Below are 72,089 nucleotides of genomic sequence, written 5' to 3'. Positions count from 1 at the left end.
AAAGATTCAAAGTCAATTGAATTGAACCAATGATCAAAAGCACTTGCATCAAGCTCACTCCTCATATATTATGAGATAGATGGATCAAGAACCTCAATCTTTTGTTGTATATCAAAGGGGAGCTCTTGCATTACACACCTAGCAAAGGAATGGAGATAGTAAGCATCAACATGAAAGTCTATCGCTAGAAAAATATGGTGAGTAAAAATAAATTTTGCTAAACTATACCTCATCCTAGCAAGAAAAATCAAGTCATTTACTTCTCTCACTTTATTCTTGAGAATTTCAACACAATTAGAGTCCAAAAATACCATATCATATCTTTTGTTAATATCACCAAGTAAAAAGCAACAAACATTGAAGCCCTTAGGGTCAGTCCTTTCAAGAAGGGTAGATAATCCTCTTCAAAAGATGGGAGTTGTTCAGCTTCCTTTTTTTTCTTCATTCTTTCTTTTAGACTTTCTCCATTTATCTCCCTGCTCTACTATGGCATTTTCCTCTTTCGCATGTTGTCTTGTGTCCTTTGCATGCATAACATCTTCAATCTTCAGACCGGGATCATTTTTCTTCTTTCTATATGGAGGTACATTTAAGATATTGAAAGCCTTCACATAAAAAAGAGGTACTGGCTCAATGACCTTTGAAAACCTGTATCTCAATCTCCTAAGAATTATCATGTCTTTTTCCATAAGTATAAGCCTATGTACATGAGCAGCACAGATATAAGAATCTTGAAAAAACTCAATCAAAAAATCCTCTCTAGCCTCTTGAATACAGTTGAGACCTGCCCTAGTCCATCTAAAACTATGTAGACTATGCTTGTCACAGATTTCTCTGACAAGCCTCTGAAAAGATAGCTTTGGAATTGCATTATTCAGAGCCTTCATTGCACTTCTAATCTCCTTAAGGCACCTCACATGCCGTGAGAACCTTCTTCTTGGCTTTCATTTTCTTGTAAGTTTAGAAGGCTTGGAGGACTGATGGATCTTTGAAGGAAGACCTCTAGGATCAACTTTCTGCTTCCTTGCAGTGGCCTTAGTTCTAGCCATATCAAGCATCCAAAAAAATAAATAATACAAAAAAATTAGGAAATATCTCCTAATCTCTCATATCAATTTATCTACAATCACTAAGTAGCAAGCAAACACTAATCACATAGTCTAAATCCAATTTCAATCAAATAATGCACAAGATGTATGAAACGTGAAGAGGCCTTTTAGACCAGAAAACTTAACACCATATTGCGTGTTTCATATGACACAAGGGAAACAATGCATGCTCAAGTCATATGAAACGTGAGGAGGCCTCACTAAAAAAAGTGAACATAACACTGATCGCATTTCATACATCACAACCGAATAATGACATGTCTTAGTTGTATGAAACATGAAGAGGCCTCACATGGATAAGAGAAACCTAACACCCATTATGTTTCACACGTGCATATTCTTGCTGTAATATTCAAAGAACACTAAGTGGTATCCAATTACTTAGTACCTTCACCTAGTACCTTCTAGCAACATTTTCCATCTCACCATCAGGTAGCAAAATTTATATTTCAAGGAATTATATTTGAAATTTTATTGTTCGACTCAGCTTTTAGACTATTTTTTGGGCAATATTATTTACCCTAAACATTTCAACTTTGTAATATATGTCATTCCAACAGACACACATGCATTCGGAAGATTCAAATAGATTCTTTCACTTCAACTTATTTATTTACTTGAAGCTTGAAGTAAAAGATCATAGAGGATATTCAAAGTTCTATAACCTGCATGTGTATGTGCATGACGTATGAAACACGAGGATGGATTAAATGGACAAGAGAAATCTTACACCCATGTCACAACAAAAACAGTGCAGGTCTTAGTCGTATGAAATGCAAGGAGGCCTCACATGGACAAGAGAAACCTAGCACCCATTGTGTTTCATACCTTTAGTATTTTTAGGGATGATTTTGTAGGAATTGTCAAGTGATTCAGAGCTTACTCATATTTTGGCAAAAAACTTACATTCTCAAGGGTTCGGCGATGAAGCCTTCTTTTAGTAGCCTTGCGCTGAAGAATAATTTTGCACTGCAATCAAATTAGCGTTGTGTTGGTCTGATTGAGCATAGAGAGAGCTTTGTCGTTGAAAAAACTCTTTTTGTGGTTCAAAAATCGGGTTTATAGGGATGTTGGTTTACACGTGTGGCTATTGTAATGTGTAGTTAATTTCATGAATGCAATAGTAGAGCATTTTTTCTTAGGAAGTTGTGCCACGTGTCACTTACTTTTTTGGCATGACAGAGCTTTTATGGCTTCGATTTTTAAGTTTTTTTCATTTTATTTTTCATTTTAAGTGCACCTCCTCTGAATTAATGCAGTGTACTTTTTTATCAAACGTGCGTTGACCATTGGCATATATATATGAATACTCAAGTTTGGATTTTGGTATTTCTTTCACATATCTTGTCTTGTCTTCGATCAGCAATTTATCTTGTAAGCATCACAAGACAAACCAAGCATATTCTTACAAGAAACCATTTATTCTCAGGAGTAAGGCCTACAAATATCAGGTATTACACTTTTCTTAATATATATATTTTTTTGCAAACCCAAATTTCGAGACGTTAAAGATGTTAGTTGGTGTAAGAGGAGAAAGATCCATCTTGTTAGTTGGTTTTTTAAGAGGAGAATGACTTAGAAATTATGTAATGGTTTTACTTTGTTTTTCTATCAACATTGGTTTGGTATACATGTTAAACGATGGGGTTTTGATGTTCGTGACGAATTGTTTTGTTCAAATTTTTCGGATGTATAAAACGCGAATTCGTCAAGTTTTTTTTATAAGTGACGTGTGAAACGTGATTTTGTGAACTGTGAGGCAGTTTCAATCTTTCTTTAGTCTACTAGATATGATAAAATGTGGATTTATATTATGCCCCTTATTTTTATTTTTATTTTTTGGTTTTTCTTTTGTGAGTAATCAGGATGACTAAAAGGAAGTTTTCTTTAGAGGGAATGGAGGAGGATCTGGAGGATACCTGTGATGAAATGTTGTTTGATTTTCTTTATGCAACTGGAAATTCATCTAGATTTATTTACATCAAAGATATGCTCAATGTTCCCTTTGATTTGCAAGAGCTTTTAAAGAATCTTAAAGATAAACTGAAGGATTTCAAGGAGTTTTATGATAGACATATGGAATACCTAGAGATTGAGGGATTCGTCCATTATAGCAATGTAATGGAAGCTTCCAATGTTGCTAGAACAACTTTGCAAACAAGGTTTAGCCTTATTGATGTAGAATTCAAGAAGTGGAAAGCAGATTGCCCTTTTCATCGGAATCGACAACAATGTCTTCTTGTACAAAAGGATGTTGGATTTCTTGTATATCTTCAATATATGGATAGTTGTTCTTCAGATACAATACAGGAGAAGAAGATGGAGGATATTGCGTGCAAAGACAAAGAATTTGAAGAGAAGGGTGAAATGTTTCAAGAGGATATTGAGAAGCAATTAGTGCAGGGATTTGATGTTGCTTTGTTTAAAAGTGAGAACATTACAAAAGTGGAAGAAAACAAGATAGAGTTAAGTGCAGAGATTGAAACAGGTTCTCTTGAATGTGTACCAACATTTCCTAGTTATCTTATCAACAAAAAGAGATACGTATTGCTAAATGATATTCAACACCTTTTTTATCTTAGAGATTACTGCTTGGCAATCCTTACTGCATGGGGTCAAAATGATAATAAATGTATAGATTATGAAGAGGAATCGCTAGCAACTCTTGATGTTGAGAGAGAGAATTTTCGAGACAGTTGTGTAGCCTTGCATTCATTCTTGTATTAATTAGATTATGGAATATGAAAATGAGGGGATACCTGCAGGGGAAGAGTGCTTACAAATTCAATAGAGACTTGGTATTGATAACATGGGGTATGAAGAGAAACTGAAGTTTCCATTAGAGGAGAAACCAAAAATTTCAATAAATCTATATGATGATAGTCTTCTTGAAGAAGATGAAAACCCTAAGGTATGAAAGATAATTCTAAGATATCCATTGTGATTTATATTAGAGTATGTTATGCATTATAGACTATTGTGGTTTATTGTGTAGATAGAAATTGAAGATGCAAACATCTTTCTTGGAAGAGCCAAGGGCTCAAGGCCATTGAAGCTTGGAAAAAGTCAAGGCCTCGGTCATTATATTGGAAGCTTAAATAAACAAACAGTTGCAATTTATCATAGCAGGTTTTTAAGCTCTCCAAGCTTACCAATAATGGCTTTGAAAGCTATCTCCAAGGTGATTGGATCCCAAGCTTTCAATAGAGGTTCTGACAAGATAATTTTGGTGGAGAATGTAATGAAGCATTCAACCAGGAAAAGAAATCTAACTAAAACTGAAATAGACATAAAATAACAAAGAACTATTGCACCAAAACATCTTACCATGCATTAATGATGAGAGTTCCAAAAATACATGACAGCCATGGCTAATGCTTCATCTAGCAAGAAGAAAGCTAACATCAAGAAAGTGAACAGTAAAATTTTCTAAATGAGCCAAAAGATGTCCTCTCTTAGCCTCTTGCCTTCTTTATCCTCACTCCTCATTTCCAAAGTTAAGGGTACATTTACATAGGCAAGGGCTGAATTTACAAGGGCTGGAAATTACAAGGTATGGAATTAGCATGATTCCAAAGTACAAAAATATCAAGGTATTTTCTTTTATGACAGAGAAGGAAGAAGCTGTAAGAGTTTTTGGCTTCATGCCTGGATACAATGGATCTAAGGCAGGATACTTTCGAGTTCTTGCCTCTTATTTGCTCTATGTGTAGGAGATGCCAAGAATTTGAAGCTCCTTCCAAGCTATAGGAAACAAGAGCTCTTGAAATGTAGAGGTCTCATCGAGTGGGATGAAATAAAGATTCCCTTAGAGGACCTAGTGAATTCCCTGAAACTAAAGACTCTTTTGCAATAGAGTCAAACTAAAAGATGTTAAGGGTTTCTTGAAACCCATCTTTTTCCATCTCTTTGTCTAGTTTGTAACCATTCAAAATATATTTGCTTTGCACAAGAGTTTAAATATTCATCTTTTCTTCTTTGGGTAATAGTGGATATAGTCCTTGCCAAAGATGATATATTACATGATGCGATTGTGTCTTTGAGCTTGAATTTGTATCAAATTTGTTTATAGAACCATTGAAAGACCTCTAATAAACTGTTTGCTTTGTATCGTCCACCTCCATGTCTTATGTCTCTAAAGTATTTTGTTCTTGCTTAATAATGTGATTTTTTCATACCTTGGGTTGACCAAATAGATAGAGATCCATATTTCTTGATAGAATATGGAGCATGGTTGTATAAAATATGCTACATAGTTAACAAATAAATAAATTCAATTAAAAAAACATATATGAGTCAAACAATAAAGAGACATACATATGCAAACTTCTTACCATGTAGTGAGTGAAGTGTTGATTACCCCAAGCTTCTATCATTGCCTTTTTAAAAAGATTCAATTAGTTTTTGAAATCTTTGAGATCACCATCATTCCACTATGTTTTATCAAAATAAAAGAATACTTTGTTTAGTGTTTCCCAAACATTGGCTTTTCTATTCCGAGCTTTTCCATTATCAGCATGATCCTTGACTACATTATGTAGGCACTTCCATTGATTGTATCTAATAGTTGAGCCACCATTCCTAGAGTTTATCTTACTAAGTCTCCCATGAAATTCTATGAACCTTCTAGCCTTCACTCCTCCAATAGATGGATTTTTGGGGACACAATTGCCATCCTTAGACTTTTGAAGATCTGGTTCAATAACAACATTACCACCATGCAAACCAATTGCAGATAAGACTTTTTCAATCTTTATTATAGCATCTATTCTAGCTGATAATGACTTCAGCTTCCATGCAAATCCTATCTAAAGATGAACAAGCTTTTCAATTATCCTACAAAGCGCATGAAGTGTACAGATATGGGCATTCACTAAAGGAATATCTAGGACTGACTTAAACTATGGATCATTGTTGTGCCTAGAGGAAGCTCTATTTCAATTGCTTGAGCTCAACTCTATGACTGGGGACATGCAATATAGGCAAGGAGATCTAGAGTTGGCTCCCTTTGATACATTGTACATACATTTAAGTGTCTTTAAGTCACCAGCTATGTGCCACTCAATCTTATAGTTTCCAAATCCTTCAACAAATAGTTCTTCTCCTACTTGTTGTCTCTTAATAACATCAAGTATTGGTGTTCAATGAAAAATCCAATACAATGTATCAAAATCCTTTGTATCTACTTTAAATGCTCCTAGCCACCAGATGTTGTGTTCTGATTGAACACTAAATGACATTGAGTGATTGTAATGATCTGATGAAAGTGCTCTATTCATCAAGATAATAGAGACCCTCTCTAGTTCTGTACATTTTAGAATCTCACTTTTATCAAGTTTAACTACAAACCTACCCACTCCTTGTGCCTCTTGTAGTGATAAGTCATAGAATCTAATCATTAAGCATTATAGGGTGGACAAGTCAAGGAAAATATTGTTAAATTCATTGAATACAACTTCCTTTTTCTTGCCCTTGAAGCTAGCCTTGATATGGAAAGACTCACCCAGAATCTCCATTGTCTTGTTATTCACTCTCTGTTGTCTAATAGTTCTAATCATAGATGGCCTTGGAAGTATGCAATTATGTGCTTGTCCTTGCTTCATATTTAAATGTAAAAGTTGAAAAAGTTGTAGATAAGCTCGACCGATACCAATATTATCTAGTGTCTTTTGCACTAACTCAGGATCCAAAGAGAGATCCTTTATAAATGACTCCAAGCATTATTTCTTTGCCTTTTTAAATTTCTTCTTCTCCAAAACATCTATTGAAACTATTGAAAAAAGAATATGATAATAAAATTGAGATGCTTTCAAAGAATCTCTTTCACTTACATTCAGTTGAAGAAGAGACCTAAACAAAATCAACATCACAAATCAATACAATTAATTATAAACAAAATCATATTTCATATTTTTAAAGTGGAAAAAAATGTACCTTGCTACTTGGATTCTTTTATTTCAACCATCTCCTCCTCGTCTAAGACTCTCAATATTTCTAAGAGCCTTTTTTTTAATTTCGAAGTCTTAAAATAGTTTGCTTTCATTGATAAGATTTGACGCGTTTCTCCAACAAATGAATCCTTTGTTGATAGCCTTTTAGCTTCTACAGTAACTCATCGTTATGTTTTGATAAAAGATGGTTCTCCAAACTGAGGACATCCTTTTCTACAACCAAGTTAAGTGTATAGCCTAGAAACCCATTATAACCATCACCAATGAACCTCAACAATGAAGAGCTATTATAGAAAGGCAGAGTGCTATTTTTCCTAGGATCTTTGGGATATAGCCTGCCATCTAACCAAAGATCAAGATTATTCTTTCCTTCATACCTAAGTATGTGTTTCATAGACTTTGTAATAGCAATGGGTTTTGTTCTCTTCCTTATTGGTTCGTACTCACTATCCAACTCAATATGAAGATGATAGAGATGCATTTTACTAGAGCTACAGAGATCATTGGATGATTGATCCATAGCTAAGTATGTGATTAGAAGATTGGATTGAAAAAGTATGTGAATTAGAAACAAGAAGGAAAATGAAGAAGAAACTAGTAAGGATGGGAAAGAATGAAGAGAGTGAGAATGGAGAGAATAATCAAACATCGAAAAAAAATCAAATTAATTATTAGTTTTCACTTTAATGAGGATGAGTAAGATCTTCATTATGACAATCTTTGTCACCTTTATGGTGGCCTAGATTTTTAGGTTTGATGTGACCACGAGAATATCATGACAATGACTTATTAACAAATTTTAATATATTTACTTACCAAAATATAAAAGTTTTTAAAAATAAAAAATATTTTATTTCCTAAAATATTTTCTCTCTCTAGGATCGCTTACAAGGCATTTTTGAGACCTCAAAACTCTCCTAATGAAACAATATAGAGTTGTCAAGAGCGGTTTTTCCTTTGCTTTGGTGGGATCAAAGCAAAAACATGACTATTTCCTAGGATCTGTAGTGGGATACCGAGGTGATTTTGTGCATGTGCTCCCATGTTCACCATGCTTCTTACCATCGAAAACATTGGCACATGAGTGCTTGGTGTGGATTTCATTCCTAGGGCTACCATATTAGATGGATGGAGAGGTCCACACATTGGTGGAGGCATTGGGTAAAGTACAATATCAATTGACTAATTCACATGGAATACTTAGAGTTGAGAAGAAGGCATGCATCATGTGGGGCAAGATGAAGGAAACTTGTGAGTTCTTGGAGGTGTTTGATGCTTACAAGCTTGAGCTTACACTAGAGATCAAGTTTTCCTTTTTTCCTAATGCTTGCTACCTATGCCATCAAACTGGCTATTTCTCAAGGGAGTGCCCACAGAGAAATCAAAAGCAAGAACCCCCCAATGTTGCCTAGGGATGAACTAGAGAAGAAAACAATGAAGAGGCTAATAAGTTGTAGAAGAACGATGACAAGAGCAAGGTACAAGAGATGCATGCAAGCATAAGCAAGATGCTCGCACCGCTTGCCCAAGGAGAGGAAAAGAAGCACCCAAAGGGAAAAGACTACTTGACTACGAAGCAGAAAGATCCAAAGCAAGGCAAGGAGAACATCTCACCATGAAGTTGCAAGAACCAAGGATAGCCAAAGAGCAAGAAGAAGTTCTCCATCAAGCACATGGCCAAGCTTTCCTTGGTGGATTGAAATGTATCTGGTATGCTCAACAAGGATGATGAAATGGATGATGGTAAGTACTTGTACTATGAGCAACTTGACTAAGATTAGTATTATAACTTGGAATGTCTAGGGGCTTTGTTGAGAAGCTAGGAGGAGGGAATGCAAATGGATGTTAAGGAAAAGATGACCAAATCTACTAGCTTTGCAAGAAATCAAGGTACATGAGGAGGAATTGAGAGGGGATGAGTTTCTAGGCTATGCATGCATCCTAGCTAAATGTAGAAGGGGGCAAAGGGGGTACCCTCATCCTTATGAAAGAGGAATGGAGACCAAGGATGGTGAAGAAAGAGTTGGAAGGCTACTATGCTATAGGCTCCATCCAAGTCAAGAAAGGGGAGGTGCAAATGGTTTCAATGTATTCCCCGAATAACTTAGCAAGAAGGGTAGTCAAATGGAGGGAGATTAAACATGACTTGCCAAGTGTTCCCACACTTGTCTTCTCGGAATTCAATATGATAACAGTTCAAGGTGATAGGTCCCATGTCTCGATGCCTCCACTTATGGTGAAAGGGTAGCATGGGTTTTCTCTCTCTAATGCATGATTTAGCTTACATGTGCCTTACACTAGCATATGATGTCCACCTAGACCGATTCTATGCCAATCACTCCTCTTGGTGGGTGGCCTCACATTCCAAGGTGTAACTACTAGCCAATTGTTACAACTTGAATCATGTATCAATGGAGATGATTGGCAAGATAGTGGGCAATCACTAATCTAATCATGGTCCGCCATCACCTTTCAAATGCAATGTCTCATTCTTGGAGGACGAGTATAAGAAGAAGGTCCAAGAGTGATGGAAGGTGATGAGTAAAGAATATAGTAATCACTTTGAGTGGAGAGAGATGGAAGGTAATTAGTAAAGAATTTAGTGATCTCTTTGAGAGGATAGAGAAGTGCATCTGGGTAGTGGTGACCTCCAAATAGTATGGTCATCCAAAAGCTCAAACTAATAGGGCCTTCATGGATCCCACTACTTAGTGTCATGATTCTCTTCTTAATGTTACTATTGAAAAGCATGATGACCCATTTCTTGTGTGGAAAATCCATGTTCAGAATTACATTAAGGATAGGAAAATATATAAAATTTAAGGGTGTAAGTTGCAATTGAAAAGCCAAGTTTGACATAAGAGAATCTAACCATGCATCTTTTTTACAAGCCTTGCAACTTAAAAAGGAGAGAGAGACCATAATGAGCATTCATGATGGAGATGGAAGGTATACAAGGGTGACCTCTCTATTTCAAAAGCCTTTGTCCAACACCTCTCAGTGATTGTGCCACGAGCCCCAAAACCCAACTAGGTATGATGAACGCGTAGTCCCTTACATGAAGAGAGTAACTCCAAATGTTACAACATTGCGAGCCCAACGATGCTATCCTTTCACCATCCAAAAGATGAAATCATGCAAGTCACATGGGCTTGATGGCTTGCTAGTTGAATGTTACTGAAGCATTTGGGATAGTTGCAATACAAACATATGCGATTTTGCTAATTACTTCAGGCAAATAGGATCTTTGTCAGTGTCTATCAACCACGGCCTCATGATCCCCAAGTCAACTGCTTATAGATTCAAATACAATTTTTTCTTCATGTTGACGAGCATTGTACACTTTACTGTAACTCTTTTGTATGGCCCAAATAAAGCACATAGTGCTATTTGTGGCAGGGCAGCCACAAAAAAAAATTCTCTGTAATCGTCACTGATAGTAATCCCTTTGAGATGAGAGTGATGGAAGGTGATGAGTGAAGAATATAGCAATCCCTTTGAGAGGATAGAGAAGTGCATCCGGGTAGTAGTGACCTTCTCGAAACAATATGGTCATCAAAAAGCTCAAACTAATAGGGACCTCATGGTGATTCTCTTCTTAGTGTTACTATTCACAAGCGTAATGAACCATTTCTTGTGTGGACAATCCATGTTGAGAATTACATTAAAGAAAGGAAAATATATAAAATTCAAGGGTGTAAGTTGCAATTGAAAGCCAAGTTCGACATAGAAGGAGAATCTAACCATGCATCTTTTTTTCAAGCCTTGCAAGTTAAAAAGAAGAGAGAGACCATAGTTAGCATTCATGATGGAGATCAAAGGGTATACAAGAATGACATGTCTATTTCAAAAGCCACATGTCTATTTCAAAAGCCTTTGTCCAACACCTTTCAACGATTGTGCGCCCGAAGCCCCAAAACCAACTAGGTATGATGAAGGTTTGAATGAACTCTTAGCCCCTTGCATGAAGAGAGTAACTCTGAATGTTACAACATTGCTTGCCCAACCATTCATTGAAGTGTTGACCTTCACCATCCAAAAGATGAAATCAAGCAAGTCTCCTAGCCCTAATGGCTTGCCGATTGAATGTTACTAAAGCATTTGGGGTAGTTGCAATGCAAACATCTGCGATTTCGCTAAATGATTCAAGTAGATAGGATCTCTGCCAGTGCCAGTCAACCACGACCTTATCAAGTTGATCCCCAAGTCAACTAATAGGGCATTGATCAACCAATGTAGGCCTTTGACAATGCCAAATGTTTTCTACAAAATAGTTGCGAAAGCAATAGCTCTCTAGATAAAAAGTACATTCTCCATGAGATCATCCACATAAATCAATATGGCTTCCTACATGGGAAACACATCCATGGTGCAATCCTAAATCTAGCCTTCTCAATAGATGTTTACACACTAATTCATACATCATTGAGGCTAATCAATAGAATATTGATGCCCTACTCCCAATTTAAAGAAGACAAAGATGCTATACATCTCACACACCCAAGAGATGATCTAGCATTGTATGGCTTCAAGCACATCAAGCCGAGCCAAGTTTTTAGGTATTTGGGATCATCAATGTGAATTGGCCTAACAAAAAGGCAAAGATTTGATTGGCAGCAAGATAAACTCCATGCCAAGATCAAGAAAGTTCAACAATTTCCAACAAGGTTGAATGGCAATAGTTATTATCCTTTTAATGTTATTGTGGCCAGCTTCATTCGTTGTCACAACCCGATCCCTTCTCTAAAGCCTATTGGGATACAATTGAAAAGATGGAAAGGAAGTTTCTTTCTATGGAGCTATAGACGCAATCACAACTAGCACTCTTATCTCCTATAACCCACTCCACGTCAAGTGCGAACAAAGGTCTCAAGGTTCACCCAATGAAAGAGAAACCTGACAGGATGGCCTTTAACATGGCCCAAAGGATGGACCAACGGTGTCCATGGGCCACAATCACGATTACATGGATGGAGTCAATAGTGCCTAAGAAGGGCAACTGGCAAGAGTTAAGCTAGTAGGACGTTCTTTGTGCTAACATGCAGTTCAAGATTAAACAATCTTTGATTGCAAATGCATTACTTAAGAGTTGGAAGTTGATTGTCAAGGAACTTAACGAAGAGCACCCCAACGAGAAAAGGGGACACATCTCTCTTCCAACATGTATGGCTATCTCATTTTGCCTACAAACAACCAATTACACCTTCCCGACTGGTTTGACAAAAATCCCAAGCAATGCAAAAGAAACGGATAGTTAGATGGCAAGACCTTTGGATCAACATAAAGGTCAACTAAAGGAAGTACAATGGCTTAAGGGTGAGCACAAATTAACCAGAAGGGAGGCAAAGTGACTACAAAAAATGTGTAAGGCAACCAAGGACTCTTGGCCCACTTTAGGAGTTGGTAGAAAAAACAATGCTCAAGTCAGGCAACCAAGGACTCTTGGCCCACTTTAGGAGTTGGTAGAAAAGACAATGCTCAAGTCTCTAGAAACCAAGCAAGCTTAGAGAACTCTCCAAGCTAGGACGCCTTCATCAAGCTAAAAGAAGATTAAAAGGATGAACTCCCAATGATCACTAAAAGCCATGGAGTAGCATAAGGAGGGTGTGGAAGGCAACACCTTTCAACAAACTTGATAACCTCTTGTGGAGGGTAGGCACTAAGAAACTCCCCATGAAATATAAGCTAGGGAAGTTCATAAAGGTCATGAAGTTCATGATGTGTGCATAATGCAAGTTTCAAAGCGACACTAAAGATGAAGAAGACCCTCTTCAATGACAAAGACAAGCTGGATGAGGAGATTTTGAAGGCCTAGAGTATCATTAGAGCATTGGTGCTAGGAGCCCCATGAGCAAATAGAAAACATGTGGCAATTGCTAAGATCACCCACAAATACACATGTAGTTGGAGATGTTCAAAGGGAGACACTAACGATTTTGAGTAGACTGAAGAAAAAAGGGTATGTGTCCAAAGTTTGCTATAAGCAACTTAAGAAAGTTAATGCCCAATGTGTTCCTCTTTTTCGACACCTGAAAGCACCCAAGAGGTGCACATGTACATACCACTTGATAGAAATGTCAATATATAATTTTTTACATTTTAAAAAAAGATTACGATTAATTAAAATTTCTTCTTGACATTCTTTTTTGTGGCAACTTATACCAAGCGAGCCCCATTAAAGACAACCAAATATTCCAAACAAGTAAAGAGCCTTTACATATTGTAGCCTATTCATTCACACAAACCAAGCCAAAGTCATATGAACTAACACTACCAATGTGGCAAACACAAATAGGATTTGTAATCCATTGAACAAACTCTATATAAACACCTCACAAAACAAGATATGGTGAAAAGACACCAAAGAAATAATGACTCAAGGTACCACACATGCAAAAATAACAATAAACCTAATCCCAATTTCCTGCGGAACTAGATGTTCTAAAGAAGCAAGTTCATTGAAGGCAACTACATATTCCAAACAAGCAGAAACCCTTCACACATGCTAAAGTCATATTAACTAACACTACCAATCTAGCAAACACATGGAATTTGTAACCCATTAACTAGACACGTTGTGGTGCAAACCAAGATATATCACAATCCACGATATGGTGAAATGCTAGGCACCAAACAAAGAATGAGTAAAAGTTATAAAATAGGTAAAAATAACAATGGATCTAAATCCCAATTTCTTATCAACCAACACCACCATGAACAATTCATAGAACAAGGATTTAACCCATCTACAATACCCTTGAAGCCCTCAAATTAAAACGCATGGCCTTATTTACACCACTTACCTTCACGTACTCTGAGAGAGAGAGAGAGAGAGAGAGAGAGAGAGAGAGAGTGTGTGTGTGTGTGTGTGTGTGTGTGTGTGTGTGTGTGTGTGTGTTGAACTAAATGTAATCATTGAGACAACTACCTTAAACACAAAACTACAACGAATACAACATAACATCACACTTATCCAAATATTAAATACAGAACGCCCATCAGAACACTTACATAACAAATACAATAACATTAGTGCAATCCCCTATAAACTATGTCTAGCAGTCATACAATACTTAAGAGCATTAAAGGACAGAATCGGGCTTCCCCCATCACCTGCTGACATGACAACCTTCATACACCACAGTATCCACAGGACCACCCCCCCACCCCCAAACACACACACACACACACACACATAACTATGCGTCTTCATCATGTTACAGCCTTTAAAAACCTTAATAAGGATACCTACACTTCCATATTATAAAATATACACCACAATGACCAGACTCCATAACCCAGCTACAGCATACATTAGCATTGCTCATTCGAACTTGCTTCAAATACAGAAAGTGATTACATGAACCAGTTACAAAATACATTACGCATACTATATGCCCTTCTGAGCAATGATGAGCTCCAGCTTTACGGAACTAAATAGCACGCAGCTCAAGAAGCCACTTACATCGAGTCTTGTGGTTTACTGGAACTCCCTGTCATTGTGTATAAAATACTGAACTGTGCTTCACCAGATGAAAGACCTGGATTTCAATGAACCTGGTGTCACTGCTAACAATCTACCTGTTAACTTGCTGTGGTACACTGCTCTTGACAACGTCTATACTGCACATAGGCAAGGTTTAACAATACTAACAGCAAGGTACCCTACATCTATGCAATGGAAAAAGTGAAGTTACATGCCCTCCCCAGAGTCATTTGATGTTCAAAATTTTCTTCTGAACCACATTTGATTACAAAACTTACAATATGAATTTGCTCATACTCCTGAGAGTACAACATATGCACCAAAGCAAAGTATTGAATATCCCCTTTCTTTGAGGGCATTGAACAATTACTTTTTCTGTACATGCAACTGGTAGTACAAAATATAGTCATATGGAACAAAGCGAGATCAGACAGTGGACTGAGCTTTCACCTTTGTGTGCTGCTTCACTGTTGATATCTACCAAAACTTGTTCTATATGGCAGTGTCCGTCTTCCTTTTTCTGAATCCATTAAATTCCGAGGAAACTACCAGAAAATCTCATGCATATGAGATGTTTTTCAACTACCTTGTAGATCACAATGACCTAATCAATGGACCTGATCATTTCTTTAGATTAGTGCGAGACAGGATGCGCTTTCCAAAAGGACTGCTGCGGAGGGCTGGCAAATGTGGGCGTATAGCTTCAACCAGTCCAGTATGAAGGGTACCCTGAAAATTTGAAATTTGAACAATAAGAAGAGTACTGGTCAGTGAGTGGAGAGAATTTTTTGATGCATATCCACGAACATGGAACCAAAAACATACTGCCAAGAAATTATTTTCCATTTTATTTCTTCCTTACATGTATGTGCACATGTGTGGTGTTGATATCCTTTATGTTACTAGTGAGAGACCTCACAAGAGTTGACAATCCACAACTCTGTTTTTGCAATATACCATGCACACAGACATACACATGCAAAGGACATTACACTTTATAAGTTTGCACATTGGTGAGGTTAGTTCCTTTTTGCAATATACTATACACATGGACATACACATGCAAAGGACGTTACACCATTTGTAAGTTTGCACATTGGTGAGGTTAGTTGTTCCTTCTTGCAATATACCATACATATGCAAAGGACGTTATACCATCTGTAAGTTTGCACATTGGTGAGGTTAGTTCTTTAGTACAAGTGAGGGTAATCCACTAGAAGTCGCTGGTTGTGATGTTCAGTCAGATCATTGAGAGGTGAATACTAGGGCAGTATTCTATAATCTATTGCTAGAGCTAAGGTGGCTTGACATTGATTTGCAAGAGAAAGCCAAGGTAGCATTCTTTTGCTAGAGAAGGCAAAGGTGGTTTGACATTGTATTGGACATCTGAAGCTTTTGATAAGATGTGTAATTTTATGTCAGCTTTTCTATGAAGTCCAATATGTTTATAGTTTACATAGTCATAGTTTATTGTCCATAAGGTGGTTTGACATTGAATTGGACATCCAAAGCTTTTGATAAGATGTTTAATTTTATGTCAGCTTTCCTATGAAGTCCAATATGTTTATAGGTTACATAGTCATAGTTTATTGTTACATAAAATTTCAAGTTTTCTTCCATATCTTAACTGTTTCTAATATTTACGGAATGATAGGAAGGTACATGTTAAATTTCATAGTTTTCTTCCATATTAAATGAAACTCGTTTCTCATATTTACAAAATGATACAAAGGTACCACCTGAGCTTGATGCAAAGGTAGAGGCAGCTTCACATAGACCTCAAGCTCCTCTCACTCTAGATGACATGCAGTGAAATCATGTCCAATTTGCATATGCGGACATCTCCTCATAAAGTGTAAGGAATGTCCTTGACCTTTTCTATGCCAACATTGTTCACATCCATTTGCTTTGGCTCTAGAGTGTACGATAATTTTTCAATCTACCATAAGTTGTGATGACAAAACATCAACCTTTCCAATTGGGCACTCTTCAAACTTGTTTCTCTTCTCTATATGAACACGTGCCCCAATTCCCCTTTATAGGACCACTGTGAACAAGGTGTTAGCAACCTAGACAGCTCATGAGTGAGTCTAGACATGCACTTTATGTTAAGCTAAGAAATGCATTACATGCTGATTAGCCTCTTAAACAGCCCCAAAACATGGTTATTTAATGAAAAACACAAAAAACAGTGCACAAAAGGAGAGTTTTTTTGTGAAACCTTAATTTGGAAGGACCCATTCACATCTGCAAGTTTCTCACTCTAGTGTGCATATTTCAGCCATTAGTACCTACCATTTGCTGTCCAACCATCACCAATTGCAGCCTATCACTATCCAGCCCTAGATGGCCTATTTCCAACCATCAGCTTGCTATTTGAAGGTCTCCATCCGCTTCGTCATCATAGCGCCTAATCAACTTGTATTTTTAGCATTTGTGCTAGGTGATATGTTGCTGCCATCTCTTGCACCAGGTGACGGCTCCAATACCTATGTTTCTGTTGTCCAATAGGCCGCCTACATCAAAAAACACCTCTCCTATTTTCGCCTTACAGTTCTTTGCCTCGGATGATAAGTTTTCAGCCTTCTCTAGTAGTACACTACTGTGTTTACCAGATTTCGACCTCCGACTGCTATGATTCCATGATCAATCTACTGCCCTTCATTATTCAACACTCTCTCATCTCCAACTGGCGGTTGCAGTACTTGGGATCCATCTCGGGTGGATGTCACTCTCCGATACCACAGCTCTACCCTTGGGCACTTTGTACACTCTTAATTCATTTACAGTTTTCATTCACTTCGGAGTTGTTTTCTTTCTCTCTCCTATCTGTGTTTATTTCTATGTTTGAGTTTTGAGTTCTGCTTTTAGGTTTTCAATTTTGCACGTCTATGTCTGCATCATTGTGTTTTTTTCCTACACATTGTGTTTTCTCAGTGCAAACCCTAGCAGCTACTCCATAGTGTTCTTCACATGGTATGAGAGCCGATGCTCTCGTTAAGAGTATCTTATAGATATTGTGGAGTGCTAGGTTTTGTGCGAGGCATACAAACGACTCGTCACTAAATCTGTCTCTATCACCTTTTTCTCAAGACCCCATGATATCTTATCAAGCTTCTCCATCATTGGAGGCCTTGAGAAAGTATTATGAACTCAACAAGAAAGATGACACCCCAACCTCACCTTCACCTTCGATGTTTTCTCTTGTTCCAAATTTCATCTCATAGCAAAGGACTTTGAAGAGTACTTGTGCATCACGTATAGTCGAACTTACACCCCTCCTACCAACTTTGCTACTCCATCTAGACTGGCTGGTCAAGCTAGCTACCTCTCCAATCATGGAGGGCATGCCACATTTGGGACAACCGGTGACCCATCTTCTTCATCTTACCCAAGCCCAATGTCCAATTCATACAACCCCTTTGAGTCGTATGAAACAAAAACCTCTCCTATTTCTCCTTTTTGTGTGCAAGATCCCAATGATTTTCTGTACGTAAACTTCAATAAATGGGGCTCTTGACGCAGACATCCTTCATCAAGTATAGTCGAACTTACACCCCTCCTACCAACTTTGCTACTCCATCTAGACCGGTTGGTCAAGCTAGCCACCTCTCCAATCATGGAGGACATGCGACATTTGGGCCAACCGGTGACCCATCTTCTTCATCTTAGCCAAGCCCAATGTCTAGTTCGTACAACCCCTTTGAGTCGTATGAATCAAAACCCTCTCCTATTTCTCCTTTTGGTGTGCAAAATCCCAATGGTTTTCTATATGTAAACTTCAATAAATGGGACTCTTGATGCAAACATCCTTCATCAGGTATATCTATATCCTCTGTTTCATTTGAGCAAATAAGCCACTCTTCTCAAATTCCTCCCATCCCACCCTCTTCTAGCCCCCACCTCGATTTCCTTTCTTCTCCATTCCAAAACCTTCGATTACACTCCACATCCACATCCTCCACACTAGGAGTTGAAACCTCCATTTTCGCTTCTATTACATTCTCATTCTCCATTCCATCCTCGCACTTTCCTACCACTTCACATCACGCTCCATCATTACAAGGTATGCCGCCTTTTAACATTGTACCATTAACTCAACCTCAAAGCCGCTTTGCACCATGGGGCTTTGTTACAGCAAATCCCACCCTTTAACACAGTTTCCTCCATCTTTCCAAAACTAAGCACATCATTTCCCACTGCGACAACTGTGATGGGCATCACCCTCACTACCCCCACTCCCACAACTCCTTTGATCTCTCAAATGCTAGGATTTCCATCCTCTATTTATGGTGCATCAATCACGCTTTCCAAAGGTCACTCCTACACAAGGATTCCCATCCTCTGCTCCACATGTCTCTATCCCTCCACCATGGGCTCCTCATGCGGTTACCATATCCATGCCTAGCGAGTCCATGCCCACATTCAAATCCACTGTGCACACTTCCCGCATGCATGGTGGGCACTTTGGGATTAATTGCCAAGTGTGCTCTCCTACCCCACTCTTTCCATCCTAACCTCATTACACACCTTATCCATGTCCTAGCATTACCAATGTTGTTGCAACGGCCAAGAATGCCTTCACGAATAAGACTCATTTTAATGAGTCAAATTTCACCACTTGGTCAAACTTCATGTAACAAGTGCTTGAATCTCAAGAAATTTGGGCCCTTGTCATTAGTCTAGAACCTATGCCAAACCCTTGATTAGCTCACTCTAATATTGTCCGTTAATGGAGGGTCTACAATACCACATCCAATGTTGAGTTAATGCAAGGCTTGCTTCCCGAGTTGCACTCTCAATTACAGTATTTTCTCCTCGCATCTAAGCATTGAAGTCATCTCATTGACCACTATGCAACACAAGCTCACACTCAATGTATCAATCTCGATTTTGAGCTACATGATTTTCCATTAAAGAAGGGGATGATCTAAAAGTCAAGTTGGCCGAATATTTGCGATTACTTGATGAATTTGCCATGCCTGACTCACCGAAGTGAAACGATAATCAAGTCATGTTCCACTTAGAGAAGTTGCCCAACAAATACTTCCATTCTTTCCAACACTTTATCTCACTACCTAGATTGCCAACCTTCTACGAGTTGAGTGCTAGTTCTTGCATTACCCAATGCTGCATGACCAAGTCCATAAGAAATCCTCCACTCATACTTATTCAGAGGGAGCTCGTTGCATCTTCTCCGCAAGGTAAAACCAACTGGAGCAAGAATTCATAAGATGCAAAGGCAAGCTAAACCAAGGGTGACTCCCCTTCTTCAAACAAACCAAAGAAACAAAACCCATCTGGCAACAACTCCTTGAGAAAAATATGTTTTGTATACATTGTCTAAGATCAAGCCATGTGGACAACAAGTGTCATATCAAGTCCCAAGGTCTTCCTCCTGAGAAACCTCAGCAAACCATTATAACTGCCTCCACTTTTGTGAAAAAAACTGTGGAGTAGCTACTAGGGTTTGCATTGACAAAACAAAAAAAGGTATGATCACGATGGAAACACAATGATACAGACACAAACATGCAAAATTCAAACCCAAATGCAAAACTCACAACTCAAACACAAAAACAAACACAAAGCAAGAGAGAGAGAACATAACTTTGAAGTGAATGAAAATTGTAAATGAATGAAGGTGTACAAAGTGCCCAAGGGCAAAGCAGTAGTGTCGAAGAGTGACGTCCACCGGTGACAAATCCCAAGTACTGTAACCACCAATCAGAGATGAGACCAAGCTAGTCCCCAAATCACAGCGATCGGAGGCTGAAATTTAGTGAACACAATAGCGTACCACCAGAAAAGGCTAAAAATTGATCACCTGAGACAAAGAACTGTCTAGTGACAACAAGAAAAGTGTTTGTTGACATAGGTGGCTTACTAGACAGCAAAAACACAGATAGTGCAGCAATCACCTAGTGGGAGAGATGGCACGCTAAGCAGGTGCTTTTGATGACTCAGAAGATAGAGATCTCCAAACAGCAAGGCAATGGCTGAAAACAAGCCGCCTATGACTAGATAGCGATGGGCTGCAGTTAGTGATGACTAGACAACATACCATTAACTAATGGCTGAAATCTATACGATAGAGTGAGAAACCTGCACAAAAGAATGACAACTAAATGGGGGCAGCCTATCTGTTTATAGATGTGGGTGGACCCTCCCAAATTAGGGATTCACAGAAACTCTCTCCAACCGCACATCGTTTTTTTGATTTTGATTAAATAAGCATGTCTTGGGACTGCTTAAGAGACTAATCAGCATGTCATGTTATTTGTAGCTCAACAACCCCTCTCAAGGCCAAAACAGGGCCAGAAAGGAAGGCCGACCCAATTTTGGCTAAGGTGTCCCACCCCAAAGCAACTAGGGCATCAAACAAAGGGTACACAACGGCTGCCCGATGGTCTAACAAGCCCTGTAAAGATGAAGGGAACCATAATGAACCTCTTTTTTTTTCGTTAAAGGTGCTTTGGGAGGTGGTTTGCAGTCGATTGGGTAATTGTTCCATACGAGAGAATGAGAAGGGGATGGTTAGGTCCAACCCATCACAAACCAAACCAACTACCCATCCACTCAAGGGTGTCGATAACGAAGAAACAGTGATGAAGTAATGGTGGTGTGGTGTACAAACTATTGGTGAAAACAAATTAGGATCCGTCTAGTGGGGCTCTGCACAATGAGGATGATACATGTTGTGAAATGCTCATTTAGGAGACGGCGCTCGGATAGTATCCCTCGTGGTAAAACTGTTTGTTGACCCAAGCGCCCTTTACAAAGATGATGAAATCATATAATGCAAAAGAAGATACAACAAGCGGGGAAAGGCCGATGTCATAAGGCTAAGTGCCAAAACCTGTAGAATACCAAGAAGGATAACAACCCCCTCTCAACCATGGATGTCAAGGCCAAGAGAAGAAAGAGGAGCTGTATGTCCGTCTTCGAATGGTGCCGAGAACCATGATGTGAGGGAGCATTCCAACTAGAAGAACAAGATAGAAGCCACTACCAGATAGCATCAAGAGAGCTGTTGCACAATCCGTCTTGAGAGGGGAAGCCTCCATGCTAGTAGAAGAGCATAACTCCTAGGACGATAAAACCATGAATAGAACAACACACGTCCCAAGTCTCCAACCCAAGTAGAATTGGTGCAAACCTACATGTTAGCCCTCCACAAAAAACAGAACCCTACAAAAGAGATAAAAGTTTGCAAGCACAAAGGTCAAGAGGAAGATGCTTCAAAAAAGAAAACAAAACTGAAATGAAAAGCCAACTGAATGAACAATGCAATGAGACAAATGTGTATGTGTGTGTAAATAAAAGCAATAGAAGACTTGAATGAAAATTGAAGGACAAAATCCTATGGGCCCAACTCAATAGCCTAAAGACCTAAGAATGTGAAGATAAGATAAGCTAAGGATGTGGCCACCATCACGTACGTCCACTATAGCAAGGGCTCTCCCAATGAAACACCCGACGAGGTAGTGAGATAGTCCTAGAAGGAGGTGAATGTGAAGTGGATGCGTAAGTGCAATGGGATCGGAACTTGCAGACCAATAAGCAAGTTGCTCAAGGGTAGTGAAAGAGACTATCTATCGAGGCTGTCTGTGTGCCACGTGCCCAAAAGTTGTGAAGCTCGAAGGAGCAAATGGGCAACAGCTAGAGGTGAGGCCCCACATGACTGGCTAACCGGCGGAGTGGAATCAATCACAACGGTCTACTATGGTTTTCTAAGTGGAAGACCTTGGACCTTGGTTCGACCTTCCAAGTCCACATGGCCCGATCTTTAGCAATGGGTGCAAAACCTATTTTTCCTTGGCAATTGTTTCCAAAGGGATTCTATTTCTTTGGTTCCATCTGAAGAAGGGAAGTCACCCTTAGTTTGGCTTGCCTTCACATCTTGCAAGTTCTTGCCATTGCTGGTCATACCTTGCAAAGAAGATGCAACCAGCCCCCTCCTTGAATGAGTATGTGCGAAGGATTTCTTGTGAACTTGGCCATGCAGCTGTGCATAACGCAAGAACTAGCACTCTAACTCATAGAAGATCAGACAAAATGGAAGTATTTTTCAAGCAACTTGTTCAAGAATAATGTGACTTCATCATTGTCTAACTTCGAGAAGCCAGAACTCGCAAACTCCACAAGTAACCACTAATATTCAACCAACTTGACTTTCAAACCATCCCCTTCCTTAATGGAAAACTCGTAAAGCTTAAAATCGAGATTGATACGTCAAGTACGATCTCGGACCACATAACGGTCAATGAGGTGACTCCAATGCTCAGATGCAAGGAGAAAATGTTGTAACAAAGAGTGCAACTCTAGAAGCAACCCCCACATTAATGTGGCATTATGGGCTCCTCATTGATGGACATGATCAAGGTGAGCTAATCGAGGGTCTGACATAGGACCTAGACCAACGACAAGGTCCCAAAGCCCTTGAGATTCAAGCACTTGTTGCATGAAGTTCGACAAAGTGACGAAATTCAACCCATCAAAATGAGTCTTATCCATGAAGGCATGCTTGGCCATTGCAACAGCTGTGGTAGTGCTAGGAGATGGATAAGGGGGATAATGAGGGTAGAATGGATAGGCTCAAGAAGTGAAGTACACTTGGCAATCAATCCCAAAGTGCCCACCATGCATACGGAAAGTGTGCACAATGAATTTGAATCTGGGCATGGACTCGCTAGGCATGGGCACGGTAACCACATGAGAAGCCAATGGAGGAGGGATAGGAACACATGGAGCAAGGAATCCTTGTATACGAGTGACCCATGGAAAGTGTAATGATGCACCATAAGCAAAGGATGGAAATCCTTACATCTGAGAGGTCAAATAATGTGTCACTGGGAGTGGTAAGGGACATGCATGTCACAGTCGTCCCAGTGGAAAATGATGTGCTCACTTACAAAAAGGTGGAGAAAATTGTATTAAAGGATAGCATTCCCTATAACGAAGCCCCATGGTGCGAAGTGTCTTAAGGATAAGTGGATGGTATAGTGCTAAAGGATGATATTCCTTGTAACCATGTAGAGAGATGTGAAGTAGTAAGAAAGTGTGAGTATGAAATGCAAAAGAAAAATGTGTTAGGAGCGGAAACGGAGGTTCCAACTCCCAGTGTAGGGTATGTGGATGCGGATTCTAATCAAAGATTTTGGAACGAAGAAAAGAGAAAATCAAGGTGTGGGCTAGAACAAGGTGGGATGGGAGAGATTTGAGAAGAGTGGCTTACCTGCTTAAATGAAACAAAAGATGTAGATATACCCGATGAAGGGTGTCTACTTTGAGAGCCCCCTCTATTGAAGTTTACGTACAAAAAATCATCTAGATCTTGCACACCAAAGGAAGAAACAGAAGATCGTTTCAATTCATATGACTCAAAGGGGTTGTACGAACCTAACACTGGGCATGGTTGAGATGAAAAAGATAGGTCACCAATCATTCCAAATATCATATGTTCTCCATAATCGGAGAGGTGGCCAACCTCACCAACCGGTCCGGATGGAGTAGCAAAGCTAGTAGAAGGGGTGTAAGTTCGACTATACGTGATGCATAAGTACTCTTCAAACTCCTCCTTTGTCATCAAATTGAAATTTGGAACAAGAGAAAACAAAGAAGGTGAAGGTGAAGATGGAGTATGGTCTTCCTTGCAGAATCCATAATGCTTTCTCAGGGCCTCCAGTCACACACATCCTTTGACCTCTTAGATATAAGGATTTTCATCCTCTACTTATGGTGCATCATCACACTTTCCATGGGCCACTTCTACGCAGGGATTTCCATCAATCATCGCCAATAACCTCACCTGCTCCAACTACTTGTGTTTGGCATCTTGTTGCCCAGATGTTAGGCACTCCCCTCTCTCTGTATCATTGTGTCTGCCTGTGTTTGGCACTCTACTACCCAAGCAATAGTGTTTAGCAACCTTCCTCCATCATGCAACCCTCTATCTACTGTGTTTGCAGCCTTCTCGTGCAACCTAGATCCTTCTACATCATCATTGCTTACATTCAATTCTCGAATAGCATCTAGCATCAATTTTTGCAACTTCCTCTCCTCTGACACTCCAACTAGTGGCCACAACCCTTGAGATCCATCTCCGATGGACATCACTCTCAAACACTACTACTTTGCCCTTGGGCACTTTGTACACTCTTACATTCATTTACAATTTTCATTCACTTCAAAGTTGTTCTTTTTCTCTCTCCTTCATTTTGTGTTTGTTTCTATGTTTGAGTTTTGTCACGTCTCTGTCTGTATCATTGTGTCTATGTCGTGGTCGTACACTCTTGTGTTTCCTTAGTGTGCAAACCCTAGTAGCTACTCCACACTTTTCTTCACATCAATTTTCCATCTTCTCTAATGGTATACTACTATGTTTACTAGATTTCAACCTCCACCTACTGTGTTTTGGTGACCAGCCCGTTGTCCTTCACTATTCAGCACTCTCTCATCTCTGACATGTTATTATGCTTGGGTCCTATCTCTAGTGGACGTCACTCTCCAACACTACTACTCTACGCTTGGGCTCTCTATACACTCTTCATTCATTTATAGTTTTCATTGACTTAAGAGTTGTGTTCTTTGTCTCTCCTTATACTTGTCTTTTTTCTTCTATTTGAGTTTGGAGTTTTGCTTTTAGCGCTTGAGCTTTGCTTTGCATGTATGTGTCAGTATTGCTATGTTTTTATTGTGGTCATACACTTTGTGTTTCCTTGGTGCAAACCCTAGCAGCTACTCCACAATTTTCCTCACATCTTAGTGGAACAGGCATTATTGATTATTTTAGGCGTTTTTTATTTGTCATCATGATGGTGCTTTTGGCATTTATTGCTGGCTGACCTGCTCATATTATTGGCATATTTCTGACCTATTTATTCGGTTCCCTCCTTCACAATCAAGTCATTCATCACTTGGAGATTCGATGCAGGCCCTATTGGAGAGATGGAGTCTGTGCCAATGCCCACATAGCTAGTGACTCACTATTGTACACGACTGCCTCGTGTTTGGTATGTGGATTCCATTTTCCGAGCATGTTTGAGTTCTCTTTGCAATGTCCCTGTGTTTTTCTCGTCTCTCTCCTCTCTAATATTACGCAATCTATTAGAGCATTTTCCTACACTTCCATTGCTGCACCTGTAACCGGCCTGTTCACTGGAAAGGGCGGTAGTGTACAACCAAAATACATAAATGCTTTCACACAATTTACAGTCGTCCACTTTACATGAACTTAAAGACACAAAATCAAGAAGAAAAACAGGAAGCTAAAATGCTCATGTGGCCACACAGACACCCTGTTTGCCCCTAAGTTAGGCGCCCCTTGCGGTATTTCTTTATTTTTAAAAAGAGAAAGTACAATGGGCTGTCTTTCACCTATTCTGGGTGAAATTTGATAGCATAACAGTACAATTACTGACCCAAATCAAGTTGACCAGGAGGGGAAACTCTGCCCAAGTCTGAATCTTCTGGTTGGAGTACAGAATTGACCATTTCAACCTGCTGTATTTACTGGTTCAGACCTGTTCTGAACTTATATTGTTCCCTGTACTGCTCAGCCCACTGTAATTACTGGTTCAGACCTGTTCTGACACCTGTTCTCAGCTCATTTTGTTCCCTGCACTGTCCTGCATCATCTGGGCCAAGTGCCCCTTGATTCTGACATCAATTGGGCTCTGAAATACCCTCTGAACAGTCCAGAATCAGTTCTGGTTTAGTGCTGTTTCAGGCATTTGCTTGGTGAGGTTACACCCCTCACCTATTCCTGCTTGTGGGCAGCAAACAACTGCTCCTGTTCCTGGAGAAAAGAGGCTCTTGCCTCATGCAAAAACAGCATATTCCACACAGCTGTACCTGAATCAGAAGAAAGGCCCTTGATTCTGCAACATAACCATACTGTCAGGGAGAGAAAGAGAGAGAATAGGAAGCAAGCTCAGCCTTCTGTGCATCATAGACAAGGTAGACCAGCTCTCAAGAGCTCTCCATCTGCAGCAATCCATCTCCCTTTCACAAAATGAGCCCCCCATGCATTGAAACTCGTTTTTGTGCTGCCCTCTCTCTCTCTTTTGGAAATTTATGCCCAAATTGTGACACATGGCATACATGTAACAATTTTTCTGTTTAAACCTTTCGATCTAAAATTCTCCATCCTCGGTTCAAAATTTGACCTCGGCACAGACCAGAGGATTAATCCTCGTACAAAAATGAAGATAATGACGCGAAAAGATTCTAAGGTCCAAAAATAGTAACTCCCTAAATTTTAGGAGTTGCTTCCATTGCATCCCACTAGTCTTCTGACCATCTTTGCAGACTATGGCTACATCCAAATCTGTAATGTAGCTCAACTGAAAGTGAATTTCCACTAATGACCCCACATGGACTAATCTCTTGAAGATTTGTCCATCTTCACTTTGAACTAGTCTCTTCCAGGCTAGTTCTTCAACACACTTGTCCATATACACTTTCACAAGTCTCTTCCAGGCTTGTCAATCTACAATGCCATCAGTCTCTTCCAGACTGATACTGGACCTTAATTCTCTAGTCTTGACTCACTAGACATTCCTGTCTGTTTCACATACTGGCCATGCAACTCAGGCGTTTAGATTTCAAGAGAGATCCTTCCAAAAAGAAAAACCAAATAAAATATGTAATAAAGAAATCAACAAAAAGGTACTAGTTGTCACAGTCTTGTGACATACCTCCCTCTCGAAATCGCAAACGTCCTCGTTTGCATGAATGTCATACATGCTTCCAGCTAACCCAGTGAACTTACACCTGGCAGCACATGTACAACACATACATGCTATCAGTCAACATTGTGTACTGAACACACTGTTAACACATGTATGTTCTAGCTGTGAAACATGGCAGACTATCAATATGTGACTCCACATCACTGTTTCCAGATATAGTGGCCGGTACACCACAATGATATCCCCATAGTGGCAGATTCTCATTTGATGACTCCACGTCACCCTGACTAGAGATCTAGTGGCCGGTACATCAAAATGATATCCCCACTGAGTCAATTCACAAAATACATGCCCGATCGAGTAACCATGGTTCAGACCTGTTCTGACACCTGTTCTCAGCTCATTTTGTTCCCTGCATTGTCCTGCATCATCTGGGCCAAGTGCCCCTCGATTCTGACATCAATTGGGCTCTAAAATACCCTCTGAACAGTCCAGAATCAGTTCTGGTTTAGTGCTGTTTCAGGCACTTGCTTGGTGAGGTTACCACCCTCACCTATTCCTGCTTGTGGGCAGCAAACAACTGCTCCTGTTCCTGGAGAAAAGAGGTTCTTGCCTCATGCAAAAACAGCATATTCCACACAGCTGTACCTGAATCAGAAGAAAGACCCTTGATTCTGCAACATAACCATACTGTCAGGGAGAGAAAGAGAGAGAATAGGAAGCAAGCTCAGCCTTCTGCGCATCATAGACAAGGTAGACCAGCTCTCAAGAGCTCTCAATCTGCAGCAATCCATCTCCCTTTCACAAAAATGAGTCCCCCCATGCATTGAAACTCGTTTTTGTGCTGCCCTCTCTCTCTCTCTTTTGGGAATTTATGCCCAAATTGTGACACATGGCATACATGTAACAATTTTTCTGTTTAAACCTTTCGATCTAAAATTCTCCATCCTCGGTTCAAAATTTGACCTCGGCACAGACCAGAGGATTAATCCTCATACAAAAACGAAAATAATGACGTGAATAGATTCTAAGGTCCAAAAATAGTAACTCCCTAAATTTTAGGAGTTGCTTCCATTGCATCCCACTAGTCTTCTGACCATCTTTGCAGACTATGGCTACATCCAAATCTGTAATGTAGCTCAACTGAAAGTGAATTTCCACTAATGATCCCACATGGACTAATCTCTTGAAGATTTGTCCATCTTCACTTTGAACTAGTCTCTTCCAGGCTAGTTCTTCAACACACTTGTCCATATACACTTTCACAAGTCTCTTCCAGGCTTGTCAATCTACAGTGCCATCAGTCTCTTCCAGACTGATACTGGACCTTAACTCTCTAGTCTTGACTCACTAGACATTCCTGTCTGTTTCACATACTGGCCATGCAACTCAGGCGTTTAGATTTCAAGAGGGATCCTTCCAAAAAGAAAAACCAAATAAAATATGTAATAAAGAAATCAACAAAAAGGTACTAGTTGTCACAGTCTTGTGACAGCACCCACTTCTGACATGGTATCAAACACTTGCGTTCAAGCTCCAAGTGTTGTTTTCTGTTGTTGCAGGTCTGCCCACTGTTGTTGCTGATCATTTGTGACTGCTGCAATCTGTTTCCAGCTGGGGCGATCCTAAGTTTATTGCTGTCGGCCTGTCAACTACCCCAAAAACCTGTGTTTTCATCAGCTGTATGTGTTTTGCTGCTGCAATCACTTCCAAGGTTCGTTGACTGCATTAAATGTTGTTGCTGCCCATGTTTTGGCATTCAGCATCTGCCTTTTCAGGTTTTGCATCTTTTGCAATCTTGGCGACAGTATTATCAGGTTGCTTTTGCTGTCCTTGGTCCTTCTCTCTCTCTCTCTCTCTCTCTCTCTCTCTCTCTCTCTCTCTTACAGTGGAGGCTTCCATCCCGATATGCTGGCTCGAATGAGACATTTGCAATAGGAAGAAGAAGTCGAAGGCCCAATGTTATCACTATGGCAAGAAGGGACATTTGCCCGAGGATTGCAAAGAGTTAGTGACTTCAAGGGAGAAGGAGAAGATGAAGAAGAAGTAGGATACCAACTCCTCCACTGACTCATCCTCCTTCACCGACTCCAACTTGAATCCTCCAACCAGTGCCAATGAAACCAGCCTTCCTTCTCGGATAGGGTGGTTTAACCTGATTAAGCACTTAATTACAGCAATTAGCAAATGAACATAAACTGAAATGCTCACTTTACCTTCATAAACTTGGACAGTGGACACCCTGTTGGCCCCAAAACTGGAGCCCTTTTCGGTATTTCTTTAATTGCAATTGCTGATGGATAAATTACAAGCCGAGATTTCACAATCTCCTTGGCTGATTCAAAAGCCCCTTGCTGTTGCAATAATCAGCAAAGCATTCGGGCGAATTGCCCCTTGATTTTCACCCACGACTTGCTTTAATGGAACCCCAACTGGTCAAATGCTGCCCCAAATTCACAATAGATGGGCTGGCATCTAAAATCCTCACAATTCCACAAATTTCCAGTACTGATTTCAGTGTTACAATGCCTTTGACTAATGGCACGGGTCCCAAGGTGGCTGCTAAACCCTAATTACTGCTGTAATGTAGGGTTTACAGCAGTAAACTCTCTGCTGTCCACCAAATTTGGCTGTACTCTGCTACCCATGGCTGAGAATTGCTGAGAATACTTGAGCATAGACTGGAGGAGATGAGAGAATGCTGTAGAAAGAGAGAAAATCAGCTGAAATGTATCTTCTAATTCATAGCTCTGATGACAAATCTAATGGCACCAACAGCTTCAAAAGGGGGATAAAACACCAGCTCAACTGGCGAACCCTCCTCTCCTACCGCCACCTCTCTTGAGGCGGAAGAGAAAACCTACTTCCCCCTGTCCTGTCGCGGCACGGGATCAGTCGTCGTTGCCTCTCAGAGCCAAATCTGATCACCTCCTCTCCCTCCACCAAGCTCTGAATGACTGCCATTCAGCTTCCACCACCCTCCAACAGCCTTCTCCCTAGTTGCATGGGAAAGTTTTGCCAAGTGGCAACCTTCCTAATGCATTTTCAGCCATTAAATTAATTTTTCAGAATTAATTAATTCTGAAAATTAATTTCATCCCTTTTGGCCCTGCCCAAAATTAAACATGCCTATCTGGAATGGAATTGGCTAGGCCATTTGCAACTTGGAGTGGTTCCCAACCTCTGTTGACCCTTAGACTAGCATTAATTAATTAATTAATGCTAGCCCCTAGTGTCACCACCACTGATACTTAATGGCCAAACAATTGCCCTAGGATCCAACCTGGCATCAGCTGACCACCAAAACCCAGTTGGCATAACTTAACACAACTTTTGCCTTTAACACCCATTGCATCCACACACACACACACACACACACACACACACACACACACACACACACACACACACACACACACACACACACACACACACACACACACACACACACACACACACACACACACACACACACACACACACACACACACACACACACACACACACACACACACACACACACACACACACACACACACACACACACACACACACACACACACACACACGCAGGTGATGCGATCATCCCTCATAACTCTCCAATGCCAAAGAGGGTGACATCGGTTTATGACTCACATAAAGCGGTAGTCCCTTCAATTAATACCTAGTCTTTTCACATACACACACAAATAGAGACCTCACTCCCTTGCTCAACACCAAATTGGCCCCGAAGACCGGCACCCCTCTCGGTATTTCTTTATCAATTAAAAGATGGAAGGTTACAAAAAAAATGAAATGTTCCAAAGTACGAAACTTGTGAACAGTTGTCTTTCATCTTTCCTGAGTAAATTTCAGCTGTATAAGGACAGTACAGCATATCTAGAACAACATCTCTTTCTGAGTAAATTTCACATAAGGACAATACAGTATATTTAGAAGAACATCCCAAGTAGGAAAACACTTTCTGTGAGCATAACTCAATAATTCAAGTGTAGAATTACAATCTACAAAACTCTGTATTTACTGTGTTTCACCTGTTTCTTGACCTGTTCTCAGCCTTATTCCATTCCGGATCTATTCCATACGAGTTGGAATACAAACCCTTTGACCCTGGCATCATTCCAACAGTAAAACAGTCCCACAAACAGCACTAAATCAAAGCTGAAAACCCTGTTTCTGTGAGGCGTGGTCGTCACTTTCTTTAATTCCTGCATTGGAGAAGCAATCAGCTACTCCTGAACTTGGACAGTGAGACTCTTGCCTCAGCAGAAGTGCAAAGACAACACAGAATTGTACATTCGATGGAATCAGCCCATCATACAGAGCATTTCCTCTGAGAATAGAGAGAGTTGACCAAAGGGAGCAAGCTCTACCTCCGTACAAGAGTCAGAGATGAAGAAGTACTCTCCATAGCTGATGTACTTGCAACAATCTGCCCTCAGCCCTTGAAAACTTCACTCTCAGATCTGCCCCTCTTGCCTATTACGTTTTTTTTTTTTAATGCTCTCTCTCTCTTTTGGGAATTTGAGCCCAAATTATGACACATGACATACATGTAATAATTTTCTAGTTTAAACCTTCTGGTCTAAAATTCTCCATGATAATGGCAAAATTTGCCCTCAACACAAACCAGGGTATTAATCCTCGTGCAAAAACGAAAATAATGATGCGAATAGATTCTAGGGTCCAAAAATAGTAACTCTCTAAATTTTAAGGATGGTGACCCTTGCATTCCTCAAGTTGTTCGGAGCAACTTTTATCATTGCAACAACATCAAAAAGTGTAATGTGGTTCAGTTACGGTGACTTTTATTCCGTGAGCATTCTCACATGTGCATCTTCTTTCTTGGCCAGGCTCATTGTCCTACATCATCTCCAATGGCTAAGCATACAATCTCAAACCACTGGCATTCTATTCTTCAATGCCCATTCAATATGGAACCGGTCCCAAGGCTCAAACAAACCATTAGTCCAATTTGTCCCAATGGCTACCTTTTCCGGCCATGCAAAGATCCCAGCTTAATCCAAGAGAACTCTGGGGGTAAAAATCAGCAACTAAAAAAAAGAAAAATAATATATTCATATAAGTAAATAAGGAAAGCAACTGCAAAAAGTATCATCACCTGGTGACAAAGGGAGTATGAGACGATGCAAATGTGGGCAATTGAGCCTCATCTATACAGATATACAAGTGCACGAGATCTAGAGAGGGACTTCCTTGACACATTGACTAAAGTCTAGCAAGTTATCAAATCCTAGAGTTGAGATTGACTTCCAAGTTCATGATTGGCTATTACTTGATAGAGAGCGGGATTGACTCCTAGACAAGGCACATATGAGGGAACATTTTGACAATCTTGGCCAAATGCGTGGAAATCATGGTCACATATGCTCAGAGTCATTTTTTAAAAGATGGTCATGTATGCTCGTGCAAGACATTGTCAAACAGACAAAGAGAGATGCTATGATTCTTCTCTATTTTCAGGTTTTGGTGCATTAGGGTCTTTGTTATATGAAATATGATGAGTCATAATCATTGTATCATTGTATTGTACCCAATCACCCATGATTTGAGAAAGGGTATTAGCAATCTAGTCAGCTCATGAGTGAGTCTAGGCATGTGCCTTAGTGGGACAGGTATTCCTAGTTATTTTAGGCATTTTTTGTTTGTCATTACGATGGTGATTTTGGCATTTATTGCTGGCCGACTAGCATTTAATACTAGCCAATCTCATCACATTGTTGGCATATTTCTGGCCTATTTATTTGGCTCCCTCCTCCACAGTCTAATCATTCATTAGTTGCGAATTCCAATGCAAGTCCTATTGGAGAGAGGAAACGATTGCCACCAGACCTAATCACATTGTTGGCATATTTCTAGCCTATTTATTTGGCTCCCTCCTCCACAATTTGATCATTCATTACTTGCAGATTCCAATGCACGCCAGGTCCTATCGCAGAGAGGGAGCGAGTGCCAATGCCCACGCAACCAGTGACTCACTATTGTACGCAACAAGCATATCTCTTAGTTCTCTTTGCAATGTTCTTGTGTTTTTCTCTTTTCTCTCTTCTCTCTAGAATTGTGCAGTCTATTACAGCAGTCTCCTACGCTTCCATTGTTGCACCTGCTTCTAACACAAGGATAGCCATTATTTTCTCACATACAATGTTAGGAAGTATTAGCTAAAGCCATGTCCTAAAACAAAAAATTGTTGGATATGGAGCTCACGTGTATGACCAAGGAGCTATGGCACTTTGAACTCCATGGAGGTGAGAGAGAGAGAGAGAGAGAGAGAGAGAGAGAGAGAAAGAAAGAGAGAAATCTTACATGTATAGTATACAAACTGAAATAAATAGATTGATAATGTTAGGTGAGGTAAAAGTACAAGTGATAGGGTCTGAATATATAGGCAATAACAATTTGACTCTTATTTAATAATAGTGTAAAAGGTGTTCATACCTAGATACACACTTTTACATAGAATAATGTGTGTTCACACACGAGGAAAAATAAGCTAACAAATGCCCCTTCCGATCATGGATGACTAAACCCGTGACATGAAACATACATAAAAGGAAAAGTGAAGGTCTTACCTCAAAGAGGCAATATCTAATCCCATACAATTATTTTAGAAAAGGAAAGATATATATATGAGAGAGATGCAACATGAGATAGGTCAAGACATGGTCTACTGAGAAGCTTAGGGACCCGATGTAAGACATGGTTCAAAGGTGTGTGTGCATGGCTCAAATGCACTGGCTACATGACCAATGGCCAAATAAATAGGTATAACTTTCAGAATCAACTCAGAGATTATGCGAGAAGTGGTTACAATCCCTCTAAAATACAGCTCCTTTGTGAATCGGAAGGAAAGAAAAATACAAAGAAATACGACTCATTTTGGATTAAAAGCTAGGCAGAGAACCCAACACAACTATTTAACAAGTGATGGAAAGGTCTTAGCGCGTATGTGCATAGCTAGTATCTAATTCCAAACACATTTTTTATATTTTAAGTTTTGTTTTTTTAATTAATTTTTTAAGTTACTTCTATTTTTACATTCCTCCAAGACTGTCAATGATGGAGGAGATAATGACCAATAGTCCAAGTGTACTCTTGAGATAGAAGATCAACCAGATAGCCTATTGAAGACTGAAACGCAATTGTAATTGGTGGTATTACAACCAAAATCAGCCAAAGCAAATCACAAGCAACTAACAAAGACGACTATTGAGGAGTCACCTACAAAGCTTGATGGCTGTTAGGACTACAAAATGCAAATTTGTCAAGCCAAGAAAACAGATTGCAATTATTATCAAACTTACCACGTCTCTAGAATCAATAAAGAGGTGAGTAGATCTTCAAGATAATTGCGTTGTCCAAGCTAATCAAGCGGCAACACCTACGAAGGGATGCTATGTGAAGGGAGGGAAACACATTTCGTAGGCAATGGGACATCGAAGTAGATACCAATAATGGACAGCAGTGGAGGGAGCAAAGTGCATTCCTCCAAGACCGTCAATGATAGAGGAGATAATGACCAATAGTGCAAGTGTACTCTTGAGATAGAAGATCAACCGGATAGCCTATTGAAGACTGAAACGCAATTGTAGTTGGTGGTATTACAACCAAAACAGCCAAAGCAAATCACAAGCAACTAACAAAGACGACTATTGAGGAGTCACCTACAAAGCTTGATGGTTGTTAGGACTACAAAATGCAAATTTGTCAAGACAAGAAAACAGATTGCAATTATTATCAAACTCACCACGTCTCTAGAATCAATAAAGAGGTGAGTAGATCTTCAAGATAATTGTGTTGTCCAAGCTAATCAAGCAGCAACACCTACGAAGGGATGCTATGTGAAGGGAGGGAAACACATTTCATAGGCAATGGGACATCGAAGTAGATACCAATAATGGACAGCAGTGGAGGGAGCAAAGTGCATTCCTCCAAGACTGTCAATGATGGAGGAGATAATGACCAATAGTCCAAGTGTACTCTTGAGATAGAAGATCAACCGGATAGCCTATTGAAGACTGAAACGCAATTGTAGTTGGTGGTATTACAACCAAAATCAGCCAAAGCAAATCACAAGCAACTAACACAGACGACTATTGAGGAGTCACCTACAAAGCTTGATGGCTGTTAGGACTACAAAATGCAAATTTGTCAAGCCAAGAAAACAGATTGCAATTATCAAAAAGTGGTTGCCTACTGCAATTGATAATAATCTTGAGAAACAATTGGGTATTAGAAGTATACCACAAGAACCCTATGTAAACAAGGGTGCATGAGGAAAGGTGAGGTGTGAATGAACTAGAGGATAGAGAAAACCCTAACCCTAGCTCACTCAGAGGCTATATAAGCATGGCCAAAGGTCACTCTAAGAAGATGAGAGAGTGTACCAATTGTACTTTCATGAGCAACTAAATAAGCAAGATCTTCTTCTTATACTTCGAGAGCTCTCTTCTCCCTCTTATGCACACTCTTCCATGCTGCAACTCACATATTCCAACATGGTATCAGAGCCATCTCTGATCCATTGAGCTTCCTCTAACTTCATCTCAACCTAAGTGCACATGAGAGTTCCATTTTTCATCTTATCCTCTCAACCTTCATAGCCAATTCTAGACCCACAGACCTTGGCTACCATGGGGCTAAGATAGACCCCCCCCAAGAGGGCTATCCCCACCTAAGAGGGCTTGGCAAAATTCCTTCTCTGCTAGAACCACATTGACCAAAACCCTAACTGTCATTCTTCATAGCAGCCATAGCTAGAAAACTTTAAGCTTTCTCATTTTAACTTTAATCATCCTAGAAGTCACTAATAATGATTCTAATCATTGATTAATCTTCCCTGGAGTTCATTGTAGATTTAGAAGCTCCGTCTCAAGGTCGAACACACTTGGTGGACAGCACTAAGTCCATCAAAAGACCAACATTTCACATCTCAAGTGAGACATAAACTATGAGATGAGTAGTTACAAGCACTAATGCCACATTACTTAGTCATTGCTTGCTGATGTTAATCAAAAATCTGAATGTTATGTTTGAGATATGAATGTCATTTAGCATTTTAGCACAATCATGGAGTGCTTATCTCATTAAGTGATACTATAAGTTAAATTGGCCTTCCTTCTCAAAAAAAGTGGTAAATAACCTCATTAAGCACTTGATTACAGCAATTAATGAATTCACAAAACTGAAATGCACACTTTACCATACAATCTTGGACATTGGATAGCCTATTGGCCCCAAAACTAGCACCCCCTTGCTGTATTTTTTTAACTTTCATTGCAAATGGATGGAGTACAACTGAGGTCTTCTGATCTCTTCCGCTAATCTAAGTGTCTTCTGCTATCAAAACTGACTACAAAGCCTCCAAACCGATTTGTCCCTTGCTTTGCTTGGGGGTTGGCCTTCACCCTCCTTCAAAGACAAATTCAACCCCAAATCTGATATTGGCTAGCTGGCCTCTTGAATCTCCCTCAAACTCCTCAAATAGAGTTGCTGGTATTTAAGTCCTAGGCCCTCAATTTTGAGGACACATCCTAAGCCAGCTGTCAAAACCCTAATTTTTGTTGTGAATTAGGGTCTATAGCAGGATTGACTGAAATCTCTTCCTGTGATGGCTCAAACTGCTGAGAAATGCTGAGATAACTTGAGATATGGCTGGGGGATGAATGAAAATGCTGTAGAGAGAGAAATTTCAGAGTTTTATCGCAAGAAATGCTGAAAATTTGTTGCTAACCTGCTCAAACAGCCATGGAAACTATCATCTACAATGTGGGACCAACAAATAGGCCAATGCTCTCTCCTATACGTTATCACCTGCACCAGAAGGATCTTGGGCTGCTGTTACCTGCTCTTGGTGGGCTCCAAATTATTGTCACTTGCTGTTGGATTAGTCCATAATCAGCAACATCTCCTTGCTCTTTAACAACCTCCTCTCTCACAATGACTAGAATAAACTTCCACCAATCCCTTAAAACGTTTTTTCCACTTCATTGGCAAGTTTTGCCAAGTGGCAACCTTCTAATTTTATTTTTCGGTATTATCTAGCTTATTAAATTAATTTTCAGAATATTAATTCTGAAAATTAAATAAATAATTATTCTAGTGTCCCAAAAAATCATTCCACCAACCAAGAATCGTCTTCCAAGTATATCCTTGAGCAATAATTAGCCCTTAGACCAACATTAATTAATTCATTAATGTGTAGTCTCTAATGTCATTACTGACATTAGTGGCCAATAAATTAGTCCACTTACACTGAGTATCACCTAGTACCCTTTATCCACCACATTGATCAACTTGCAACTACAAAGGAAAAGTGAGAAGAGCTCAAGAAATTGTGTGGTTTAAGAGATTGAGGTTAAGTGATTGGCAATTGCTAATATGCAAGCCACAAAATTAACATTTAAGTGTGCAATAGACTATAAAATCTCTTACCTAGGTTGCATTATACATTACATAATCAAGATTCAAAATATAAAAGTCACCAATCACATACCAAAGTAGAAGCACAATTGCCGTATTTCTCCTACCAAGAGACGTGTTGAAGTTGTGTCTCTCGAAGCTTAGATATGGGTCTGCCAAAATGAAGAGAATGATTACAAAATGCCAGCAAATCATCCTCTACTCTCCTCATCATATCTATATCATCCCTTGTGAGACGCCTCATGTACTCCATAAAGCACTCCTTTAACTCCTTACTAGTGTATTGATCCTTGCTACGTCAAAGGGGATGCAAGATATATGTGACAATATGGATTGATTTATGGAACCAATCCCATCGTGCATTCTACATTGCATGAATCTCATCAAACCTTCAAAGCGAAGAATGATGAATCATAGATAAAATAAGTTAAAAACTTAGGAGTTAGAATAATTATCAATTATCAATGAGTCGTTAACACCAAATAATTACATTTGTAAAAGTTAAACAATAACTTACTTGTCTTGGGACAAAAAGCTGTTGTAAAACAAGACCTCATCAATTTTATCCATATACTCATATAGAAGGCCCAAAATACTCCCCTCTATATCGTTGATGTACAATATAGTGTAAATAAGAGTGAGACTTTTCACTAATGCCTCTGTCTCAGCCCACCAACTCTCATTTAAAATAGTGCACCTAAAAGAAAGAGCCTTTAAAAACTCTCTCACTCCATATGAGTCATTCCTGGCATGCAATGATCCGTATCAAATTTTGACAACCTCTCCAATACAATAAACATATAAGCAAATCTAGTAGTAGAGGCCTTCAATAGCTCAAGTTTGGCTCAAAACATGCTTGTGACGAATGGCCTCTTCTTCACAAATCTTACCATGCTTATTGCCGTCTTGAAAATGTCATCCACCCAAGATATTTACCCAACATCTTCAATAAGCAAGTCAAGGCAATGGGATACACATGGAGTCCATACTATGCTTGGAAACTCCTCAAGTATATGTTCCATAGACACACAATTGCTTCCATTATTTGTCACCATTTGCACCACATTTTGAACTCCTACGTCCATGATGACCTCTCACATATGCTCCCGAATGAAAGCTCCTGTGATGGTAAGACCTGAGACAAAGGCATCAATGGCCTTAATGGACATGGTCCCTTTATATGAAGACTCTAAAACATTGTAAACCTTCCTTCGAGGCATATCTAACCATCCATCGCATAATATTGTGCATCCATTTTTCGTCCGTGTCTCCTTCAAGGGCTCCAATTGAGCCTCTATGGATGCTTTCTCTTTTCGAAGCTCCCATGTGTGTAATGCATCCGTAGATGGGCCTTCCCAATCACACCCTATGTGGCTCATTGCCCTGATTATCTTCTTCTATTGATGTATAGTGGCCACATTGAAAGGGATAGCACACCGAATAGATAAGCATGTGAGTTTCCTATTTGTCTCCACAATTGTCTGCCACTAAAGTCCTGCATGGACACTTGCACCATGCAAGGAGCCCTTTTGCCCACTACCATTGGAAGATGGCAACAAGGTCTTTTTTTCACTTGGACCCAATTCGGATATGGATACGTTTCTTTTTTATGGGCCACTGACGCCTCCAATTTGGGTAGTGCAACTAGGCCCACTAGCATCTCCTTCACCAACTTGTGCTTCATTAGCCCAATGTGGTGTTGGATGAGAGGATTCATCCTCGTCTAGCTCAATATCCATATGCTTTCGACGCCAAAGATAGAGACTTACTGTTACTTTTGCCGATACATTTGCGCAAGTCTTGATGTCTTTGTTGGGAACACATGCCAAGTGGTCTTTCACACATGTTACGCTCCTCGATTTCTCTAATCCACAATAATTGCACTGCCACTTCTTTGATCTATCGAAGCCCTCGTTTCCCTAAATTGGAGTAACGTGTCTCCAATATGGATACGGCACCATGATATGATTAGCCTTTAGATAGTGGATTATTGTGAAAAAGAAGAAGAAAAGTAAGAAGAAAGGAAGGAAAAGAAGAAAAAGAAAAAGAGAAAGAAGAGGAAGAGAAGAAGAGGAGGAGAAAAAGAAGAAGAAGAAAAAGAGAAAGAAGAAGAAAATGAAGAAGAGGAGGAAGAGGAGGAGGAGGCAGGCCGTGGGAGCTATAGTGACTTGAGTGCGGACTTGGATCGTGATTCGCATGCGCCCCGCATAATGCGATTAGCCCCTAGATAACCCAACCTGAAACAGACCACAAGATGCCGAAACGGCGGTCTACTATTTCCGTTTCGGTCCGAAATAGCCAGTCCATTTCGACAGCTCCGAAACGTCGTTTCGGGGTACTATGGTTACCCAAGGACCAACCAAGACTATAAGGCAATGGTTATCTTGCCTCAAGAGCGCAAAGTGTCACCCCAAAAACGAAGCCATTATACAAAGAGTACTCCTCAACTACCTAGTCACCTACCAAGACTTGCAAATGAGATAGAAATACTTTGAAATTTTTTCTTTTGAGTGATTGTGCCCATGGAGAAAAGGTATAAAGGTGGTCCCCTCCTATGTGCTACCACAAAAAAAAATTTGTTATGCCCTCCTATATGCTGCCGCCAACACTAAAAGGACCTTGGGATGTTGTCACCTACTCTTGGAGAGCTCCAAACTGCTGTCATCTGCTGTAGGACTAGTCCATGGTGGCTGAAAATCACATCTGCAATATCTCCTTACTCTCCAACAACCTCCTTCTCTCTCACAATTGCTGGAATACACTTTTGCCAGCCCCAAAAACGTTTTTTTTTTACTTGCATAAGCAAGTTTTTCCAAGTAGCAACCTTCTAATCCCATTTTTCAACATTATCCAACTTATTAAATTAATTTACATATTAAATTAAACAACCAATAATTAAATTAGCTAGGCCAATTTGTCTTCCTAGTATCCATGAGCAGTTACAAGTCCTTAGATTAACATTAATTAATTAATTAGTGCCTAGTCTCTAATGTCGCCACTGACATTAGTGGCCAACAAATTGGTCTATGCCAAATTTTAACACCAGGTACAACCTAGTAGCCGTCACACGTAACTTATTACAAGTTTTATCTTCAAAACTAACCGATATCTCAATGTCCTAAATCCCACACTATGAAATAATTAACTTGCATCTCGCATGTGTAAGTTGCGTTTCTTTTCTTACTAGTATTCACCCCGAGAGAAAGGCCATAAAGAAAAGATAGGTATCAATCCACTTGTTAAATTAGCTTCCAAGAGTCCCACCACTTGTCATACCTCATCTATAGCAGCTAAAGATAGCCTAAAGTTAGCCATATCCACCTCCATCATCATCCTCCACTCCATCATCAAATACCTTCATATTCCCTCTTCTTTTATTGCTATTTTACAAGACATCTCTTCTTCCAAGAAGAAAAAAAGGTTAATTTCCCCCTCTTTCTACTCTTATCTTGTCAAGAAATCTATTGTTTTTATTGCACAGTAAGTAATGTTTGTATGCATGTACATCTTTTCCATAATCCAGTAAGAGCAAAAAATACTTCTTCTCGCTCTCAAGTTGGTTATAACTAAGCTTTTCAATAAGGGACTTAGGTTGAGCAAAAATACATTTCTTTGACAAAGGGGGAAGGGAGGAGAAGGTTTTACCCATCTTCAATACTCAATTTGTCTCCATTTCTTTTAAGTGCTCATGGCTGTAATTTTCTGAATAATTGTCATATTCTGCCTTATGTAATCATTTTTCTCCATTTTCTTGACGTATTAAGTCTCGTGTGATGTGTAAGTTAGTTATTTCACAATATTGAGCCAATGCTGAAAAAATGCATTTACAAGGCTGCTACTTGGGAAAATTTGCCCATGCAAGTGAGGGAAAGGCCATTAGAGACCAGTGGAGTCTCATTACAGTATTATGGAGATTGAAAGAAAAAGGAGAGAGAGTTGCTACTACATTTTCCAACCATTGGTCCTACTTTACAATGGAAATTAGGGTTTCACAACCACCTTGGGAAAAGTGCTCAAAATTCAAGTCCTAATACTTAAAATTCAGCAACTGAAATATGGGGATTTTAGAGAATTCCAAGAGGCCAATCAGCCAACATTAGGTTTGAGGTAGAATTTGCCTTCAAAGGAACAAATTGAAGGCCAATTCCCGAGCAAGCTAAGAGGAAAATTGGTTTAAAGGCTTGTTGATTGTTATCGACGACAAGTGTATCGAAGATTGAATGAGATCAAGTTGGATCCGTGTACATCAACCTTTCGAAATACAAGTTAAAGAAATACTACACATAGCGCCAACTTTGGTGCCAACAAAGTGTCCATTGTCCAAGATTAATGGTAACATTTGTATATATGAAGTTTATGCTTGCTGTAATTAGTGTTAAATCAAGTTGTTACCATCGATGCCAAGAAGAAAGACTAGTTTCATGGTTCCATTGCAAGGATGCCATCAACTCCGTTGAGTAGGTGGGCCCGAGACACTTGTGTGCAAGCCAATGTGATTGCATTTCGCTGAAATGTAATCAGTTGAACATTACAACGAGAATGTCTTCATACAATAAGATTGGATCAAGCAATGAAGATGCCTCTCAGTTTGAACATTCACAAAATATTAGGTAAATTGTGATACCTAATCTTGGACAAGGCACACAACTAGGGCAACATGCAATTAATGTTGGTTTTGACCAAGAACGGATCCTCCTAGGCCTCTTGGAGTTGATGACTAGCAAGAGAAAGAGAAATTTGATAACTAGTTTAAGGATCAGCCGAGAACAACAGCTGAAATGTTCGTGCAATTGACAAAAGATCCTTAGTTTAAGCACTTTTTAAACTCCCCAAAGGAAAGTAGCAAAGGCAAGAAGAGGAAATCATCTTCTAGTCATCAATTACAAAACATGGATTGAATATCTATTACATATTCGTCTTGGGGCATAGCCCCACCCACCAAGCATACACCTTCACCTGTAACATAGTCTACATATGTCCAATACGTTGAGCATTGTTGAAGTGATACAAATCAAAATAAGTTGTCCATTTGGCCAACCATGAGTAGATGTTGGCCTCATCACATCTCTTCTTCTCTCATTTAAAGGGATAATGCTAGAATTGAGAGGTAACATTCTGGTGGCTGCATGCATAAATGAAAAGTAGGGAGAGTATAGCTCCATCAACTACCATTGCATGTCTTTAAATTGAGCTTAAAAAACTGCCATGAGCGACAAGTCAATCCTATCACATTTCTTCTTCTTTCCTTTAAAGGGATTTGGCTGTAAGTACAAAGGCAACATCCTAATGGCTGCAAGTACAAATGGAAAGTGGGGAGACATCACCAACAGGCAACCCCCACCCACCAAGCATACACCTTCACCTGTAACATAGTCTACATATGTCCGATACGTTGAGCATTGTTGAAGTGATACAAATCAAAATAAGTTGTCCATTTGGCCAACCATGAGTAGATGTTGGCCTCATCACGTCTCTTCTTCTCTCATTTAAAGGGATAATGCTAGAATTGAGAGATAACATTCTGGTGGCTGCATGCATAAATGAAAAGTGGGGAGAGTATAGCTCCATCAACTACCATTGCATGTCTTTAAATTGAGCTTACAAAACTGCCATGAGCGACAAGTCAATCCTATCACATCTCTTCTTCTTTCCTTTAAAGGGATTTGGCTGTAAGTACAAAGGCAACATCCTAATGGCTGCAAGTACAAATGGAAAGTGGGGAGACGTCACCAACAGGCAACCCCCACCAAGTGACCCATCTCACCTCACATCATCAACAAGCTGCTTATCCCTGATTGCGTTGGTTTGCCATTTGACTCCTTGACGGCAATTAGGACAAACTGCAATCTACATCCATCGCTTCACATCACAATAGGTGAACCCCCACCAAGTAACTCATCTCACCTCACATCACCAACAAGCAACCCCGCCAAGCAACTCATCTATGCTTCTCTCTCCCCCTCTGCAGATATAATCCTTCTATTTCCTCAAGAGAATAAGACACATTTCTGTGTCTTCATCAACAGTCATTTCTCTCTCCTCATCACCATTAATTTTCTCTTTCCCTCGCATCAAAACAAGCATGACATTGATCAATGTCACATAACATTAAAAAATAGTAAAATTAACATTAACATCAAATGTTAATGTGACTATAACATCAAAATAAATAGTAAACTTAAATATTAATGTTATACCATCATTAATTATCATGCTAACATAAAAGATCATGATGGCATTAACATTAGATGTCATGTTAAACCAAATTTATTAGGCAAATCCAAGCAACAAAAATCACAGTTACTAGTGACGATCTACCTAAGACATTTACGCACATGAATCACCTCAACACTCCCAAACATGAGTACCAAACAAGAGATGTACCTTGTCGTACCCACCAACTACAACACATGACCCCCATCTACATCCCTCTTGCAAGTAGTGTCCCATATCACCCTAACGAGATAAAAGCATACCTATTAGGTGTGAACCATCACGATTCCATGAACAAACAATAGTTTTGTGCACATCATCGAATCTCACACCGAATAGTGAGTTGACACTTTAATACCCAATGAAATGTCCACCTAGGATCCAACCTACACATAAGACACAACCCAAGCTATATCCACAAACATATAGGGATTGGACATCAAACTTACCTTCCAGCCATTAAACCAAACAAACTAACCTTGAGTCTGGGAGGTCGCAACACTTCAAGTCATAACCATGTCTCAAAGGTGTCACATACCACCAGCCAACACAATCCTCATGTATAGACACATTGACACAATTCCCATGTATAGACACATTGGCAATCACACAATAATATGCGCAATAGGGCCTTGAGTTCTATAAACAGGACTTAGCCGCCCAAACCTTGAAATGCCCAAGTCACTTCATGATCACTATAAATAGGACTCAACCGCCCAAACCCTAAAGTGCCCAAGTGACTACATAATCACTATAGCCAATGCTACTAGCACCCCACCCGAATACCAACGATATAAGAACTAAAATGTCTCCAATAGTGTTTCGACGTGCAATTGAATGCCAAGCTTTCTTGATCAAGGCTCGGATATCGATTAAGGGCAGCCAACATTGATACCATGTAAAGAAATCCTAGGGCAAACTCGAAGAAACGCAGACAGTATAATAAAACGATGAACATGTTATCTAAATGCTCGATGAAGATTAATGTGTAAAGAAGTGTTGATGATACAATGGGACCTCAAACCTTTGTGTCTCAATGATCAAGATAGAGATAAGCTAAGAGTAGTATCTACAACACCAAGAACACCTCCAAGGATGTTTCATTCTCATGATGGATCCCAAAATGCAATGGTAGCAATCCATCACACTAATGATGATGTGAACAACAATAGAGAAAACGACATGCTCCTAATTAGCAAGATGTCAAGGATAATTACTCCTAGCAGCAAAACACTGTGTTGGCTTAGAAAACGACAAGCCACAAGCAAAACACATTGTGTTGGCTTAAAAACAACAAGCCACAACCAACAAATGAAGGAGATGTGATGGCATCAATTGGTTGTCCTCCAAATGCTGAAAACACGAAAACACAGCTATAGCAGGTCATGGAGATGGTAAACAATAAGGAACATTCTACAAGTGATGGTGACAAGCTGGACAGCTGCAAGAAGACGACCTCTAGTAGCTCTAATGTCCTCCATGCAAGGCAACAGCCTCCAAATGATGGGCAACATCAAAATGCAGCAAAGTATTAGCTCCTAATGAGTATGGGCAGCACAAGAGATGGTTGATGGCCAATGACCTATACATTAAGAAGATGGGGATGAGGCTGGATGCAAACAACATGTCCTTTTATAGGGGGTATTTGGGCATTTCTCCTACTCACTAAAAATAATGCTTTTTATCAAAAATAGAGCTTTTTCAAGGTTGTTTTAAAGGAACAATTTTACCCCAAGCGGCCGCACAATTTGCATATATATTAAATGCTTAGCGCACTATCTTACTCTTTCTAAGCAATTCATTTCATTCTAGGCATCATATTGGAGTACCTACGATGAGCACATCGGCGCCACATAGATTACCCAATTGTCCTTTCCCTCCCATCCATCTCCCACGCACTCCTAATTTTACCATGTTGCTGGCTGAGCACATGTTTATCAATAAGACTTGTTTCAACAAGTCTAATTACACGATGCATTCTAATCAACTTGTTCTTATGGCTAAGCACATGTTTATTCATAAGACTCATTTCAACAAGCCAAATTACACAATGTGGTCTAAACTAATGCAACATGTGTTGGATTCACAAAATTAGTCCCAATACAAGAATCCCCACCCTAATGATCTTCATCACAAAATTTAGGGACCTAGTCCCAATACAAGAATCCCCACCCTAATGATCTTCATGTGAGATAGGATGCTCTTGGAAGGTTCAAAATGTGGCTGCTATAGTTGAGTTGATGTAGGGTCTTATACCTAAACCATTCACAACCCCAACATTTTGACCTTGCACCTAAGCATTGGACACATTTAAATAACCGCTATGCAGCTCATGATCATACTCATTGCATCATCCTCGACCATGAGTTGAAAAGTTCAAGATAACTAAGAACGCCTTGAAAGTCAAGTTGGCCAAGTATCAACACTTACTTTCCAAATTCACCACCACTAGCCCTGTCAGCTCACGATCAAGTCGCTCTATTACTTGACAAGTTATCCCCAAAATATGCCAATTTGAGTATGAACTCTTATGCATTGCAAGGTTGTTTGACCATGTCTACGAGGATCTCCCTTACCATCCTTAGAGGGGGCTTCAATATCCACTTGTGAGAAGGGAAAGCCAGGGAGGGAAATAAGACTAACCCTAAGTCAACAAACAATGAGTAGAGTGGTTCCCCATGAAGTCTTAAGCTGAGATGGCTGGCCCAAATCCCAAGATTCTACAACCCTTAAGAGTCTCAAGCCCACCAAGAAATGGCATGCTACACCTTCTTGACAGCAGAGAGGAAGTCACATTCATGTACCTACCACTCATCCACCACACTTGTAAGGTGCTCACAATCAACATTAGAGACCTATTGGTCACCTAACTTGTGGACATCCCCCTCAACCAACAGCTTCCTCAAATCCAAAAGGGTTGTCCAATTGGCATATAGCTCCTCCCTTGGACTTGGGTACTCAAGAACATCTTGTTTACATCCTTGAACATCCAAATGGGCACTAGTAGCATTAGCCACAATGGTCATGAAGTGACCTAGTGCAAATTCACTAAGGATACTATGGGGTTAGTGTTGAGCTAAAAATGCATTAGCTTTACTTAAACAACCCCAAAACTTGCTTAATTAATGAAGAAACCTTATTTATTTAAAAGAAATGCGATCCTAGAGAGTTTCTATGTCTCGTAAGCACAAGCCCACTTGGGAGGGCTCAAACTTTCTATAAATACGTATGCTGCCCTCCATTCAGCCCTCCATCTCGTTTTTGCAGATTTCAAGTGTTTCAGCTTGCTGCCCACGCCCTGTTCGCAAAGGACATCTCAGCCGAAGCTGTTCATTGCTGTCTACATCAGTTGGCGCCTGATTTCCAGCCCTCTTCTCGCAGTTTGGAGCTGATCCCAACCAGGCGACTGCTGTTCCTGCACAAACCTGCTGCTATACTGCCTGTCACGTCATCTGCAGCCTGCATTTAGCAGTTTTCCCTCTCCTCCAATCGCCCAACTTCTGCAGGCTGTCCAGCCTGCGTTCGGCAGCTTTCTCTCTCCTACAGGCTGTCCTACCTACGTTTTTCGTCTTTCTCTCTCCTCCAAGCTGTTCTGCCTGCGTTTTTAGTCTTTCTCTCTCCTGCAACCTGTGTTTTTAGTCTTTCTCCTCATTGCTGTCTACATCAAATCCAACTTCTCACTGCTGCGTTTGCTGGTGTTCGACATTCGGAGGCTGCCTTGCTGCAATTCGGGATCCGTTCAAAGTACGACACACTCTCCAGCTCATTACCCCTACCCTAATCCTTGAGATACAGGAGTTCGAGGTTCAAAATTCATTCGCTGCATAGTGTGTTTGCTGCATGAGCATTGTATATTCAGCAGTTATATCACTTCAATTATTTTCTGAGTTCATTGTCTCTGAGTTACCCTAACTGAGTTCTTTTATCAATCTGTGCTTTGTCGTACGATTGTTATTTGTGTTTCTATGTCAGAGTATTTCTTTACATGGTATCACAACCCGGTACTCTCTGAGAAACCTAGGCCTTTGATTTGAAAGCTCTCCGCAAGAAGCAAGAACAACAGTAGGTTCAAATGACTTCGAACACATCGACACCAATTCAGTCTCCATAAGAACCTATGTCGAGAACCGAGCGAGAGTGAGCAGAACAACTTGCTCCACAAAGATCTGACATGGTGAAAGATACTTCTAACAACACAGAAGAAAGGCTATACAAGCTTTCCACTGAAGAATATCATATGATCATGGACTTTAGACGAAAGAAGATTGAGAAGCTCGATCGAAGGATTGCCCTTCAGGAGAAGCTACTCAATGAAGGTATGCATGAATTACTCTCTTCAGATGTTGCGCATAAATCTAATGATATTACAAGGCCATCGAGACCTCCCTCAGGTATGGGCCCCCCTATTGGAGAAAGAGATCCGGAGTATGTTCCATTCTTTCATCCTCTTCCGTCTACTCCGGTGCAAGGTACTTTAGATTCTTCTTTTGTTCCTTTGTCTTTTACCTCTTCTGCTTTGCAATATACTGGTAGAAATTATGAGGAAGATAGAGTACAGTCAGTTGACTACGGAAAAGGTTCTCTTAAGGACCAATTCTTGTATGTTATGACACGTCGTGGGGATTATAAGAAAAGGTCAGGTACCTCTTCTTCTCCCCTTCCTTCTTTTCGGTTTACTTCTCAAAATCAGAATGAATTTGGTGTTTCTATTTTTACATTGCATGGTGCATCATCATCATCATCATTTCATTTTCAATCATTAAATGGTAAAAATGAACAAAATGCATCTGCATCTTTCACACCACAAATTCAAAATCCACCCACCCCACCACAATCTTTCGATGCTTCTCCACTTCCCTTCACACTATGGCACCTTATGGAACATTCATGTTCTAGTGCCTCCGCATCAATCGACACTCATTGGACGCTCCCAACCTATTTCTTCCTACCCACCTTTTCCCCCTCATTATTCCTTTCAAACACACCCACCACCACCATTTTATCCTCCAACTCCATCTTATCCCACTTTTCCGACACCTCATGGTTCCAGCTCATCTTCTGCCAAGCATGCTTTCAATGATAAGACTCATTTTAAAGGGTCAAACTTTACCACTTGGTCGAACTTGATGAGACATGTCCTTGACTCCCAAAACCTATGGGATCTTGTACAGGGGTTGGAACCCCAATCTGATCCCGCACTTATTCCATACGAGAATGTCCACTCATGGAAGGCTAGGAATGCCTCCGCTATTGTCAAGATGATGCAGGGCTTATTGCCTGAGTTTCATTCTTAGCTTCAGCATTTTGACTTAGCATCAAAACGATGGGCATACTTAATTGACCACTATGCAGCTCGGGATAGTGTTGGAATAAAGGCTCGGTTTAACCCCCATGTATAGTACATGCACATTGTACACGTGAATGCACCCTTACATGCCCTAAGTATAAATGCATTTTATTATTTGTGTACCAACACATCGTTGATACACTCACATCGAATCATACTTGACTCTGCTCTCTAACTCTCTCTCTAGCCGCCACGCTCTTACACTCACTTCTCCTCGAACATCTGTCACTCTACAGCTCAACTTTACAACAACTCGTATCAGAGCAAGGTTCTGCACATTTTTGAATGCACTGCTAACTAACAACTGACAAAAGATGTACAACTGCTGAGCGAGTGACGTACAGTCGAGCAAGTTGCGAGGTGACAAGCAACAGCAGGCCGGCGACCAAGAAATGGCCGCGGTCGCAGTCAGGCAACAAGGCAAGCACAGGCATAGCAATCAAGCGATGTTCGACAAGCACCGGTAAGCTTGAACAAGGCAACAGTCGTTGCGCAGGCACACATGGAGGGACCAAGCAGCAATCGACGCGCCATCGGGCTGTGATGGCCAGGTCGTCAATAGATAGGCTACGTGACCCGCTTGACGAGTCAACAGACCCCACGTCAGGTCTTTTTTTTTTAAATCAAAATTTTCCCCTAAAACCTTTCAATTACCACTTACTCTTGACGGGAGTTCACGCGCTAGAGGCATAGGTCACAGATCTATGCAAATCTGGGCCAAAAATTTGGGGCTTCTCCCACATTTGACATTGCTTATGCCCGTCAATGATTTTAAAGTCAGAAATTACAAACATTGCATCTGGTGACCTCAATTAATTTGAAAATTTTGCCGAATTAGTTAGAATTTTGCTCCTTTGAACAAAATTTCCTGACATTGGATCCAAGAAATTTGGGGCTTTTCATGTATTGGCAAAATTTTGCTCAGCTGGGTCAGATTGGCTGACATCTATGCAATTTTGGAATTGAAATTTTGAGGATCTGCGCAAAATTTGGTAAATTCTGGTTGAGAAAAAACAGCAGTGTATTTTTGCTGGTTCAGCTTGTTCTTCTACAGTTTAGTGCATTTACTCTTGTGTTCATGATAAAATGGCTGCAACTTCTTCCAATTCAGACATCAAGATTTTGATGGAAATCAAATGGTTTGATGGTCATGGCTTTGACCTTTGGAAAGACCGTATGCAGGGCATTTTGTTCCTAAAGGATTGTGAGGATGCTTTGCAAGAAGATAAACCCGCACTAATGTCTGATGCAGATTGGGCTTGAGTAAATAAAAAAGTTGTGGCTTACATAAATATGGGTGTCACTAATGACAACTTGACAAACATTAAGGATTTAGATATAGGTTATTCAATATGGGAAAAGCTGAAAACTACCTATGAGATCACCACATCTGTTAATCAAGTGCATTTAATGCGCAAGTTGGTGAATATGCGACTAGATGCGTCAAAGTTTGCAATCAACACTTGAGTGTATTTACAGGGATTCAAAATCAACTCAAAGATGCAAATTTGGACTTTGATGATAAGTTGAGGGCGATCTTTTTGATCATGACACTGCCTAACTCTTGGGAGACCTTGGTGGTTTCACTCAGCAAGCAATAACCCCAATCTCTCATATGATGGGGTGAGGGGTTCTATCTTGAATGAAGAAATTAGACGTATGTCTAGTGGAGAAGGCAACAATTCAGCTTATGATGTAAGAGGTAGGGCTGAAAAGAAAAATGCAAATGCAAGACAGAGAAACAAGAGCAAGAGCAAAGGAAATGAAAAGAGTGACATTACTTGCTATCAATGTGGTCGGAAGGGCCACAAGAAACCTGATTGCAAGTATTACAAGAAGGAACAAGAGAGAAAGAAGAATGCAGGAGATAAAAAGAAGAAGAAAGATAAGACAGATGTATTTGAGGCAACCAAAGGCAAAGAAACGGCCAATGTGGCCTCTAGTGTGGTCATAGAGGAGCTTTCAAATACAGAGACTGATGTATTACGTGCAGTTGATTATGATGCCCTTGTATGTCACATGCAAGATATGCAAATTACCAAGGCTGATGTGATTGATGCACTCTTGTCAATTGATGATGGTGTCACTCAGACTTGGATTGTAGACTTTGGTGTCTCTTTCCATGTAACTCCTTGCTTGGAGTGTTTTGTTATGTTCAATGCAAGTAGTTATGGAAAGGTGTATCTTAAAAATAACCATGCTTGTAGCATTGATGGAATTGGCACAGTACACTTGTCTTTAGACAATGGTCAAGAGCTTGTGTTGAAAGATGTCAGATACGTGCCTAGCATTAAAAAGTTTACTATCTGTTGGTCAGCTTAACTTGCATGGCTACACCACACTGTTTGGTGGTGGTTCGTGGAAAGTGAAAAAGGGTTCCATGCTGATTGCAAAAGGAACCAAGAAGGGCACTTTGTATTGTTTGCATTGTAAAGCCTTGAATGGCAAGTTTCTTGCAGTTGCTGAAATTTGCAGCCACTTGGAGTTATGGCGTAAGAGATTAGGCCATATGAGCCAAAAAGGACTTGATGTCCTTACGTCTCTAAAGAGGGTTGATGGAAAAGGCTCTAAACTTGACTTTTGTAATGAGTGTCAGTTTGGGAAGCAAATAAAATTTTCCTTTTACTCTGGTGTCTCTCGTAAGTCCAATATCTTGGACTTAGTGCATTCAAATGTATGTAGTTACTAGTATACCCGTGAAATCGTTGGGTGGTGCTGCATATTTTGTCTCCTTTATTGATGATTGTTCCAAGAAGATTTGGGTATACTTGCTGAAAAAGAAAAGTGAAGTGTTTGTTGTTTTTAAAACTTTTCATGCATTTGTGACCACTTAGACACGTAGAAAGCTAAAATGCTTGAGAACTGATAATGGGGGTGAGTTCACATCAACTAAATTCAAGTCTTTTTGTGACTTGCATGGTATTAAGAGGGAGCTTACAGCCCCTTATAGCCCTTCTTCAAATGGGGTGGCTGAAAGATATAATAGGACTTTATGTGAAAGAGTACGGTGCATTTTGTCCACTGCTAATCTCCCTCAAAAATTTTGGGGAGAGGCACTCATAACCGCAGTTCACATTTGCAACCACTCTCCAAACAAGTCCTTAAATAACGGCATCCCTGAGGAGGTTTGGTCTAACAAATCGGCCTAATATGACCATTTACGCATATTTGGCTGTGATGCTTTTGTGCATATTAGGAATGAGCTGAGGAACAAACTTGACCCAAAATCCACAAAAGGCATTTTCATGGGCTATGGTGATGAGGGTGAATTTGGCTACAGAGTGTGGTTACCTCAGTCCAAGAAAATTATTCGCACCCGTAATGTTGTGTTTAATGAGGCAAAATTGCTAAAAAGTACTTTAGCCTCTAATGAAGATATGAAAAAGGTGAAATTTCAGAGTTTGCAGCCACTCATTACTTCAAAAAATGAGCCTCATGGTGCTGTACCACAGGCTGAAACTGATGATCAGCCGGTTATTTTTGAGCCAAATGATGATGGACAGCAAATAAGAGCACAAGGAGGTCATGGACAGTAAGATAGGCTTGCTGATTATGAAAATGCAATGCTGGTAATGAAAATGAAGGTGCTGTACAGCATGAACAACTTGCTGAAAATGGCTTACAGTAGCCAATAAATGCCGAAAATAATATACCTCCAGATGTAGACCCAATTCCTGAAAATGTTTATCATTGGGTTCACAGGTCTACACGCGTAAGAAGGCAACCTTTTGACCCCTCCTTGCATTATGTGATGCTTATAAATGAGGGTGAGCCTCTTACATACAAAGAGGCCAAGTCATGTGAGTTCAGCAGTAAGTGGGAGCTAGCTATGCAAGAAGAGATTAAATCTCTATATGCAAATGATACTTGGGATCTTGTGTCTCTACCCAAGGAAAGAAAACCACTTCCAAACAAATGGGTGTACAAAGTTAAGACAGTTGATGGGAAACCCAAGTACAAGGCAAGGCTAGTTGTCAAAGGCTATGCACAAAAGGAAGGGATTGACTTCCAAGAGGTCTTTTCACCTATTGTGAAGATGACCACTCTACGTGTGCTTTTTGCTCTCACGGCTATATTGGACTTAGAGCTGTATCAAATGAATGTGAAAACAACTTTCTTGCATGGTGACATTGATGAGGAAATCTACATGAAACAGCCCGAGGGCTTTGTAGTTCCTGGAAAAGAGCAAATGGTGTGTAAGCTAAAACGCAGCATGTATGGGCTGAAGCAAGCACCACAACAGTGGTACAAAAAGTTTGACACTTTTATGCTATCTCGTGAGTTTACACGCAGCCATGCAGATTATTGCTTGTACATGAAAAAGGACATAGATGGCAGTCCCATCATACTTGTTTTGTATGTGGATGATATGTTGCTAGCTGGGAAAAGAAAGACTACTTTGGATGCTCTCAAAAATCAGCTGAAATCAGCCTTCTCCATGAAAGATTTGGGGAATGCAAAGCATATTTTGGGCATGAGGATTCGTAGAGATAGAATGCAGAAATTGATGTTCTTATCTCAAGAAAAGTACATTGAAAAGGTACTAGACAGATTTAGCAAGGCTGTAAGCCTTTTGGGGTACCCTTGCCTCCTTACCTTAAGCTTAGCAAAGCCAACAGCCCAAAAGATGACGTGGAAGCAAATGCTATAAAAGGAGCCCCTTATGCATCAGCTTGTGGCTCTCCTATGTATGCTATGGTTGCTACTCGTCCAAACATTGCTCATGCAATGGGAGCTGTTCGCATGTTTATGTCAAATCCTAGCAAAACACATTGGGAGGCTGTCAAGTGTATTCTTCGATATCTAAAGGGTACACAAAGAAAGTGTATTTGCTATGGGCAGGGTGCACTTAGTTTGCAGGGTTATTGTGATGCAGACATGGCAGGTGACTTGGACACTCGTAGGTCCACCAGCAGATGTCTTCACAGTTGCTGGTGGGGTTGTGTGTCTTGGTGCTCCAGGTTACAGAACATTGTTCCACTCAATACCACTGAAGCTGAATACATATCAACTACTGACACTTTTAAGGAAGCTATATGGTTAAGCAAACTTGCAAAGGATCTTGGCATGTCTATAGGTATTGCAATTTTGGGATGTGATAGCTAGAGTGCTGTGTATCTGGCTAAGAATGCCATGTATCATTCACGCACAAAGCATATAGATGTGCGATATCACTTCATGAAACAAATTCTAGAATATGGTCAACTCACATTGACCAAGATCAAAACACAAGACAACCCTGCACATGTTCTCACTAAAAGTCTAAGCAAAGCTCAGCACGAGCATTGCACACGACTAGTGGGAGTTGGTTAGAGGTTCACATTGGACCTTTAAGTGGAAGGTTGTTGGGATAAAGGCCCAGTTTAAACCCCGTGTATAGTACACACACATTGTACACGTGAATGCACCCTTACGTATCCTAAGTATAAATACATTTTTTTCTTTGTGTACTAACACATTGTTGGTACACTCGTATCGAATCGTACTTGACTCTACTCTCTAACTCTCTCTCCAACTATCACTCTCACACTCACTTCTCCAACATCTGTCACTCTGCAACTTAGCTTTACAACAGATAGGACCTGTCTATAAATCTTGACCATGAACTCCAATTCTTTAAAACCACTGATCACGATGACTTGAAAGTCAAGTTGTTAAGTATCGGCGACTTCTTGCCGAATTCTCCACTACAGGGACTCCCAAGTCCTCTGAAGATCAAGTCACATTGTTTCTAAACAAACTCCCCAAGAAATACTTCAATTTTGTGGAAGGTATAGTTTCAAAGCCTACCATGCCTACTTTCTATGAATTTGAGCATTAGATGTTGCGTTACGCACATTTGTTCGATCGATTTCATATGAACTCTTACTCAAAGGGGGCTCTTGTTGCTCATTCTCAGAAGGGGCAACAAGGGAAGGGCAAACAAAATCAAACCTCCACTCAAAATCAAAAACAAAATCAATTCGAGGAATCACAAGGAAACTCCCAGTCACAACTCAAACAAGGGTTGTAGAATGTACCTAAAAAGAATAGGTATTGTCCACATTGTCAAAAGGCTGGTCATTTTGACGACGAGTGTCGCTCAAAGGCTAGAGGATCGGCACCCAAATCTAAATCTCAAACCCCCGCCCCTCAGCCAAGCAACCCCCAACTAGGGATGCAAGGTGATGGCAAGGTGCAGTTTAAAGGTCAGACTCATACTGTCACCGCTCAGCCATCTCAGTCGACAACGTTCTCAACTCCAGAGGGCTTGTCTAACTAGTCTGCAAAGGCCCATATCATCTCCATAGAGACAATAGATGAGAGTCTCGTCCACATCTATGAGTTGCCTCCTGACAAGGTTACCGCAGAGGCCCACTTGTCACAACCGAGCACTTCAACTCCTGTTTGGATTGTGGACAATGGAGCTACACATTATATTGTCAGAAGTGTGCAGCAATGGAAGCGTAAATGTAAGCTGTAATAAACTGCTAAAACACAAGACAAAAGAGAAAGGGAAAGAAAGAACACAATACAGATGAGAACTCAGAAGTATGCTTGGGAAATGGAATCCATATACCAAGACATGAGACAGTACAGAAGTAATGTGAGTTATCGGTTGTGGAGATACTGGCACCTGCTCCCTCTCCTCAAGAACTGTCAAGTGATGAATGAATGAGGAGGAAGCTTGACAATAAATAGGGCAAATAAATGCCAAAAATATGACTGGTCGGCCAACATTAAATGCTAGCCGACTGGCTGCAAATAATGCCAAACCACAATAAATGATGGCAAATAAAATGCCTAAATAATCTATGAGCCTAGCATGCTGTACCACAAGTACAGACTCAACCATAAACTGACTAATCTACTAACACATATGACTCCTATAGAGGACATTTTCCGTACCCGAGCCCCTGCAGCTGGGCGGATCCGCATAGGAAACAACTCCTTGGTCAAGATTCAGGCTCAAGGTAGCGTCAGTTTTGCCACTGACAAGGGTCCGGATCTGGCTTTGCTGGACAATGTATACCATGTCCCCCAGCTTGGGGTGAACTTGTTATCTATTCAGCAACTTTGCCAGTTGGGGGGAGCAGTTTTCTTTACAGCAACCACAGTCGAGATCCTTGACTCTTAGACTGGTTTAGTGATTGCTCGCGGCAATGAGGCACAGCCTCATGGCCTTTACCACATGACTCACTTTCTGATCGAGTCAACAGCTGAGGGCTTCATGTTCCATAGCTTCCAAGCATTAGCCACATCTTGTAATATCTCCGCACAATAAAAGTTAGTTGGTTGGTTCGTAAGTTAGTTAGTCAATTAATAAGTTAGTAAGATTACTAACTAAAGACTAACTAAGGTAAAAACTAACTAACATTAATTATTGATCATTTTTATTTAATTTAAAATATTTTATTTAGAAAAATCAAGAGTCGTAAATTCGATATTTTTCTCGAATTGGCAAAGACCGTAGCTACCCTTCACGTAAATTACAACGTGAACGAGACTTATGAGTTATATTAATCACTAAGTTCATGTGTATAGTTTGGAAGGTCCAAAAACATTAGATTTTGGGCAAAGCTAGTATATTTTAGATATTTTAGATATTATCCTAAAAAAACGATATGGAACTAGATATCATTTAAAAGAAAAGACAAGTGATATTTTAGTTAGTTTGAAGATTTTATAAAAAGAAAAATAAAGAAAAGTAACTGGCGAAATCGCGCGCGCCGCGATCGTAGTTTACAGGCAGTAGACAGCACTTCGAACAGAGAAAAGAAGAAGGAGTGAACTGAGAGCTTTCTAGCCAAGTGTCTTGGGGTTTTACCCCCCTTTCGGAGCCAATGGAACCATCAGATTTATGATCTGAGCATCAGATCACTGATCTTTCCAAGATCCCCCTCCATAAAGAGCTCTACTTCTCAACCACAAGCCCTCTTCTCTAATTCACTATAAATATGAGGCATGGGAGAGGCATAGAAAGCATAAGGAGACCCCCAGAGGCTGCGAGAGAGAGGTAGAGAGAAGGATACCCCTCCAAGAGATTGTGAGGAAGAGCTTGAAAGAGAGCTTGAGAGAGAGAGAGAGAGAGAAGAGTCACCTCGAGAGGCTGCAAGGAAGAGAATTAGCTCAATTCCCTCTATCTCGATCCTCGACTTAACCATCTTCTCTTACGCTCTCCCATCTTGAATCTATTCCACCTCCTTAATCTCTTGAGTCTATTTGCGGACAATGGCCTCCAAGCGAAGAATGTCACGTGCGGATGACAATCTTGCAACTAGCAACAAGGCTTCGAGCAAAGGCATCACTATCAATCCAACTGCGGTTCCGGTCGTAAGTAATGTATTTTCAAATTGATAGATGCTTGTTTTGACTCTCGTATGAGATACGTTAGGCCCCATACTATGATGGACGGGTATAGGCCATCGGAAAAGATAAATTCCATCTCACCTACTCGGAAGATGGAGTTTGTAAAGTGCATATATCATGGGAAGATAATTGCACCTAGTTACATATGACTTATTTGCTAGTAGAGCAATTATAAGGAAGAATTAGTCAAGCGTTATGAATGGCATAGTCGTCAAAAGAACGATATTAAAAGATTGGGCATACAAGTGCTAGATTAAAGTATAGTCAAGGGTTATAGATAGCATAATTGCTAAAAGAATATGACATTAAGAATCATGAATGGAGAAGTACTAGTTTAAAGTTTAGATACTTCAAAAGTACTTAGTATAACAGGCCAAATATTAAGAAAAACTAGATTCTAGGTCAATGCGAGGCCTATTGGAGTCTAATTACTTGAGATCATCTCGCACTTATCTTATCAAGTATTTATATGTTATGCCTATAACATGTTCGATACATGAGGATAAATTTCTATTTGCCTCATGACTTGACTAAGAGCTAGTACAAGAAATTAATCATAAGGGTTAAAACTAAGATATCTTGAGATCCGTCGGATAACGATGACTTTTGCTAATCCAAACTCAGGGTTGGGTTATCAATCAAGGTAAGTGACCTATAGAACTTACATCATGAATAGTGTTTGAACCCTTAACATATACCCTAGCCGAAGGAAGGAAGTATTAAGAACATTTTTGCATAATATTGCTCTTAGATCCCAAGGGGAAGAGCAATTATGCAATGGGAAATATTATTTCATCTACTCTTGCATTGTTTTGGAAAGAATGCAATTGGTTTTGTTGGTTGATCAAACAATATCCTAAATGCTTTTACATTCAACTGGTTGTTAGTTGTTGTTTGGATGATTATTCCAAGTGCTTGTGATTTATGGTAAATGCATGGCAAGGGTCTGTGATGACAAGTCGCCATGGGATTAAAGGAATGTTTTCTTGGAAAATGATATTAGGCTGAATGCCTTGTTTGTGCTTGATTCTTAAAGGATTTAATTAAGGAATGATATATTGTACGGGTGGATCACCTCCATGGTCGCACCGCGTATTAACCCGAGAGGGCACTGCTCGATTCATGGGCCGAAGGTCGAGTGGTGAAAAGGCCAACCACGGGAATGATGTTTCGCTCCTAGACAGCTTGCGGGTCAGTTGGAGCTGTGGACACCCCTTACTAGGTCTAGAATGGAGTTGAAGACCTCCATGGCCCCCAACATCTGGGCATGTTGGGAGATCCTATTCTAGATAAAGGATTGAGTTTTGGTGCCATGTGAATTGGACCAGTTACTTCTGCAAGGCAGAAGGGATACTTCTATTGGACAGAAGCGAAATATAATTTCTCTTGTATGGGCGGAAGACAAAGATTAACTTGAAGATAAGTTAAGGAACTTGTTGATCTTGTTTGTCAATAGATTGCTTTGCTCTGTTTTCGTGTCTGTGCTATAATTTACGCGAACGAACCTTGTTCCCTAAAAGGCTTAATTAATGAAGCTGATTTTAAGTGACACATAAATGTGGTAGGACCTAATTAGAAAACTAAAGCTATTAAGGGAAGCGGGTGGGCGGAATCCCCGACGGGTCCGTCCAATGGCAGGGTGGTCCCAGAGAATTGGGAGGCTTCTCACAAGTTTTTATCGTCATTCGACCTTTAGGTATTGATAGGTTAGAACCCGATTCATGCCGTTTTAGAGGACCGGAATGGGACTATGCCCTATGGGCAAAGAGGTTGAGCAACGCATCCCTCTCGTTTCCCATTCTCTTTGAACCAAGTGCGGCATAGATCTGCTTTGGGTCGGGTATCTCTGCGTAAAGTAGGATGTCCAACACCCGACGCTAGAATGCTAACAGGAGACCTTGACAACTAGGAACCCAAATTTCAGGTCGATCCTAGTGGGTTCGGTCGTGAACGTTCCGGTTGCGAGGCGGATTCGGGAAACCCTAGGCAACAAAACTCGAAACGTTCCCTGGGAGTGCCGGGCAGCGACGCTTAGATTCGTTTCTCGATAGACCGCTAAAAGAGTGCCTGGAAAGCCGATGGGCGGGCACCTCCCACATCTCGAGAGCCTACAAACAATGAGCGTCCTTGGTACTTTCGCGTAGGGCATATTGGTTATGACTCTCTTTTCTTTATGAGTTATCTCACCGTCAACCGGTTGAGGGCCTTTCTCATCTAGAACTAGCTCGCGATGTTTGTAAAGCTTGTCAACTCGCAAAGCAACACCATGCTCCATTCCCTCAGTAGTCCAAACATCGTGTTGAGGAGCCTCTTAGATTGATTCATGTTTATCTTTGTGGGCCGACATCCACTGCCGTCTTAAATAGCGCACTATACTTCTTTTTTAGAGTGCATGATCATTCTAGATACATGTGGGTGTACTTCCTCTTGTATAAGTTAGATACTTTTACATATTTTTCTGCTTGGGTGCTGCTCGTTCATAACCAGACTAGACGTCATGTTGGTTGCATCAGGAGTGATAGTGGTGGTGAGTTTATCTCCCACGAGTTTTTCCAGTTTCTACTGAAGCATGGCATCTCTCGCCAGCTCACCTCTACTAACTCCCCCTCTCAAAATGGAGTCGTAGAGCGTAGGAACCGGATAGTCATGTAAATGGCATGCTCTATGCTGTTCGAAGCAGAGCTTCCTGAGCACCTTTGGGTTGAGGTTGTTAGCACTTCATTGTATATCCTCAACCGGTGCCCGACTGTGGCTTTTCCTAAGAAGACCCCGTATGAGGCATTTTTTGGCTCTCAACCTGTCATTTCCCACTTCAGAGTCTTCGGGTGTTGTGCCTACACACACACGTCTGATGATAAGATAGGAAAGCTTACTCCCCAAGCTGATCTCCTTATTTTTGTCAGATATTCCTCTAAAGCAAAAGCCTATCGTTTATTCAATCCTCGGACAAACAAGGTAATCGTTAAGAGGGACATCGTTTTTTACAAGAGGAATATCGTGCAATCCTCTCCATAGGATTCCGCTCCTATTTCTCCTTCCACATCATTGGAGATTGGGCCTAATGAGCCTGGTCTACTTCCCACTCTCCTGACATTATTGCAAATTCTTCATCTCCCAGGCCCCCTCCACGAGATCCGTTACCTCGCTGGTACCAACAAACCATGCGGGATTCGGGGATCCTACCATCGGATTCCACTCTGGAGGAACCTAGAAGATCTACCTGGTTTACTCCTTAAGCTTCATTTGCATCGCTGTTCACAACCAATTACATAGCATATTCTGAGGCGGATACATGGCAGGAGGCTCTTCAACACCCTCAATGGCGAGAGGCCATGGAGAAGGAGCTCGAGAGTATTGACCAAAATGAGACTTGGACATTGGTGGATCGTCCAAGCCACAAGAAAGTCATCGGGACAAAGTGGATTTTCAGGACCAAGCTAAAAGCTAATGGGACTTTAGATAAGCGCAAGGCTCGTCTTGTCGTGCAAGGGTTTCAACTTTCGATAGAAGCATGGCATTGATTATGAAGAGACCTTTGCTCCTACCGCGCGGCCGACATCTTTCTAGTTGCTTCTCGCGCTATCCACTCACCACGGTTGGCCAATATATCAAACGAATGTCAAGAGTGCCTTCCTGAATGGTTATTTGGAGGAGGAAGTCTATGTGGAGCAACCACCGGGCTTTCCTTCAAGGAACCTGAGGGATAAGGTATTCCGCTTGCAAAAAGCTCTTTATGGGTTGAAGCAAGCACCGCGATATTGGTTCCATAGGATGGATGAGTTCTTACGAACTCATGGATACCATTCTACCCCTTATGACCCGATCTTATATATTTGATCTACTGCAGAGAGAGTCAGCTATATCCTACTATATGTTGACGACTTACTCATCACAGGCTCAGATTCTGCTGCCATAGCAGACATCAAGGCAAAGCTTAGTGCTACTTTTGAGATGACACATCTTGGTTTGTTGTCTTATTTTTTGGGGATGGAGGTAGTTCATTCTAGGGGATGCATTTTTGTGTCACAACAAAAATACACACTTCAGCTAGTGGAACAGCACACTTCGGATCAGACATGGCCAGTGGCCACACCTCTTGATCCTACTCTCCACTTCTCGAAGGATACCCTAGGACAACCCTTCAATGCATATAACTATCGCTCTATTGTAGGAAAACTTCTTTGGTTAATTCACACTAGGCTAGATTTAGCTTACTCAGTCAGTTTTTTACAACACCTAGGATGTCACTTGGATTGCATATCTTCGTGTGTTGCGTTATATACGGTGTACTTATTCTTATGGCTTGACCTATGGTTCTAGTTTATGTTTGCAAGGGTACACTGATTCTGATTGGGCAAGAGATCTTGCAACCCGACGTTCTCATGGCGGCTACCTCTTTACCTTGGACACGACTCTCATTTCGTGGTCAAGCCGTAAGCAGGAGATAGTGGCGGCTTCCACGGCCGAGGCTAAGTACCGAGCTCTCTTCGATGGCACCACCGAGGCCATCTGCCTGAGGAGTTTACTAGCGGCACTTCATTTTCCATGCGACTCCCACCGTTGTCTACTACGACAACCAGAGTGCCATTGCCCTTGCGGGCAATCCGATCATTACACCACGAGCGCAGCATGTGGGAGTCCACTTCCATTTTTCCAGAGAGCAAGTTGAGCTAGGCACTATCCACCTAGAGTTTATGCCTACATCCAACAATTTTGCAAATATTTTGACCAAAGCGGTCAACCGACCGGTTCTTCAATACCTGTTATCCAGATCGATTTCAATACACCCTCCCCTACTTCTTCAGCTTGACGGGGAGAGGATGCTTCCCTCTTGCTTTCCCTCCCAGTTTGAGAGGGGGCGGCTTCTACTCTTGATAGTGACAGTTATGCTGCTTACAGTTTTTCAACATTCATTCATTTATTCTTTTGTATTGTATTATGGACATTTGTAACTTCATCCGCACTATCAGGATGATATGATTGTAAAAGGGCACTTGGGCAAGTGAATAATTCCCCTGCGAGGACACTATCCAAATAGCACCATTGCATCGCATCTTGCGTGGGCATGTCATCTTGCATCACCCTTTGCATTACCCCATGCATTCTGTTCATGTAAACATGAATCTATGCACATTTATCCCTTTTTGGTCTTTTGGAGTGGTTAACTTTAGATCCACCATATTCGTGGCATTGCCCATGGCAGTCTCCAAGGCAGTTTTTCCTTAGCTTGCTTGCTTGCTTTGCTTGTCTTACTTGCTTCACATATTTGCCTTATTCTTTTTCACCGACACCTAGTAATGGTAGGGATAGTATGCTTGTTTTGTGAAGGTCTTGGGTCTGACCATCATTTATCATTCTCCCGTTTAGAGCACGGATACTCAATAGGACGAAAACTGATTTGAACCCCCACTAAATGCTACATCTATCAAATTCAAAAAAATTCCAAAAAAAAAAAAAAAAAAAAAAACAGTCCATAGTTGATTCCATCTACCTTTGTAGGGCTTGGTAGGCCACTGGGCAGCTGATGTACACCCTTTATCTGATGCCCTGTCCTCTTTGGGGTGATGACTTGGGCTCCCTTGGTAAGATTACCATCGCCTCTGTAGTCTTAGTAGGCCACTAGGCAGCCGAAACATACCCTTTGTCCGATGCTTTGGCTGCTTTGGGGTGGGATGCCTTGGGATAAAAGATCTTTCTCGTGGCACCGTTGTTAGGCTTGAGAGGGGGTGTTGAGCTAAAAATGCATTAGCTTTACTTAAACAACCCCAAAACTTGCTTAATTAATGAAAAAACCTTGTTTATTTAAAAGAAATGCGATCCTAGAGAGTTTCTGTGTCTCGTAAGCACAAACCCACTTGGGAGGGCTCAAACTTTCTATAAATACGTATGCTGCCCTCCATTCAGCCCTCCATCTCGTTTTTGCAAATTTCAAGTGTTTCAGCTTGCTGCCCACACCCCGTTCGCGGAGAACACCTCAGCCGAAGCTGTCCATTGCTGTCTACATCAGTTGGCACCTGATTTCCAGCCCTCTACTCGCAGTTTGGAGCTTATCCCAGCCAGGCGACTGCTGTTCTTGCACAAACCTGCTGCCATACTGCCTGCATGTCATCTGCAGCCTGTGTTTGGCAGTTTTCCCTCTCCTCCAACTGTCGCCCAACTTTTGCAGGCTGTCCAGCCTGCGTTCGGCAGCTTTCTCTCTCCTGCAGGCTGTCCTGCCTACGTTTTTTGTCTTTCTCTCTCCTCCAAGCTGTTCTGCTTGCGTTTTTAGTCTTTCTCTCTCCTCATTGCCATCTACATCAAATCCAACTTCTCACTGCTACATTTGCTGGTGTTCGACATCCGGAGGCTGCCTTGCTACGATTCGGGATCCGTTCAGAGTACATCATTACCCCTACCCTGATCCTTGAGATACAAGAGTTCGAGGTTCAAAATTCATTCATTGCATAGTGTGTTTGCTGCATGAGCATTGTATATTCAGCAGTTATATCACTTCAATTATTTTCTGTGTTCATTGTCTCTGAGTTACCCTAACTGAGTTCTTTTATCAATCTGTGCTTTGTCATACGATTGTTATTTGTCTGTAAGAGTATTTCTTTACAGTTAGGACAACTAGGTCTTATTTATAGGATTGAAGGCCCTATTGTGGATCTGATTGTGTGATCCCCACTCTTGGACTCTTGACCCGTTGACCAACACATCTATACATCAAGATGGTGTGGGCTGGTGGCATGGGATGCCATTTCTTGAGACGTGGTCATAGCTTAAAAGTGATCCTAGCTCCCAAGATCAAGGGTGAGCCGTTTGGCTCTATGCCAAGGAGGTGAATCTGATGTCCAATCCTTTATATGCATGGATATAGCTTGCGTCATGTCCCGTATAAAGGTTGGATCATAGGTGAGTGTTACATCTTGCCTCCATTGAGAATGCATATGTTGGATGTATCGTTCTAAGTTACCATCTACTTCCAATACACAGCCAAAAGACAATAGGCCCACTTTTCAAGTGACCCTCCAACTAACACCAACGTTGGTTCAAACGCCTATGGCTCTTACTAAGATATTAGTCCCCCTTCCCTCCTCTAGATCTTCCAATTCCCATGTGGCTCACTCAAGCTTATATTCTCCCTTCCACTGCACATTCTTGCTTTTAGTACTGACTTACATCTTCAGCTTGCCTACTTTTTGGTAGTGGAAACTCTCTTTATCCTTCACTAAAGCACGGAATGCATATGTATTGAAGTGGAGGTTTGAGCATCCTAAGGTCTCATGCAAGTTCTTGTGCTTGATTTACATTTCAATAAGGGACAAACATTGCATTCGATCAAGACCCGAATTGGAGGCATGGATGGTCCCCAAGTTAGGCTTCACCCTCTTGGACCAACATGGAGGCTTCCCCTCTAAAGGCCAAGCCACAACTTCCTTGGGGCCACCATGGTCATTCACTTCACAAACTTTTAGTTGAGACACATAATTCCCTCCTCTTTGTTTGATGCTTCTTCTCCCCCCTTCAATGTTGACATGATGGGGCGAGAAGCAGTGTGTGCTTCTCCTTTCACTTTATGGAGGTTGTAGGGGTTTTTTTTTTCTTTTGGTGGGGAAAAGGGGACTTGGCTGATGGGGTCTCTCTTGGTACTTTATACTTATAAGGATTGGGTCATCGTATCTATTTCATCGTCACTTTGTATCATCTTTCATTTGTATCAAGATGGTCGTCATTGTAAAAGGGCGCTCAAGTATGTGAAAAATTCCTTGTAAGAGCATTGATCAAGGTATGCTTGTTGCATTCATGCTTTCCATCTTGCATTACCCCTTGCATTGCATTGAGTTTTTGAGAAATAGAGCGTTTAGAATGGGTGAAAATGTATGAGAAGGTATCCTTCCAAATGAAATCCTTGAACTATGTATAAGCATTTCTCCCTTTTACCTTGTCACAATGGTAGACTTGGATTGACATGCACAACAATCATGTTTGTAGCATTGACAGCTTTCCCTCTTCTATACCTCATTAGATCTTCATCATCAATACCCTTGCCACATGATTGTCCTTTATAAGATATCCTACTACATTTACCCCCTTTTTTGATAACCAAAGAAAAAAAATCACAAGACCCGTCCACTTGAGCTATGCAAAAGAAGATGATGCCCATTGCCTCTAAGATCCTAGTAGGTGATGTATGTGGAGACAACAATAGTTAGTGTACTTCAAGCATAAGCAATCGAATTGGTCAAATGATTCAAATCATCCAATGGCCTTTCATGTGTCAAACTAGGAGCTAAACATATTTAAGTAAATGGTCATGTATGATCTCCCAATTCACTTTCTCCATGAAGACAACCCAAAGACCACATGATCAAGCTTGGTCTAGGTAAGTGTAACCCCTTGCAAAGTTATTTTTACGACTTGAAGGACCTATTTTTACAACTTGAAGAAGCTAAGCAAAGGGCATGACGTGCATCAATTCTCCCCTCACAATGTTGCAATCCTTCCATAGAATCATGAACTATAAAGTCTTTAACATATTTTCTCAACACAAAAAACTTCGCAAAAGGTTTTGAACTTCACTTTCATGTAGTATGCTATTATGTGAGTTCAACTTGAAGGAAAACTAAATGCAATTGAATATGAGAGCATTGGCATGATCCAAGGCATTGTTACGACCTTTCGTAATTCTTGCAAACTATGCCTCTACATCTCTATACATAAACCCTAACCCTAATGTATCAATTTCTTTATTGTCTACCATGTATACAATAGTGTGGTGGACAATGAAGTACAAGATTCATCATCTGGCAAGAGATCACAAATGCACGATGCTGGATGAACAAACATAGACTGCTGGTTTCACACATCTATGCTCATGTTCAGATGCTATTTTTTGTAGTGATCAAGGATTGCTCGTGCAAGGTGTGCGTGCATGTGGCATATCAAGAAGGATTCTGAGTTCAACTGACGTATTTAATGATTTTGAAATAAAGATATAAAGGAATACCACAAGAGGCACAAAGGTTTTGGGCTAATCTGTTGTTAGGTGAATTGAGCAATTGTGTAAGAGCAATCGAGCTCCACTTATATTGCGCTTTCTAATTCGGTTCCAAAATGCTAAATTTGTATGATAATGTTTCTACTACCATTTCATTATCAAAGGCTAGTTTTAGATGCACTAGCACTCCACACAAAAGCCAATGAACATGACATTTAAAGTTTTAGAGCATGGATATGAGGACTTCCAAGGGAGCATGATCTTCTATATATTGAACCAGTAATTGTGAGTCTTGACTTTTCTTGAGCAAAATGGACCGTAGGATAATCATTGGCAGCATTGTTGCTTTGTACGACTTGATGACCAAATGCAGCAAGGCTACCACCTCATCCGCATATCTCTACTTGGGAGATCCTTAGCCATATATGGACAGATTATTCACTCTCTCAAGGGCATATGAAGATTCTTACCCATATCTCCACTTCAGAGATCCTTACCCATGTACAGAAAGATTATTCACTCTCTCAGGGGGGGCATATGGAGAGGCTATAAGGTGACTTAGAGAGTATGACCAGGTGTATCCTCTTTAAACAGCAAACAAATGCAAGCTCTTTCATTCAAGGTTGTAATTCAGGTGTATTTAAAGGCCAAAAGGACTCCAAACTATTGGCAAACCCAATTCTAAATTGTGACTCAAACCAGTTGGGATCCTTCAAGGTCATAGACAAACCAAGTTATGCGAGTTACAGTGTGCCATTGAGAAATAAGGTCTGCCCTCAGTTTTATGAGCCACTTCTGGAGAAGCAAGACTCAACACAGAGACGAACCCCAGAACAAACAAAACTGAATTTGAGTCAAAAAGAGAACGCTTCTGTAATTCCAAACCAAACTTCCAAAGATGCTAGGAAAAATGTACATCAAACGAAGGCTTACTTTGGCAACTGATAGGGCTGACTGAATTACATAATTTGCATAAGGATCCTGTAGCAATTGAGCAAGCCGTGTACTGCTCATAAGCTCCCGGATAATATGTGTTCTACTTTCTTCTCCTGCAAGTTTTAGGCATTTCTCTACGACATTGCTGCTGAACTTTTGTGTGGAGAGATGACCATAGCTTCCATCAAGACGTGCAATGACTTCCATGGTAGCCCATTCTAAATCTAGATCCAGAATGTACTGCACCACATAATTTCTGAAAGCAAACAGCCACATTAAGGATGTGATAGAATAATACTCAACAATTCAATGCAAAGGAACTGCTCCAAAGGCTCATGGTAAGTACCCAAAAGGATCCTGTGAAAGAATCAATGCATTTGCTGCAATTTCTGCAACCAAACGTTCCCTCTGTTTGCCAGATGAAAAGTCAACACATCGCTGAAGGACACAGCATCCATGGCGATGGGTGGCAATTTCAACACAATGAGATGCAGCTGCGTCAAAGATAAACTGCAAAATAGTCCTAAATGAGCGATCCAGAAAAGAAATGTAAACGATACAGTAGCATACTAAAAACTACCATCCTTTGCTGTAGTTAGCGTGTTCGATGAGCAGTTTGTACCTGACTATCATTCGAGCTAAGATGCTGCAAGCAACGCTGTACCACATGGTTGCCATTCAAGTCCTTTATTAAAGTCACAACACCTTGCCTGAGAGAAGAAATAACCATTGTAACATGCTCCGAGGAATTCAACGTCTCTATCAGCTTCTGGACTGCACGAGTCCTGCATAAACATCCACTTCTATTATGCAAACCTAAGCAACTGCAAAGAATGCAAAGAACGCAAAGGAAAGAAGTGCATAATGGCCAATACCAGCCGTCGCTGCTACATACCCATGCATATTTAAAGAGATGATCACAAGTTGATCCTTTCCTGTTACCCTGTACAAAATTTCCATGCGCTGACTTTCAGTGCAGACTTCCAAAAGTTTCTGGACAAGGTAGTTCCCAAATGGATCTGTCATCAACTCTACAATCTGATCAATAATCTCCACAAAAATTTTCTGCACCTCTTCAGATGCCCCCTCCTCACACTTCCTCTGAAGGAAGCGACAGCCATGTTGATCCTTAGCAATTGCATATATGCGGCCCTCCACCTCATCTAATGATGCATACTTGGGAGGTTGCTGCTGCTGCTGTTGAACATCCAACATATGCAATGCCTCAAGTTCTTTCCAAGTACTGCTTCCAAGACTACCTTTTTCAGTCCCATTCATTGCGTTCAGTCTGCTGGCAGGTAAATGGAAACCATTGGAGAGGGCGTGACCATTTGAGTGGCCATTGGGTATGTGATCCTTTTTATTTGATCCAATCATAACTACTGGCGATGGTGCCTGCGTATCTCGAGGGCTCTTATGGGATGAAACTTTTTGAGAGAAACTCGAACTCTGATGTATTCCATTAATCCTGCCACTTACTGGAAGAATATTAAGAGCCCTGTGTGACCCAGGATGGGGAAAAGGGCATGCCTCCCCTCTGCTGCAAAATCCCTGAGCAAAATACCGACACACACTTGATGCCGCAGATGCTTCCGGTAATACAACCACAGGAGCAGCCCAAATACCATCGGATTGCTGCCCTGGCTTCCAATTATCCATAGATGCCAAATCCTTCAAAAGGGTCGGCCTTGATGTATGGGGCTGCTGGATGACATCAAATGGTAAAGACGAGCTGATAGATGGCATGGCTCCTGTTTGAGTCCTGGAGTGCAGCTTAGAGAACCCAGTACCTACAGCACCAGGCTGGCCCTGCAAACAAGCATGAAATCTAGCTTGTTGCTCTTGTAAATGTTGCTGGCGGAGTAAAAACTGTTGCTGCAGTCGCTGCCTGTAGCGTGCCCTATCCTCCATTTGCTGTTGTACATGTACAGTTGCAGCTTCTCGCATTTGCTGAGTAAGGACAGATGAGGCAGACTCCATGTTTGAAATGAAATGTGCCTGCTTATTCACCACTGACGGAAGCATGTATAGTCCATTGGTATCAGGACATTGGAACACGGCTTGGCCTGACATTGCAGGATCTATTGGACCATAGTTAAGGTTACTCTGCTGCTGCCGTTGCAAAGGGAGCATAGTCAAAGCATAGCCATTTGAATTAGCCCCTATGGGATTCATCAAACTGTACCCATTACAAACCATGTTAGAAGTCTGTTGCACAGGTGTCGCTGATATGGCGAGCTTTGCGTTAAGTGGCTCGCCAAGTCCACAATGGAAGCCACTTTCCACAACAGATTGTCCAGCTGGAGACAATGTATTATGACAAAACGGGTCCAAAGGAGGGGGATTTTTTGACAAGCAAGGTGCCATTGACATGTCGGATGCAGAAGAAAACCCAACCCCTGATATCAAATCAGAGCAGATGCTCGAAGCAATCACAGAATCCAGCCCACTATGTGAACTGCAGCCCAATACACGCTGTAAGACATAGTCTCCATCCCCGTTCTCCATGTGTGCTGATGTCTCAGGCCGCCCAGTGGTGTCATCATGGAGTTTCATATTCACAAATGATGCAGGCACAGGCTGCTCGCTATGATACACATGCTCAGGTGAAAGCTTAGCAACAGGATCCCCAGTAAGGGCTTGTTGGCTGGAAGCCGCATGAGGTGGGTGACACTGAGCCTCTAGGTTGTGTGGTAGCTCAATCTGTCTCAATCTAAAGGGTGAGGTGCCTGTGGAGTCAGGGGAAAGCCGGTTGTAAAATGTTGTGGATGCAGGAAGGTTATCTACAGACTGCGGTACCATCTGGTCAGCAGGGAAAGGCCTACTATATAAACAATGGAGAAGCTCATCAGTCGCAGGTTGTGGTGCCCCCACAGCACCAACGCCATCTTTGGCATTTAACAGGGTGTCACCATCATCGAGCATGACCTTCTGAAGCTCCTCAAAGTGGGGTGGAGCCGATGTAGCTCGCGGGATCTCTCCAAGCAGCTTCTCAAACTCTTCATCGTCTTGCTCCATGAAGGCAGACACCGACGCAATACCCCAACGATAGCAGAAAATAAATAAATGAAATTTTGCAAGCCTCCGCCAGGGCTGATGACGCTCTCACTGCCACAGTGTGCTTGCTCGCTTGGTGGGAAGCCCGGCGCAAGATCTGCTGAGCGGCGGCATCCACAACAAAAGGACAACCAAAAAATAAATAAATAAATAGAAAGAGAAAACTAGGATCAAACTCCGGGCGCAGGTATCCGCAATGGGAGCAACACAACGAGAAAGAACATCATCTGAGGAGCTGACAGCATATTTGGGGTGTGAATGAACCTCCGGCCGATTGGTGAATTGGCGATCGTGCTGCTGCTGCGGCCAGAGACGACGGCCCTGCCAAACACAACAAGGGGGGGTATATAGCTGTCAAAGGACAAGGGGAGTGGATCTTACCCGGGAGGCACTGGCGAACTGACGTAGGCGATGAAGCAGCGGGGCGTATCAGCAGCAGGAGGCGGCGGCGGCGGCGGTGTCGGTATGAGGCCAAGAGAGCAGGCGATCTTGAGAATAAGCAATGCCGATGACGATGATGATGGTCATGGCTGTCTCGGTTGCTAACTGATGAGAAGAAAGACCAGAGCAGGCTTTTAAGGGGGAGGGAGGAAGCCGGAAGAGAGCACACGACAGAAGAAGAAGAAGAAGAGAGGAGGTGGAGATCTTTTTTTGGGGGGGGGGCGGGGGCGAGGGGTTCTTCTCCTTCTTCCTCCTCTTCTCTCTCCCTTTTGTTCTTTTTTAGTTGTTGGGGTTTGCCACCACCTTTGCTCTTCCACAACGACAGATTGTCCCCTGGTTTTTTTGGGGGTGGTTTCCCTTTTCTTTTTGTAAATATCAGTTTGGGATTTTTATTTTTACCTTACTGGTCTTTTTCATTATCATAGCTTGCTCCACAGTCATTAAAACTCATCCAAGTTTTATGTGAACACCCCCACATAAAAAACCAAACCCCCCCCCCCCCCCCCAAAAAAAAAGATGTGTGCATGGCCCTACTAGCTTCAAAGCCCTCATACATGAGGTGTTGCAAGTAAAAAAGAGTCACCATGGTTAGTGCTTCCTCGATGCAATGATGGACTTGCAATTGAACAAAGGTCCCCCAAATAACCACAATGGAAACCTATGTTCATGGTGAAATACGCATGTAACCAGCATTACTTGCTAGGTGGAGCTTTTTGTATTGGCACTTTAAACAAAGTCATTCCAAAACAAATATTTATTGATGCGATAATATGGTTAAATGAACCCCTCGTGTGCACCTGATTGGGTCAATAAGTGATCATAATTAACAACTAGTTTCACCAAATTGATTCACCACAGTTCATCATTCACACGGCATATCAGCCTCCGTGCCAAAGAAACACACATTGCCTCTCTCATGTGAAGGAAATGGTTCAATGACAAACAAATGTTAGAAATTTGGGACCTCCTAGAATAAAAAGTGGTTAAGTAAGAACAATCACTTATATTTATTTGGCATAGAGTTGCAATCACCTACCTTCCATCTTCTCTTCAAATCAGCTCATTGCATCTCCATTCCTAGT

General features: G+C 40.9%; 1 protein-coding gene across 2 annotated transcripts; it reads right to left on the bottom strand.

Annotated features, from left to right (window-relative positions):
- Positions 1-14,775: 14,775 nt before the first annotated feature.
- LOC148019523 (uncharacterized) lies at positions 14,776-71,237 on the bottom strand. Of its 2 annotated transcripts, XM_087701013.1 has the most exons (6): positions 70,948-71,237; positions 68,405-70,663; positions 68,132-68,294; positions 67,856-68,019; positions 67,507-67,765; positions 14,776-15,275 (listed from the first exon to the last, which is right to left on the bottom strand). In XM_087701013.1, exons 2-6 carry the CDS (start codon positions 70,525-70,527, stop codon positions 15,168-15,170), a joined length of 2,817 nt encoding a protein of 938 aa, XP_087557139.1. In that variant the 5' UTR covers positions 70,528-70,663; positions 70,948-71,237; the 3' UTR covers positions 14,776-15,167. The 2 variants fall into 2 exon arrangements, with proteins under 2 accessions (XP_087557139.1, XP_087557140.1); XM_087701014.1 differs by having other exon boundaries at positions 68,405-71,237.
- Positions 71,238-72,089: the final 852 nt, after the last annotated feature.

This window comes from Lygodium microphyllum, chromosome 19 (assembly GCF_053477565.2).
Source record: "Lygodium microphyllum isolate KBCC chromosome 19, Lygodium_microphyllum_v1.1.10, whole genome shotgun sequence".
Taxonomy (NCBI): domain Eukaryota; kingdom Viridiplantae; phylum Streptophyta; class Polypodiopsida; order Schizaeales; family Lygodiaceae; genus Lygodium; species Lygodium microphyllum.
This window is presented reverse-complemented; position numbering and strand designations above follow the sequence as displayed.

Coding starts and splice junctions, on each gene's coding strand:
- LOC148019523 (XM_087701014.1), bottom strand. CDS start 70,527: ATGGAGCAAGACGATGAAGAGTTTGAGAAGCTGCTTGGAGAGATCCCG. Junction 68,020..68,131: donor TTAGCTCGAATGATAGTCAG/GTACAAACTGCT, acceptor ACTATTTTGCAG/TTTATCTTTGACGCAGCTGC. Junction 67,766..67,855: donor CTTTCACAGGATCCTTTTGG/GTACTTACCATG, acceptor GTTTGCTTTCAG/AAATTATGTGGTGCAGTACA.